Here is a 54,144-nt window from a genome sequence, read left to right on the forward strand (position 1 = left end):
GTCACATGCGAACTTGACACTAAAAGACATTATTAACAATCGGGTATTGGGTATCATATCTGTTGGTGTTTTGATTGGCTACATTTTGCAAAAGCCAACCAGCCAGATGCTGAACTGAGATGCTGTAGCATCATAGTACAGCATACTGAAGCTCTGTTTTTCGTGCAGAATTTTTATTTCAAATCTGAGTCAAGATTTGCTTCAATTATATATTCAGGCACGTGCGTCTGGGCAAGACGAGCCTTGCTCAACAAGTTTTATTGAAGTCGGCTGAAGGAACGTTATTTAAAACAAAAATATAATTATATTATATTTTTGGCGTTTTTTTTGTTTGGTACAACATGAAACAAACAAATTATATTTTTGAAATTAATTTAGGGTTGGGCCGAAATTCTTACAGCTGTACATGTCTGAAGACCTAACTTGGACATCAAGACAATTGAAGACTATAAATATGTGAAGCCTCAAGCCTTTACAACGTGTGTATTCTAAACCGTGTTTTTTACAAAGTGTGAGTTTTTAAGGTTTAGAGTTTGTGTCTTTTGTCAGCCTTTCTTGTGTCAATTTGATGCAAGTTTAGGACTGTGTTTTGGTTGTTAATTGTAAGCTACTCCTAAGCTTTGAAGCACGGAGTTAGCGTGTGTGATTCACTCAAAAGCTTTTAAGCAAGAGTTGAAGGTGTGAAAACACAAGAAGGGGGGGGTTGAATTGTGTTTTAGCTAAGTTAAAACTTTTTCAAGTTCTTAACTCAACTACGTTAGCAGCGGATAAATAACACAAATAATAACAAAAGAGAGGGAGAGAGAAAAACACACAAGCAGTTTATACTGGTTCCTCTCACAAAACGAGAGTAGTCCAGTCCCCTTGCACTTCCAAGGGAGTTCACTATAATCACACAAGATTACACCTGCTCAAGCACACAAGCAAGAGACTTCTCAACAATGCTCAAGCACACAAGCTTAAGACTTTACACTTAAGCACACAAGCTTAAGTTTCACACTTAAGCACACAAGCTTAAGTTTCCTCAAGTAAATAGTAAAGTATATAAAAATATACAAATGCTCTTAGATGAACCTAAAGAGAGCAAATACAAATAGTACAGAGTATTTGGCTAAAGTGCAAAAACACTTGACAGAGGTTCAGAGCTTGTATATCACAGAGTTCAGAGTTTGTTCAGCGCACGTTCAATTCTTGATAATTGTATATGTGTTGTAGCTGAATCTTCTAGTATATATACCACTAGAAAAGAGTCGTTGCAAAAAGAACCGTTGGAGTTGATAATCTTTTGTCTTCAAGCAGTCTGTCTTGATGCAGTTGGTTGTATCCAAAACTAAGAAAGAGTTTCAGTTACTTTGACTACTGCAGAGTGGACTTTCCTTATTCAGCTAACAAAACTGAAGACCCACGTTCTCAAGTTAGGACAGACAGAACAGAGGTAGCTGAACTGATCAGACTTGAAAGGTCCTTTTCTTCATTGGTAGAAGAGTTGACTAGAAAAGGGAATCTTCACAGCTATCAACGAGATCTTCAGAGTTTGATGAAGCTTGTAGACAGACATGAAGTTCTGAGGTCTTCATCCTCTGAACGTTGTAACCTCTGAAGTCCAACATCTTCTGAGCGCTTGTGAACTTCTGAATTCACATCCTCTGAACTTCATTCAGGACTTATATGATGCTTATATCTGCGCACTTAAAATAAATTTTTAGTCCTTCCAATTGTTAATTAATACTTTGTTATCATCAAAACCTTTATAGATTTAGGGGCAAACATTTTTAAATCAATTTTGTTCCAACAAGAGTGTGGTCTAGTTTCTAGGAGAGTGTCTCCATCTTGATTATTATTATTGACAGCAACATGCACTAGTAGAAAAAAGCTATTTTACATCTGGCGAAAACCACTTTTTACATCTGAAAAATGTCAGATGTAGGCGCACGAGACTTAGTAAGTATACACATTTTACATCTGGCGTAGTCAGATGTAAAAAAACACTTTTTACCTCTGACCAAGCGAAATTCAAATATTATTTTTTTAAAATTAAATTGGACTTTTTACATCTGACCAAGTCTACCTGATGTGAAATCTTAACTTTATTTTTTTTTTTTTTTTGAAAAACCTGCGTTTTTTTTTTATATATATATTTTAAATCTTTTTTTTTATTAAAAAAATCTAACCCACAATGCCAACAATATAACATAACTTGCATCAAGAACATAATACTAAAATTCAACATCCATAGCCAAATTCAAATTCAACATTCAACATATATATAGTAATAATGTCATTAAAGTACAACCACATTGTAATCCAAAATACAAAACATCATAATAATTAATACTAATCCATCCAAAATACAAATTAAAACATCATCATAACTAGTCCATTGTAACTTCACACAAACCTAGCTAGCTCCTAATCTTTCTCGTCGGCATCATCATAATCTACCTCGGGATTATATAGTTGAAGAAAACAAGTTGCCCAGCGGTCTCGCAAATCATACAACTCCTCATCTGTTAATGCCGTGGGATCATTGAACACCTACAATATGTAAATAACATAATTCATATGTAAACTACAACATGTTATAAACCAGCAAGCACGCACGCAGGATTAATCAAGAATTTAGGTGCTTAAAGCGCACTGATTTGATCAAAGCCATAGCCAATTGTTTGCCAATGCAAACTATAAGAACTAAAACTGTCAAGTAGTTTCTATAGAAATAGATTCAGCTACACACTATCCACAGCTTCTGCTTAGCAATGGAAGTATCTTCAAGCAAAGGTATATGTCCTAAGAGTCCTCATATTTAGCTACACACTCTTTCTAGAGATGGTAATCACTGATTTTATAGTTAAGTCTAATTCAAAATTTTAAGTCATAACTCTCAGACACATCTGAGTCGTCCGACCAACTTTACCAAACAGCAGCAAAAAAAACAAGCACAACAGCAAGCATGTTTACTGGTTTGTAACAAGGCTCATGCACAGCAGCAAAAACAACAACCACAGCAGCAAAAAAAACAAGCACATGTGCCTATATACAAATGTCTATATAATTGACATCAGGTAGACTATATATCATCATTCATTCACTACTAAGTATACAACAATATGCACGTACAGCAGCCTATATATCATCATTCATTCACTACTACATATGCACGATAAAGAAAAATACGATACCTCCATCCAATTCTTTGTAATACTAGCAGAGACAATGTCAATCATATTCTTCATTACATAATATCCACAGTCATTGCCGTTAGGCTGTACCCTTGTCTACATATAAATGACATTTAGTTAATACATATATATATGCCAAAAAAAAAATACGAATCAATCATCATGTGTTATTAACGTAAATAAATATTAAAATTTACGCCACACTTACTTTGGGAAAAATCCATGAAGTCTTCTTTCTATTACCAAATGTTGCTAATTGATGAACTTTAAAAGCACTACAAAAATTTAACAATCAACAATGCTTTAATAGGCAGTAAGTGGATAAACAAAGGCAAACTAAAGGCAAACTAAATAACGTAATAACTTACTTTGTAAAAAGACTCTTCGCTGCTTCAGGTATCTTATGGTGTAATGAACAAAGGCAAACTATTACATTGTCCTTAGGACACATAATTATTAATTGCCAATGCCCGCTGTACACATGAAAGAACAATTATTAGTGATTATGCTATCAAAATAAATAAGAAAATACATGTAGCTTATCAATGACATAAGCTATACATATATATATATACTTACTCCCAAAGATGTGGTGCTAAGTAGCACACTTTGTTTAGATCACGCAACTGATTTTGTATGTATTGTTTACCCGCCTTTTGAAATGAGACTGGCTTTGATGCAAAACTCAATTGACATGGGTCCAAAAATGCAAATAAATCTGAGTTTTTTGTGTCTAAGGAAAGACGATGCATATACCTGAATAGTAAAGAGAGGAAAAACATAAGACTTTTACATAAGACAATGCATATACCTGAATAGCAGTAACAAAAATGTACTTACGTGCACCAAAGCTGTAGAATTGAATAGTCAAGCCATCTATCACCCACCAATAAGTCTTTCATATACTTTGGCGACATCTTAAAATTGGTGACAAACTTATCATGTTCTAATTGTATGGGCAAATATGTTTTCCTTTTCACAATCATGCATAACAATTTTTGAACCGAGTCTGTGTCATTATCTAAGTCCTCCTTCATGTTTGCTGGTGCAACAGAGCAACTAGCTTTCATACTGTCAAAGTTCCCTGCAATATCTATTGGAGAACAATTGTCAACCTGTTGCTTTGTTGGGGAGGCGTTTTGAGAGAAACCGGCAGACTTAAGTGTATCCAGCATTGTCTTTTGCATCATTTGACGCTCTACAGCCATCTTCTCTTCAAATTCAGCTCTAATTTTTGTTTCTAGTTGTGAGAGCTGCTCGGTGACATCCGTATATGGTGATGAACGTAAAGCCCTTCCAAAATAATTGGTAATTGTAGCACCTCGTCCAACACCACGAACTTGGCCACCATGCTCAGCTGTTCCAAGGGCAGCTGTAAGAATATCATCACGTCCCATTGGAACAAAGCTGCCCTTTTCCGTCTCTTCAACTAGAGAATCCTACAAAATGCAAAAAATGCACTTTGAAAGTAATTACAAATAAACATTCAGATGGCTTGACTATGCGTGTAATTATCAAAAGTTTACTTACAATTTTGTCGGCAACAACTTTTGTAGCCGTTGATGTGTACGAACCATCTGGTTTTTGTCGTGCCCTCTTCCAGCCCTCATAACGTGGGGGTGGAGATGGAGTACGATCACCGCTGTCTCTCGACCTCTTTTCAGCCATCATAGTCTCCATAAGCAAATCATACCCTCCACGCGATAATCTATGTGGGTGGACATTGTTGGCCACTTTTTCTTTACCCTTTTGACTTTTTTCCTATTATAATGTCAATTCATTACTATTAGCAATCTGATTGTAATAACCACCAAACAATATGTAATATTTTCCCCAAATTGAAAACTACGACAGCTGATAGCAGATCATATATTTTTACTAAATTATAGCAGGCAGATTGCAGATGATAGCAGATTATAGCAGACAGGTTATAGCAGGCAGATTGCAGATTATTATAGCAGGCAGATTGCAGATTATAGCAGGCAGATTACAGATGATAGCAGATTATAGCAGACAGGTTATAGCAGGCAGATTGCAGATTATTATAGCAGGCAGATTGCAGATTATAGCAGGCAGATTACAGATGATAGCAGATTATAGCAGACAGGTTATAGCAGGCAGATTGCAGATTATTATAGCAGGCAGATTGCAGATTATAGCAGGCAGATTACAGCAAGCACGCAGATTATAGCAAGCACGCAGATTATATTTTTACTAAATATATTACTAAGAACATTACTACTAACCTTAAATTCAGGGGTATGTCGGGACGCCAAAAACTGTTTCCATATACCTTCTTTAATAAAAGAATACCTCACATATGGAGGTTCACGATCTTCTTTGGGGTTTGAAACATATTCTCTCGTGAGTTGCGTCTTAAAACCTCTCCATCTGTCTCCCGCATAAGATAACAATGCATTCCTCAAAGGATCTTTATCCGGATCTTTATGAATTACTGGTACAACAAAATAACTCTACATATATACATTAAAATTTTGTTAGTTTTTTTTTCCACATAATAACAAAACTGCCAGATCAGCAGGGAACCCGAAATGAAGGCAAATACATATCACTTGATACAAAAATTAAAGGATAAATGATAAATTTAAAATACCTCAAGATCACTCAACATTTTCTCTTTTTCATTTATGTCTACGTCCTTCCACTCATCTTTCAAAATACTACAACTACTTCGAGCAAGATATGACAAATAACTCTTGAACGTTTTTGCATGAGCACCGGTAGGATTCCATGTTTTTGGATGAAATGTGACAGATAGGAGTTGACCCGATTGATGAACTTTGGTAAGTTTTCTCATCATAGTAGCACCTCTTCCTCTCTTTTTTTGGCTTGAAGAAGCCGTGACGGTTGAATCAGCCATGTATCTGCTTACACAAAAAGAAAACGTTGATCAGGATCAAATGAAGCTCAAAAAAATGCAAATGGCAAAAGCAAATGTGTAATTAAATCAAAATTCACAAACATACTAATTATTAATTATTACAAAAAAAAAACACAACTTATGAAAAAACACAAATGTATAAACTTGTTAAATCAAATACACAAACGTACTAGTCCTGCCATATCCCTTCTTGATGATCCGAACGAATAGCTTGCACGTCATCCTCTTCATTTTCTTCAACGAAGGTAGGCACATTTGTTGAGAATGGAAGAGTTTCGGAAATATCAAGAATCACATCTTGATTTTCATCACTACCTTGCACATTTTTTCCTTGTAAAACCACCGACCACCTACTGTTAGGCGAAGGATCTTTAACATAAAACACTTGTTTTGCTTGGGATGCCATGATGAAAGGTTCGTCGGTATAAGCTAACTTGCAAAGATCGACCAATGTAAATCCTAATTCATCGATTCGCACACCACTGTTAATATTAATCCACTTGCATTTAAATAGAGGCACTTTAAACATAACGTAATCAACCTCCCAAATCTCTTCAATCACCCCATAGTAGGGCGAAGATGCCATAACCGGGTTTTTATCCTTGGAACTAGAGAAATGCATGGACTCAGCCACAACCATAACCCCACTATTTTGCATGGTACTACAATCATCCTTTAGTTTTGTATAAAAGGAAGTTCTATTTATATCAAATGCACTCCAAGTTATTATGTTACGTTTAGGCTCATAGGACAACCACTTTATTGTATCAGAATCACTACCATCATAAGCAACCTTTTCTTTGAACCACTCAGAAAAACTCTTATTATGTTCTATTAACAATCCTTTTTCATTCATTCTTGGGTACTTTATCTTTAAGATGTTTTTGTGATCAGATAAGTAAGGTTCAACCTCATCCGTGTTATTCAATATATACAAATGTGCCTGAAGAATTACCTGAGCACTCATGCTCTTGACATTTAAACCTTGTATACCCCTACCTCCACATCTTCCATCGTGACGAGACTTAGGAACCCCTATAGCATCCACTTCTGACAAATAGTTTGAACAAAACTCAATAGCTTCTTCTGCAATGTACCTCTCAACGATCGATGCTTCCGGACGGTGCGGGTTTTTTGTATACCCTTTTAGGATCTTCATATATCGCTCTATTGGATACATCCACCTTAAATAAATGGGTCCGCACAATCTAATCTCTCGTACTAGATGAACAATTAAGTGAACCATAATGTCAAAAAATGAAGGAGGGAAATACATCTCCAATTGACACAAGATAACTGCAGCCTCATTTTCCAACTCGTTTAACTTCAATGGATCAATGGCTTTACAACATATTGCATTGAAGAATAAGCACAACCTACTTATAGTTTTCCTAACATTGTCAGGCAATATCCCACGAATAGCCACGGGTAGGAGTTGTTGCATCAACACATGACAATCATGAGACTTTAAGCCAATTAATTTGAGATCTTTCATTGATACAAGCTTCTTGACATTTGATGAGTAACCATGCGGCACTTTGATACTTTGTAAACACTCACAAAAACTTGTTTTCTCTTTTTTAGACAAAGTGTAACATGCTGGTGGCAAATATGTCCTGTTATTTATTTGTTGTGGTAATAGCTCTTTTCGTATACCCATCAAATCCATATCAAGACGAGCATTTATACCATCCTTTGTCTTGCCTGCAATGTTGAGAAGTGTTCCGATTACACTATCACATACATTTTTCTCCACGTGCATCACATCAATACAATGTCTTACATCAAGACTGGACCAATATGGAAGATCAAAGAACACCGACCTCTTTTTCCATGCAATTTTCACATCAGACTTTTTTTGAACATCAGACTTTTTTTTGGCCTTTTTTTTGCCCTTTCCAACGTCCTTTGCAACGTCCTTTCCAAAGACAACATTAATATCACGTTGTAGTTCATAAACTTGCTCTCCAGTTAAGGGCTCCGGAGCAACACCATCCTCCGGGTGATCATTGAAAGCTTTCCGCAATCTACGATATGGATGATAACGGTTTAGAAATCTCCGATGCCCAAGATACACAGTCTTCTTTCCCTTTTTCAATTGCTTGAAATTTGTGTCTTTTGCACATATAGGACACGCTAGGTGCCCTTTAACGCTATACCCAGACAAATTGCCATATGCCGGAAAGTCGTTGATGGTGCAAAACAACATTGCACGCATATTGAATTGTTCTCCAGAATACGCATCAAAAACATCAACTCCTTCCTCCCACAACACTCTTAAATCATCAATTAGGGGACTTAGATAAACATCTATGTCATTTCCGGGTTGTCTTGGGCCTGAAATCATCATCGATAACATAATATATTTACGCTTCATGCACAACCATGGAGATAGGTTGTAAATCATGAGCAGAACAGGCCATGAACTATGGTTAGTACTTTGATTGCCAAACGGATTCATTCCATCAGTAGCAAGTCCAAGTCTAAGGTTTCTCGACTCCTTGCCAAAATTTGGAAACAAAGAATCGATTTTCTTCCATTGCAAAGAATCAGCTACATGGCGAATTTGTCCATCACATTTTCTCTCTTCTACATGCCATCTAAGATTCTTTGCGTCATTTGCATTAGCGAACAATCTCTTGAACCTTGGAATTATTGGTAGGTACCATACAACTTTCGCGGGAGAACCCTTTTTCGTCACCACATCATCACTAGAATCACCATCTTTCTTTTTGTAGCGTGACGCCATGCACTTCGGACAATGATCAGAGTTTACAAACTCTTTTCTGTATAATATGCAATCATTAGGGCATGCATGTATCCTTTCATACTCCAAACCCATCGGACACAATACTTTCTTCGCCTCGTAACACCGGTTTGGTATTACGTTACCTTCAGGAAGCATTTGTGTCAACAATTCAAGCAATTCGCTAAAACTTTTGTCGGTCCACCCATTCTTTGCCTTCAGATTAAACAACTTTAACACCGCTGACAAACGTGTAAAATTTGTGCATCCCGGGTACAAAGGTGTATCCTTGTCGCTGCACAAAGTATCATGCACATGAGCCCTCTTAAACGAGTCTTCTCCGATATCACGCATCATGTCTTCAAGACGATCATCCATATCTACACTAACGTTTTTGCTTTGGGACACATTTCGCTTTGTTACTTCTTCACCGTGCCATATCCATTTTGTATAATTTTGACAAATCCCATTGCAAATGAGATGACTAAAGATTTGGTCCTTATGAATTTCTTTTTTATTTCCACAAAGAACACATGGACATCGAAAATGTACATTACTTTTAGGGGGAAGATTTTTTTCGTCATTACTTTCGGGAGTCGAAAGGTTTTTTATAGCATTACTTTCGGGAGATGGAAGATTGATTTCAGCAAATCGAAGAAATTCAATCACTCCCTGTTCAAATTCAGCACTTAATCTATTAGCTTTCATCCAACTCCGATCCATACCTATGTTGTGAAATTAAGTTAAAACATGGTAACACCAATTAAAGTATTGGTTTCGTACCCGATGGGAAACCAATCACTTAAATGAATCACTTAAACTTTACCACTAAACTTTAACACAAACACAAAGAATAAGAGCTAAAACCAAATCAGGTAACAGTTCAGTAGAAACAAAATAAACCACAAACACAAAGAAACAGTTCAGTAGAAACAAAATCAAGTAACAAACCACAGAGCTAAGAGCTAAAACCAAGTAACAAACCACAAACACAAAGAAATCTGGTAACACAAAGAAAATCAATTGAACAGCCAAAGAGCTAAGAGCTAAAAGTTCAGTAGAAACAGTTCAGTAGAAACAGTTCAGTAGAAACAAAATCAAGTAACAAACCACAAAGAAACAGTTCAGTAGAAACAAAATCAAGTAACAAACCACAAAGAGCTAAGAGCTAAAACCTTCGATTCGTGAGAAACAAGAGTACGTACCTGAATCGATGTGAAAGAGAAAGACAAGCTTCAATTCGTGAGAGTAGAGGCCGGAGAAAGGAGGACAACCTTCGATTCGTGAGAGTAGAGGCTGGAGAATGAAAGACAACCTTCGATTTGGAGTTAGGGTTCGTGAGGGTAGAGGACGACTGCGCGAGTGAGAGAGAGAGGATGACTGCGCGAGTGAGAGAGAGAGGACGACTGCGCGAGTGAGGCGGTGGTGGTGAGTTGATTAAAGGACGGCGCTGAGGTTCAATCTCGTCGCCGGTGGAGGACGGCGCTGATGAGGGTTTGCATCGCGAGAGAGAGCGTATCGATTTCTTTTTTTTTTTGTGAGTTCGTTTTTTTTGTCTTGCGAGAGAGAGAGAGATACGTATACCTCTCTATTCCAAAAATATTATTTTATTTTTTTTATTCAACCTGACTTTTTACATCTGAGGCTAAATATGGCCAGATATATATGTATTTTAGATAATTTTCACCATAATTACAAGATTGCCACCGCGTTTAGTTATTCATCTGGTATATTGAAGTCAGATGTAAAAAGTCTTGTCTATATATTTTTTACATCTGTGGATATTGAGACCAGATGAAAAGACTACTCCATATAGCGTTTTACATCTGACATATGTTCGTCAGATGTAAAATGCTTAAGTAATATGTCATATTTCTACTAGTGATGGTACGTGTTGTTAGAGGGAATTTGGGACGGGGTCTCATTATCTAAGAGGTTCTTAGATAGGATTGCACGGGTAGTGTCTAGGTGATAAGTCAAGTACCGGGTGTTGGTCGAGGGCTTTGAACTAGAGCTATTATAGTGGATTCATTCCTGGATTGGTATCCCCCAGAGTAGGTGACGTTGCACTGAACTGGGTTAACAACTATCTGTCTTATTTATTATTCTGCAGTTTATTTATTTATTTTCTGTGTTCTGCGACTGTCTTGCTGCAACGTATGCTATAGCATCTTGTGCAGCATTGTGTTCACTGCGTGCCAAATTTCAATATCGGATAGGATTCTCTCCATTGACATTATGGTCAAATTTTTTTGTAACCATTGATTTGGGAGGAGAGAGAAAAAAAAAGTGAATTTAAGGGTGAAGATGTATAACTTGGACTCATTAACTCCTTGTTGATTTGTTTTAGTCCTTACTAAATTGATTCATATTGAAATTGGTCCTTGTAAGTTGTAATATCATATGTAAAATATTTGATTTTAGTCTTTTAAAATAAATTTTACAAGGACTAGTTTTAACATGAATATATTTTGCAAGGAATAAAACAAAAATCAAGGCCAATAGTAAAACGTTATATATTTGTAAGGATAAAAACTAAAAAAATATTTTGGACAAAATCAAAACTCTTCATATTTGCAAGAACCATTCGTATATTTAAGCTATGTGTCAAAGTTGCAAATACATCCACAATTTTTTTATTAGTCATTTTGGCCCTCAAAACTTTTTTTAGGTAGTCAGCTTAGGAGGCATCAAATGTTTTTTTTTTTTGGTAAAGATCAAATTTGTTTTATATTGATCAATTTAGTCATAAAATTACTAACAAAAGGGATACTAAAAATGTATTTGCAATTTCAATATATTTAAAGATTAATGCGACATTGAATTTTACTTTCATGGATCAAAATGATCCTTTGCAATTTTAAAAACATGTTATTATTCCAACAATGAATTGATGTAAGTGGAAAGAGATTTGGGCCCCTTAAACAACTTATCAGAAGTTTGATCTCTGACTCATAAGTATGAAAGGAACCTTCATTGTGCGTGCACTACAAGTTTCCTGATGAAATTTCATATCTATAACATGAAACAAAACATTATTTTTTTTTGTACAACATGTTATTATAGTTTATTTTTATGGATGTCCTCACCACAAGAGCTAGCTATAATGATCGGATCTATTATGAAAGTTCCACTATTGGAGAATGTTAGGGACAACAAGATTGTGTGGCAAGAGGAACAACATGGTAAGTATAACACAATGCAGTCGGGCTATAGAAGGTACTTGAGAAATAGGAATTTCACTTCAACAGGGAGAGTGGTCTTGCTTATGAGGTATCCGTGCTCCGCCAAAGGCCAAATATTTTTTATGGAGGGTGTGTAGGGGTTGTTTACCACCATCTCGTGTTTGCCTTTTGTGAGTGTTATGTACAATGTCCGGCCTCGTGTCTGATGTGTTTAGGAGTGGAAGAAGACAATTGGCAAGCATAAGAGTTTGAACTGAAGCTGACCTTGATTATGTTATTCAACTGCAGGTGCAGATTGCTACAAGTGTGCAATATGTTTTCTTTGATATTCGCATTCCGAAATTGATGTTGTAGCCGGAACAATGTTAAGCGGTGGCGGAGCTAGAAAATTGGACAAAATCTTAGTTTTATATTGAAAAATATCAATTTTAAACAAAATAATTCAGTTTTATGTCAATCACCACTGTCAAGTTCAGCGTCAATGAAAAAAAATCTCAATTAACATAAAAAAGAAACAATGAAAAAAAAAATTCAGTTTTACGTCAATCACCACTGTCAAGTTCAGCGTCAAACTGATTTTTTTTGTTTAAAATTGAGATTTTTTTTTCATTGACGCTGAACTTGACAGTGGTGATTGACGTAAAACAAAATTATGTTAATGAAAATTACTGTCAAGTTCAACGTCAATGAAAAAAAAAATCTCAATTATCAAGTTCGGCGTCAAAAAAATTCATTCTTGTAATTAACATAAAAAAGATTCATAGTCTAACAACAGGGGCGTCTCCAAAAAGTTGAAGACCATGTGGGATTATTAAAAATATGCCATAATAAAAGAAACAATGCAAAAAAAAAATTAAAAAATTGTCGTCGATTTAAATTACAAATAACATCAATAACACTAAAAAATAATTATTTTTTCAGTAATATAAACAAAGTTTGATAAACAAGACAATCTCTATTACACATCTCTTCATTTGATAAAACTATATTATTACAATTAGCTATAAAACGTCTAAAAAATTTATTCGCAATAGAAAAATTCTCTTTTAGGACATTTCGTAACTAATAAATCAATCATTTTAGAATGAAAAAAATCTCAAGTATTTGAACTCCACAATCTCTCATGTGGAAGTCCGCACTCCCTAGTTTTATATCTCTCATTTACTAATACTACTACCCTATAATTTTTTCAGATACCCATATTTTTATGAGGCCTTATGCCGTCGCACATGTCGCACACCCTCAAAAGACGCCTCTGCAGTTATGCCATATACTCCAAAACAGCGTAGCCACTCTACCTATAGTAGCGTAATCCTCATTCTCAGACAAGGAAAACACTCTATCTGCCGCACTACCTTGCTGACAAGCTGCGGAACCCAAGACAGATGACAGTCCAGTTGCTTGCCAACTAGATTGAGCAGAAGTGCATGTGAAAAAAGTGTGTACATCATCTTCTACATTCTCTTCACATAATGGACAATGAACATCACAATTCACATTACGTTCTAACAGTGGCGGATCCAAGAATTTTGTTTGGTGGAGGGCTAAAAGATAATGTATTTTTTCTTTTGATAAGTTAAAAATTCATTAATTCAATCCAATCGTAATATCATTATGGAAGCGACCGATCCATCTTCTATTGAAGATCGCAGAAACCCTACACAATTATATGTTCGAAAAATGGACAAAAAAATACACCAATAAAAACAATACAACATAGAAGCCAAACACTCTAAGATACAAACACAATCCCAACACAAAATAGTCACTAAAACCAAATTAATTAACCACACAAAACTAACAACTACAAAATCTCATATACCAAAGGCACAACAAGACCATTTATACCTACTACATGCTAAACAAACAAAGGAACCAGCTAAACCAAGCTAACAGCAGGCAAGACAAAGAACTACTAAACCAGGAAAATAAGCATAATAAACCCGCTACAAGTATTAAAGGATTTTTTTTGGTGGGGGCTTCCAAAAAAATGTAATAATTAATACTAAAGGAAATTATTTGTTTTTGGTGGGAGCTCAAGCCCCCAATAAGCAACACATGCATCCGCCCCTGCATTCTAATAATTGACACCTCGTTGGAATGCATCACCTACATAATCGCTAAAAAAGATGACGCGCTTTATGCGGAGCATGCACTTTCGAAATTTCTTTCGAATTACCCTCCACATGGTATTTATCATTGCGGATAATACACTTCATAGCAAGCTTGTACTCGGATTTGACAAAGTAACAACCATTTCGTTCATCCTCCCAAACCATTTTATCACATAGACCGACCCAATAAGAGGTGTCGCAATAATCTTCTCTGACACTTGGACCGAGAATAACATATGAATTGACTGTGTTTTGGTCACACAAAAAATGTACAAAAACATGTTATTATAGTTATTAAAATAATAGCTTTTTGTCAAATAAATAAATAAATAATAATAATAGCTGTCAAAAAATAATTATAAATTCCTTCAATAACTACAACACAAACCGCGATTCCTATAAAGCTACACAAAAAAAATGTTCTAATATATTCAAGTTAAATAAACATGCACCCAAACACATAAAGGTTTAAGTTTAACGACGTGTGAAAGAGAGTGTAGAATAGAACGAATCTACACATCTTGAACCGTCCGTCCGAACAAACGAAACACGACGAGTAATAGTAGTTGCTATCACTATTTTTCAACTTTCCAAAATTATCACAATCACAAATATTCACAATCCAATACCAAAACCATTTTCATCGATCCATTACATAAATAATCACAAAAATTCAAGTGCACACAATTTCTCGCCATTGAAAATTCAGATTCCGATTCCAGAACAACAACAACAACAAGATGGGAAGTTTAAAAGCGATTCTGAAGAATCCAGATGATTTGTTTCCATTGTTGAAGCTCAAAATCGCCGTGAGAAACGCCGAGAAACAGATCCCGCCGGAACCACATTGGGGATTCTGTTACTCAATGCTTCATAAAGTTTCTAGAAGTTTCGGTCTCGTTATTCAACAGCTTGGTACCGAACTTCGTGATGCCGTTAGTTTTTCTAATCTTAAATCTCAACCGTTCATTTCTCTCAATTGTTTCGTTTTCTGAACTTTGTTGTTATGGCTTTTTGCAGGTTTGCATATTCTATTTGGTTCTTCGTGCTCTTGATACCGTTGGTTCGTTCTCGAATATTCTAAATAACTGCATTTCGTTGTTCTTTGTTAGTTACTTTTCTGCTTATTACTGTATGTTACTATGAGTTGAAGAGCTTGTTAATTTGTTTTTAATTTTTCATTATTTAACTATGTATTTTACCAGTGATTGTTAAGAGCTTGTTAGTTTGTTTTCACCACCAGTATCCAGCCCACCGGACCGCCTAATCTGGTTCGGGGGTCAGTTCTTGTATCAAGTGGTTCCAAGAGCGTTGAATTTTATGCGCATCTTGCATTGTGGATCATTTTGGTGGATCATTTTGGTTATGAAATAGTGAAAATAAGTTTGGAAACTATAAGTATATAAGGCAATTATGTGCGGATTGTTATATTATGTTGTAATGAAACTGTTATAGCTTTTAATTCTCTATCTATGTTGCGGCTATTGTGTTTGAATGTGAGTTTTATATATTTGAAGTTCAAATCATTTTGATTGAAAATTTTTGCAATTTTTCGGATATTGAGAGGATCTAATGTTTTTGTAACTTTTCTTGTTTTGGCAGAGGATGATACTAGCATAGATTCAGATGTCAAGGTTCCAATACTAATAGCTTTTCATCGCCACATCTATGATAATGATTGGCACTTTGCGTGTGAGTATGCTTTTTCTTTCTGCTCCTTTCTGTTTAAATATTGATTCCTTACTGAGTAAGATAAGATCTGATATAATTTTAACATCTTCCAACTTGTTGTATGTGTCCTTCAATTGTTGAAGTAAAAGTTTGATTTAGCCGCATCTAAATTGTTTTTCAGAAATTGGATTGGATTTTAAACTGTTTCATTACTTCCCATAGTGATTGCTTTTAGTGATTTTAGAGACAACCCTTGTCAGTTTTAAGGAAAATGGTTTTAAGGTACACATGCCTCACTTTATTGATGCTGATCTACATGTTTATTGTTTCTTATGTAACAAGGTGGCACGAAGGAGTACAAAGTTCTAATGGATCAATTTCATCATGTTTCAAAGGCTTTTCTGGAACTCGGAAAGAAGTTAGTTCTTATCTTTGCACATCTGTCTGGAACACACTTCAATATTCCGTGATACGTGTGGTTTATGAGTTGTTTATACTTTATATACAAAAATTTACCAATTATTTCTTATTTATTACCCTGGAGGAAGTGGGTGTTTACCGTCTGGAATGTGAAAATTTGAATATAGAAAGCATTGTGGTATGCTGTGCTGTGGGTGTGATAATCAAATTCATGTGTTTTTTAAAACATTTACACATTATATTGATTATTGACTACAGATTGATGGATAACCATATGAGGCTGTGTTCATGATTGTTTAGAATTATTAATTGCTTCCATGTTATACAATATCAGTTTCTGTATTATATATTTTTTTCATCTGATGCCAGTGAGCTTCCAATTCCTAGTTACATTCCTCTTGGTCTTTGGTAGGATTTAATGTAAAATAAACCTAAGACTCAAAGGTCTCATTCTCTAATTTGTGTGGGTGTTTATGTTGTTCAAATTAAAGGTATTAAACAACTAATCTGGGTCTTTGATTGAGACGTGCTATGTGGACTATAGATTTATTCCCTTTAGTAGCTTTTCATAGGTGTATATGATTAGAAGTTATGGCTGTGCACTCTATGATGAAAAATTAAATGTTTGCCAATCATCTTTGCAGCTATCAGGATGCAATCGAGGATATTACAAAAAGAATGGGTGCTGGAATGGCCAAATTCATTTGCAAGGAGGTAAATTATCATACATGTATTATGTTCTGCATACATTCCTTTAATAACTGTTAGTTACATGTGGTTAACCTCTGTGATGATGGGATGCTATAAGGTTTGTTACTTTTTTTGTGATGTGGCTATCTAGTAGTTTGATTTTTTTAATGATTTGGGAGGGCAATATAATCAAAGGTTGTGAGGACAAACAGTAATGTAGTGTTACCGTATAATGCAACATTTTTGCAATGCTTTGATACTATACTATTCCAGAGAACTATCCTTCATAGGGATTTCTGCATTTTTTTGAACCACGAAGATCATCTTGATTTATGCCAAGACTTTTCCCTAATTTGCAGGTAGAAACAATTGATGACTACGATGATTATTGTCACTATGTGGCAGGACTTGTTGGGCTGGGTTTATCAAAGCTTTTCCATGCCTCTGGTAAAGAAGATCTGGCTACTGACGAACTTTCAAATTCAATGGGTTTGTTTCTTCAGGTATTATGACAGTCACAATGTAATATATAGCAAAATATGCTCACAATATTTACTTACATTCCAATTCATCTTTTGAGATTGCAGAAAACCAACATTATTCGAGATTATCTGGAAGACATCAACGAGATACCAAAGTCACGTATGTTTTGGCCACGGCAGATTTGGAGCAAATATGTTAACAAACTTGAGGTTTGGCCCTATATGAATTTCTATTTATTCCAATCTAAATCATAACTTAACCTTTTTCATTGCATACTGATATGTTATGCTCACACAAGTGTCTTTTTTAAACTATTTTTGTGTCTGATTGTCAAATCAAATGTATAATTTGCATCTTTGGTACTCCAATTTAAATTTTTTCATCCAGGACTTGAAATATGAGGAAAACTCCGTTAAGGCTGTGCAATGCTTAAACGACATGGTCACTAATGCCTTGCTGCATGCTGAAGATTGCTTACAATACATGTCTGCATTACGAGACCCCCCTATATTTCGGTTTTGTGCTATTCCTCAGGTGTTGTTCTTTTGCTTAATTATTACTTATTGCTTAAGTGTTACATAGATCATGTTACTCTTCTCTTGCAATGTCATAACATCATTTGTCAACATGTTTCAAGTTTGAAGTATTTTTAATTTGCAACTCATTCTATGTTTTAGAATAGCTCAATCAATAGCCGTTGTGTACTCATTCAGACCAAATATGAAAAATACTCCCTCCGGTCCTATATATAAGAGAAATGTTACTTTTTAGATTCATTAAGAATCTAATGTATTTAATCCATAATATGGTCTAAATACATTAAGTAACATTTCTCTAATATATAGGACCTGAGGGAGTATTATATTACTATATCAGTTCATTAAGTTCAATGCTATCTAAAAGATGCGTGATAGTAATACTGTCATACAAATCATTGTATACCTCAAGTGTTTTACAAAAATATAGTGATGAACATCAAATAAAAATACTTGATTTTAATTTTCATATTTAATGTATGTGAATATGGCATGGACTTCTTTCTATTGATGATTATTATTTAGATTATGAGTGTCATTGTGTGTAGCTATAATGCTATATAACATTTGGTCACTCTAATATAATATATTTACTTGAACAGCTAGGAAGTAGGCACCCAAGGTCGTTTTCAAAGTATCCTGAGTGGGTTGATTTCACAAGTGCTTAGTTGGATCTTAACCAGCAAAAATATTTCGTGCATAGAACTACTAACATTCGGCCAATTATAGTGGATTGGAAAAATAAAAATCATGCGATTCCTTTTTCTTTTTTGCTAAATAAAAATTAAACCTGCACACCAACGAGGCCCGAGGGTTGGGTCTAGTGGAATGGGCTAGAGCTAGACTCCCACAACATGGAGTGTCGAACCAAAGTTGGAATCCTGGCTGGGAGAGGTACCCATATTTAGTGCCCAACATGCCTCAAATAGGATTGTGCCTCCAGTGGAGGGTACCTATGGGAAACTAAAAAAAAAAAACTGCACTATGAAAGCAAACAAAAAATGGTGTTTTGAATCTAAACTCACGACTCTAACAATAAACCAGACATTATCCACAACAACTAATTGTACCCAAAAAAAATTATTCTAATAAAAAATTAAGATCCAAGATGTCCAAGTATTTTTTTTCCCTATTTATAATAATGTACAAGGACGCTAAACAAATAACGTAGGAACTAAAAGAAAAACTCCTGGTGGTTGCCTTCTTATTTGCTATTGCTATGTACTTATTTTATTTCTCATGATTATGTATACATAGCAGCTATTTTCATATTTTTTTCCTAGTAACTTTCATGCTTATTTGACTTATGTCCTAACAGGTTATGGCAATTGGAACACTTGCAATGTGCTACAACAACATCGAGGTCTTCAGAGGTGTAGTTAAAATGAGGCGAGGTAAGAGAAAATTTTTGATACAGTTTTTTTTGTAATTTAATTTAGTAGCATGGTAAACATGATGCTAAAATTGGTATAAGATTGGGAAAAATGATTATCAGTATGAATTACTGCAATTTGCATTCCATGTTACTTTATGCTAAATCATTCTTCTTAAAACTAGTATACTGGGACACCCCCTTTGTTGGATGTTTGTACAGTGGGCCAGCTCTATGTCATTGAACATATTTTGTTGGGTTCTCTAATTGGATCTAGGATGTTCAAAATATTGAAAGCTAAATTTTTTATTTTTTATTCTATTTTTTTATTGAAAGCTAAATACTTTGCAAGCACATACATGTCCTGTAGCATTCTCATCTTATGGATGTTGGTTAAGTGCTGGAAGGCAACAAGCTGAAATTCTATAGTGGACATTCCTAGTTTTGAAATGTACATATAATACTTGATCTATATTCATTAGTTTAGGCATTTGTATAGTTTCCTTTCCTCTCATTTCATTTGAAAATATTTTGTTTTTATCGGGGAATTCTAATGGACTAACATGTTGCTGTTGGTGTTCTTAGCCCATTGTTAATATGTGTTTTTTTTTATCATGCAATGTGTTTCTTTAAATAAAAGAAAGTTGAACTAGCTTTATGTCTTTGTTTTGGTTACGGTTTATAGGTCTAACTGCCAAAGTCATTGACCGAACAAAGACTATAGCTGATGTCTATGGTGCTTTCTTTGATTTTGCTTCCATGTTGGAGTCCAAGGTATGAAGCATCCCTGGTCCTAAACAAAGTATGTTTAGATTTGTAACAAAAGAATGTGGATGCTACTCGTGATTTACACCCGATAATTTTCCTATTTTATGTTTTATAAACACATTAATTGTTAGTTGTGAGTGGGTGAAGAAGAGAAGTTGATAAATAGACTCCCCTTGCATATGAATTTTCATGTATGTATAGGTGTATGGGCATTTTTCTTGAAGCACTGTAGTAGCAGTACTGCAATAGACACGTGTTAAGTCCTTGAGTGAACAATTAAACTAGCTACAATCTTAGGTGTTTTAGAAGTCTTGTTTGATTAGTCTACCAATTTTTTTGCAAACCTAGTTTATTCTACCCTGAATAACCTGTTGAAGAATCATAATTTTTTAAGGCCCTGTGATTAGGAAAACAATATCGTAGTCAGTCTTTTGATTTTTGCTCATCGATGACTTGGCTTACACAAGCACACAGAAAATTTTCCTGGCTGAGTGTGATACTGATTTGTTATCTTCCCAACAAAACATTAAATAACTCTTAATCATCATTCATCACCCACCTTTCATTCCATAGCCTCAAATATATTTGATGATTTTTTAGAATTGGAATATTAAAACGCAGGTTTTGTTACACAGCCCATTTAAGTACATTTCACCATGTAACTAAAGCTGTTTTTCAGTTCCAAGGATATATTCATAAAGCTGGCTTTTTCCTACTAAAAGGATTCGTCATTTTGCATTGTAGGTTGACAAAAATGATCCCAATGCAACAAAAACATTGAGCAGGCTGGAAGCTGTACAGAAAACTTGCAGAGAATCTGGTCTCCTAACCAAAAGGCATATACAAATATCCGAATACTTTAAAAAGTATCTTTTTACCATTTGCAGTCTAACAAATTTTTCATTGATTCAAGCAGGAAATCTTACGTTTTGGGGAGTGAGAGCAGATATAGCTCAACCATGGTACATTTAATATTTTTTCCCTTTTTATCGTTTTAACTTGGTCCCTCATTTTTAAAAATATATACTGATTTAAAGCATTGCTGCAGATTATCTTACTGGTCATCTTGTTTTCCATAATTTTTGCTTATCTCTCTGCACACCGTTATAATTATTAATGTAAGTTCCATCGTTGTTATTCCTTTTTTGGGTATAAATAGTTCTATTATTATTTTTAATGTATGGTAGAATGTGTTAAAAATTAACAAAAATAACGAGTTACCCTTTCTGACGGAATTGTTCAAACCTTTTTTGTAGCAACTGGTTTTCTTGCCTTTGCAATCATGGATAGCAACAAAACACCGGTAGCATGCCCCATTCGCGGAATGTGAATTTACATGCATGGGAGCGAATATTTCGGTGCATGCAGTTGAAAATTGTGTATTTTATTTGAAATGAGTAGTAGATATAGATATAGTTTCTATTTTCCTGTGTTGGATTTAACTCTTATGTTCATGCATGAAATTATAATTATTATGAGTGTTGTTATGAATCATGTTGGAATTCCAAATGGGTACTACGGGTGATCAAAACTCGGTCCTCCCCCTTCTTTGTCTAACATTGGGTTTCCCACCAAAATCGTTTACTGTTGCTTTGCTTGTATGTATTTAGTTTGTGTACTTTGTTAAAAAATTAAACTCCAAGAACTCGAACAAAACTTATTCTCACTCGGGTTATGGTTTTTGCGAAGATTGAGAAAATTTAGGACACAATACAATCTTTCACCACAACAGCTGCAATGAGCCATGAACATAGTCAAGACTAAACTTTGGAATAAGATGGAAGATGATTTTTTAACCAAGTGTCTGCTAGTATACATTGAAAAGATAATTGTTGAAAAGTTTTATAGATTCAATTTTAGATGATTTATGTGACATGTTAGAGAGGTGTTCTATAGTATTTTGATAATTTTTATTAAGGGAAAATCGCACTAATTTGAGGTCTTCTTAAAAGACAAAGATACCCCCTCTAGTTTTGTAGTAGTAGACATAAATTTCTCCTAAGGTCCCTTAATAATATAAATTTCTCCTAATGGCACATGTTAACATTTTCCTAAAATTAAAAATCACTCTTTTCTATTGATGAAGACACTGTTACTCCACTAAACCACTTACTATTGTTGTAAGCTTTTCAAATCTTTTTCTTTAATTTATTTCTTAATTTCAAATCTATACCATAGGATCAATATTCAAAATCAAAAGTGGTATGCTCTCTTCTTCGCTGAAATGTACCAGCAAATGCACATATTCTGTACGTATAAAATATTAGTAATTGTCCGGGTTATCTAACTTCACGTTTCTAAAAATATAGTTGTTCTTCGCCTTTCTAAATTGACCAAAATCCCCTGCACCCCATGTACTGGAAGATATATTTTGATAGTGCAAATATTATTGGGAGGTAAATTTTAGTAGTTCAAATCTTCTCAAAAACTGCATTTCGGGAATTCTTTTTTTTTTTTTTTGGCTTTTACCACTAGTTTAATCTGGTTCGGGGGTCAATTATGGCATCAAGTAGTTCCAGCCCCCTCCCCATCGCAGTTGCGGGAAATTCTTTTTTGGATGGAGAAAGAACCATGAAATATTAATTGCTTTGGATCTATAATTTTAAGCAAATTGAACAACTGATTTAAGATACGCATTAAAGATAATGACTCCACATAGCCATGGTAGAAACTAGATGGCTGGATCCCACTTTATCTTCACCTTTGCAATCCCTTCAATTTTCATCCACTTCCCCCAATCATGCCCTCACCCTCAACTGAACCTTATTCAATTATTACAAACATAAGCATCTTCAACTAATGTCAATTCACCAGACTCTGAAACCCTCTTATTCCTATTGTGCCCAAAACTGTTGAAGTCAATTTATGTACTCAAACAAGCTAGCCGTAAGTTGCAAGAGATGCTTTTCACTTTTTGGTTTCTGCAGGAAACAGTCTTAGAGCTGGAAATTCCCCTTCATGAACTTTCAGTCATCAAATGTACACTGCATTAAGGTTTTGTAATAAAAAATTTAGGCGTGCTTCCGTGAACTTGAGGCTGGAATCAGAGATCTTCTATTGCCGCCCTACCTGCTTCTCGCGCACCCTACGCATTTTCATTTTTACCCTTCCGCTACTTAAGTAGCGGACCTTATTAAAATGAGAATTTTTTGAAAAATGTCGTCCGCTACTTCAGTAGCGGACGTTATAAAAAAACAAAAGAGTACTTTTGTAAATTTGCAGAGCATGCGAGAAAATAAATAGTATGACAAAAGAAAATCTCAAGGAATCACTGTCTCAACCAATACAATCCAGCTTTATCACAAATCAAGACAGAGGGAAGAAAGAGGGAAGAAAGAAAAATACGTAAACTAATGAATAAATTTGGACAAACTTTAGTCCAAGTTCATTAATTGATTTCCGTGTTTTTCTTTCTTCTCTTTTTCTTTCTCTCAAACCAAAGACGCAATGGAAAAACTTTGGAGTGCTATGTCTATATCTTGATATATTTGAATTTTTTAAAAAAATGGCAAGAATAACATGATATATAATCATGCAATATTTCAACCACACTTTTAATCAATTTTAAAAATATTTTATAAATTCTTTAATTTTTTTTTGCTAAATATAAATTCTTTAATTTAGAATTGAAAAATAAGCAATTCCCTCCCTTCCACTCCAAAACCTAACTCTCAAACTTAGTCCTAGCTTCCTCAGATCAAACATTTGACTTGTTTACTAAAGTTTTGCATCCTAAGCACTTCTATTACATTCCCTCAAAGGTGAGTATGGTTGAATTTTATTACACGTTTCAAAGCCTAAGTCAGTTGTTAGTTAAGATATATGCCACATAATTATAGTTGGTTATGACAGCTGTAGTTAGTTACTTGCAGGGTTCACGTGCTTGTATAAAAGGATAAGCCATTTCCCTCTATTCACTAGGTGATTCAACAATATTTTCATCTCTTCAATGTTCACGTTTTTCTCTATAATACAACGCTTAAGTTCATTTTCTGATAGAGAGACCTTAGTGTTCACGTTTTCATTCATGCTTTGATCGCATGAAGTTGCAAATTTGCAATCAAAGTAGGCACAAATCACATAACAAACTATGAAGAAAACAAGCTGAGTGCAGTAAAATAACTAGATAGAAAAACATTCATTCATATAATAAAATAATAATCACAATGGAAAAGTTGGTATCTATATTAGTATTACTACTATATCACAATCCAAATTTTGCTTTACAAAGCCAAAACACGCACACATACAAAATCCCTTGGTTAAGAAACCAACTCAAGAAAAAAATTAAAACACTTCAGCTACCTTGCTTGCAAGAACACGATCCCTTCTTTCAATGTAGCTAAACGGAAACCAGCCCGCTCTCCCTTTGCATTCACCCTCGGCCCATCCGTTGTTTGTTACCTGTTAAAAATGAAACAACCATATTGGGCCACAAGAAAATCTGAACAATCTTTTATATTTTTTAAAAAAGCTACGAGCATGTGAACCACAACTACTTGAATTGGAACACTCTAGCCACATCATAAATAGATGATAATGTAATTATGTTCTGACTTCATATTAGGTTATCATGATATCTTAAGCTTAAGTGCATCTTCACTATATAAGATATAATGGAATAAATGCTTTTCACTTGGGTTATTCCTGCACCAGTTTTGAAACTTACATTAATTTGTTGGCTGCATCTACGGTGCAAAAATGAACTAAGTCTTGCACTGCGCACCATGTTCCTTTATGGTTGGATTTAGTGGTTTCAGCCTGTCTTGATAGACCTTTCACACATTATTTCTCATCCTTTCTCTCTCAGACTCACACGCATGCCCTAACTTACCATTCCACAAGATTTTCTATTCATCCGATTCAGGAAATCGAATCTCGCATCCATCGCTGTGTTCTCACATTCCCCCTCTATCATATTGTGACTACCCGAAGAGACTACGTGCAAAGAGGGAGGAAGAACAAGATGGAAAAAATTCTGGACGGAGGTTGTATCATTTTATTTGTGGATAGATCAATCTAAGGGTTATTTTTAACTTGTGCACCACGAAACATATGCTTTGGTTGTGCATGTTAGCAAAGCCTAATTTGTTACCATAAGTGAAATGAAGGTTGAAAATACAAATCATTAACCCAAAAGAGAGGAAATAAGCCATTTTTGGTTCAAAGAAGGAAGCTATAGTAATACTCAGATTCAGTAAGCTACAAACCTTTCGAATGACAATATAATCACCAACTGATAGATTCAGCTCCACGTCAGACACAGCAGAGTATGGGAATAAAACCTGCAAAAAGAGTAAATAAAAGTTACAAAGGAGAAAGCAGCCACTTGTTTAACAATTTTTAATATATGTGTGACCCTGTGTATAAGAAAAGGTCTCTTAATAACCTCGCCTAAGAAGTAACCCATGCTATCTGTTGATCCATTATGTGTCTGAGAAGCATAAACACCATTCACTTCTTCATATGATGGGGGTGGTGGCATGTTGTTATCCACACTAGGAGTAGGAGGGGCTTCAATTCGTTGTCTTTCTGATATCATCTATAATTAAATATAGACATAGCACCAATCATCATACATTAATAACATAAGAAAATTACGGGTATATCAATCAAAATGATAAAACGGTGAGTGCTTACCTCCCCTTCAAGTTGATCAAGAATTTGTAGGACTACTTGGTGATAGGAGCGTTCCGCTTCAACCTTCATAAGTAGAAATAAAATGCGCGATTAATTAAAAGTTACAATTGAAATAACTAAGAACCAAATTTCATTAAACTGAAAAACTACGGAAATGCAAAGAAAAACTGCAATACCATAGCTATAAGACGTTGAAGGGTTAACCTCTGCTGCTGTGCTTCAACAGCAGCCAATGCAGCAGCTGCTTCCTTCCCCAATATGTTCATGTTTGTCGTCAGGTCTTGAAGCTTTGCTTCTGCTGCTTCTAATTTCATAGCATTCTCAGAATTGCCTGGCATTTCTCTTACTTTTGCCTGGCGTTTAGAAACTTCAATAGCCTGTCTAGGTTCAAATGACAGAGTAAACAAGTCAAGATAGATAAATACAATCATTAAATCTTTTTTTAAAAAAATCATTACATAAACATGTACTTCAGCATCTTTTGAAAAGTCAAATGAAAGATAAATCCCATAATAATCTTTTGAAAAGTCAAATGAAAGATAAATCTCATAATACCTGGGCTTCAGCATCTTGTCGCATTCTATCATAACGTTGAGCAAGATGCCGAGCATCCTCTAATGGAGCTCCCACCACCATTGCCCTTAAGGGTTCTGCAACCTGTTCAGCATGGAGCACAATTTCAATCACAGAATTATTGGGCTGATGTAGCAATCACACTCTAGTAAATAAACAATCCAAGCCACCATTATAAATAGAGACATGCTTTTGGTCAAACAATCAAACTCATGTTTCCTGTTTTCATTTTCATTTCAACTAATAAACATAAGAGAATATAGATCTAATATTTTCTCCACCATATTTTACAACTTTTGAAAACAGATCTAGCATTTCCAAAAAATTGAAAATGTCAAAACATTATTTTCATTGTTTTTGAAAATGGACTCTTCCTAGTTTGCTTTTCATCTTCTCTTATCATAATGGCTAACAACATGAGTCTTCCATCTCCTTGTTAACAATTTAAAATGAAAATAAATTTTAGAAAATTAAAACTGAATATGTTTTCACAAAGTAAACGAGGCCCAAAGTCTCCAAACATGTCGTAAATCCCATTCATATTCAGTAAAACAGTTATGAGAAGAAAAAAAACATCATTACTTCTGCAAGTCAGGTATGAACATCATAATCTTGCAATTACAAGTAGCTGCTTTCTTAAAAAAAAACAAAAAACAAGTAGCTGCATAAAGAAGTCATACATAACAAGCCTCAAAGACACACACACACAATTAACCTGTGTACCAAGAGCTTTTAGTAAGTTTCCACGCTCCTTCTCCATCTGAGCACGGGCTCGTGCATAACTTAGTGCAGCCCTGCACAGTGTACCACCACTGGTACACGTATTTTCCGAACCATATTTCCTGCTATCTTCCGACAACTTCGTTCCTATTGAATATGAAACGCATAAACTCAATAACAATATTTTATGCAACCTAATTGCAATAGTCCTATATATAAGCTTCATTAACCAACATTACTTACCTATTTCAACTTGCTTGGATCCGGTAACAATATAACCTTCTACTCCACGAACAACGTCCCTTTGATAATGCTGAAAGTACAACAATTGCCACTATCAGCTTTGGTACATTTTTCGTTCCACTTTTGGAGGTGCCAAAATTGATTCTAAAAGTGTAGAATTTATTGATGTTTCTCAGTAGAATTGATTCTAACTTCAAAGCTATAACTTGTAGCTTTTGACTTCAAACATGATTTTCACACTCAAATTTATTGTTCAACTTAATATTCCGAGTATGCATTCAAACATAAACCATTTTACATTCAACTCAATTTTATAAAATTCATTCATTCAAAATCAATTTTTGTCATAGCATAACCAAACATATACTTGAGATGAAATACAAATGTAAATAAAGGATCATCATCAATGAACAAACTAACCTTCCCGGCACGTGTTGATATATAAAGTTTCTCAAGTCTCTGGTGTAAGTGAAGCTCTCTCTCATCGGTAACCATATTATCTGAACCTCCATAACCGCCAGCCCCAAACTTATTCAGCACAGCCTATAATAGCAATAATTCAGGATTTTCATCAACACCTTAATAAATAAACAAAGCAATCAAACGAACAACTAAGAAAAAAGAACAAAAACATTTGATAACCACAATCTAAATGAATTAAAGCTAGTTAAATCAAAATTAACGGATAAGAAACCGTGAAATCCATATATACACAATTAAACATCGCTCAGTGATTTCAAAATCAGCTACAAGTTTAAAATTCAACTCTAATCTATATCATTTATTTACTTATTGATCGATTTCCGCAATGTAAGTGTAAAATTCGATTAGATCCAATAGCACTACGCAGTTTCGTATTCATCAGAACAACAATTACAATGTTATATAACCAAAACTAAATTATTATAATCATGAAAAATTGAAAACTAGTGCAATAACAGATTAGACGAAAACATCGATGAAACGTAGCAAATGAAACGAAAACGGTAAGAACACGAAATGAATTTGAACGGAAACGAAGAAGAAATGGAAAGATCTGGTGAAGAATTTTGAGATAGGTTTTGTGAATGAACGAACCTGTTGTTGACGAGCGACTTGTTCTCGAAGCTTCGAAGCTTGTTTTCTGATAGCATCCATGAGAATGAATTGAATCTGAATCTGTTTCAGAGTGAAGAGTTTTTCAATGTTACAGAACCGATTCAGCAAAAATCAAAATTGGATCCTTCAGCGAGAATATTTTATTATTTTATTACAATTATAATACTACTAGTAGTAATTAGTAAAATTTAAATTAATTAAATTAAAAGAAGAATGTAAGAGATTTTTTGAGTTACCAGCTCGAAGTTAAGCAGTTGTAGTAGCAGAAATAGATGGGTGGTTTTCTTGCAGTCTTGTTAACATGTTAGCACGTTTGATTCAAATGGAAGAAGGAAAATGAAAATATTTTTTATTTGGAAGAGGTAAGAAGAAAGGGGAAAAATGAATTTTATCGAAAAATAAATTTACTCATTTACTTTTTTTGATGAATAGGATTAGGGCTAAGCTCTAAGAAGAACAAAAGTCATTTAGTTTTTTTTTTTTTTTACTGAATATAAAATAACTCATTACTTGCAGGTAGGTTCCTTACAATTTAGTTGTCTTCTAATATAAGAAAAAGGATTTTTTTTTTTTTAAGCAAGAAAAGGAACTATTGAATATGAATAAAAATGTATATTTTTGTCGAGTCAAATAATTCTAATTCTTAGAATAAAAATATAAAAGTTGAGATTACTAAAAAGAAAAAAATGCAAATGAAATTCATATTAGAAACATTTCACTTTTTAGATTCATTGTAAAATTTATATACTTAGACTATATTATAAATTTGAGCATAAAAATCACATTTGAAGTTAAAGTATCGGAACCAAACATACACTCGATTAGCTTGGAAATTAGAGACTTGACTCAAAATCTCAGTTCTAAAGCAAGCACTTAGTTGGCCAACCCTCTTTTATAATATCGTAAGCTTTAATTTTAACTCAAAAGTATTCTAACCAAAATCCTTGAACTTCACGCAATATTTTTAATGTAGTTTGGTCCCAAGTTGTAAACTTCAATGTTTTTCCAAGCTGCATTTTGCTGCCAAAACGCTAATGTAATTTTCCAAATGAAGTTGATTTTAATTGATCCCAACATAGCGATTCTTACCCCCGACAAACTCCACGACATGTTGATTTTAATAGGTTCTAACATCCAAGAAATATCATTCACAACATATTTAATTCAACAAAAATCTTAGTTTAAACATAATATTCAACTATGGCTTCACATATTCTCTGATAAACTCTTCTAGCTGAGATATCTCCCCAGTTAAACCAGAAGCATCTGCAGTTGTAACTTTGTTAGAGCATTGAGTAAAGGAAAATGGCTCGCCAGATACTCCCAAAGAGAACTCATTTGTAACATCAGCTTCTGAAACCGCACTTCTCGATGACCGCAATTTGTCGCTGAAAAAGGATAATATGAGTCAGTAGTAGATCTGGCAGATGAAAATAATCAAACTATCATACAATGAATAATATCAACTTTCTTGAGTAAAAACAAATGAATCATTTTATTGGGTGTGACGACAAATAACTGTAAGATTTTAGTAGTAAGAAAATTAATGCATTTCTTCAATATAGACCAATCAACAATAACAGCACTGATATATGAATGTGCATCTGTCCCACAAACTATTAGGAACCTTTCTTTTTGTATAAGAAAGAATTCCTAAAATTGGGCAGGATTGAATATACAGATGAACAATTTTATTGAAAGATTGGAAAAGGATAAAAGAAAATAGGAGAGAAATATCTCCTGCACGGGTTTCCCCTTCTACAATAGAGTCTTACTCTATTCACAAACTTTACAATGTTCAAAAGATGCTCTCTACCCTTTGTGTTATCTTATTTATACACATACTCTATATAACAACCTCAACTAACTAACTACATAACTAACTTCTAATAACAACTACCTTAACTATTTTAATTCCTCTAATGTCTCTTTATTCTATAATCCTATCGATCAACTGTGGTAATACAATTATATGATAAAGTAGTTGCTGAATGATCAAATGAGTAAAGGTAGACAAAGTTTTTGAACAAAAAAGGTAGACAAAGTTAAGGACTTGAAGTCATACATTTCCTTCTCGAGCTGTCTCCGGATAAATTCTTTCGTGTGAGCAGTAACTTTGTCTGTTTTGTTGCAGAGAATAAGCAGAGGAATCTTCTTCCTCACAACACTTCCCTTGGTCAATAGATCATATAGATACCTTAAATCGTAAAACAAAATGTCAGTATCTTCAATAATTACTAATTAATGTCCTTTCTTATTTAGGAACAGTAAGAAATGGTTGCTTTTAACTTATTGAATATTATAACACTTTAGCTTCGCGAGAGCATTTTAACACACGCCACCATGGCGTACAACTAATATTAACAAAAACTATTACTTTAATCTAGCAACTGAGCAGAGAAGGGAATTACTCTGAGGCAGCACGGCAATTTGGTAAGAAGTCCAAAGCATCAACCACAAAGACTACACCAGTTGCTTGAGGCAAATACTCATCCAGTTTGGGTCGAAGACGAGAATGCCCGGGAACATCAACAATACGAACAGGTTTTATCTTGCCCTTCTGTCAAAACCAAATAAACGTAAGATAATATTTGGTCTATTATTGTATGTCTGACTGCACAATTTTTAAAAACAAACGTTTGACACGTAATTTCGACAAATGTTAACAACCCAAAAGCATTCTTCAACTAACAATAAAAGACAAATATATATCCATTTTGCAGAGATAAGAAGCACAAATATCCACATACCCAAAAAATGTTCAAACCCATACATTCAAGGCGGTATTGAAGTGCAGGAGGCTAACATTACCTTTGTTTTTTCACCATTAAGAATAAAAGTGTCTTCATTAGGTTCCATTGATGTAACAGTACCCTGATGAGTAGAGCCATCCCTAAGCTGACAAAGTCATAAAAAGTGTGTCAAGAACATTACAGTAGCACGTAAATTTGAGCAGAAGGAAAATTAATAATAATATTACTGAAGGGAAAGATTATATCCCACCATGTAATATCACCTAAAAATGTAATAAGATACCTTCAGTTTATGATCATCCACCTAACCCTAACTCTTCTATTCCCTCACATACAACTATACAAGCAATATTTGGTCTTAAATAATCTAAATTGCATGTCACTGTATAATGTATTACTACAAACTAGGCTACGCAGTTCAAAACCTTGTAAGTTGTAACAATAACTGAATTCAGTGGCGGATCCACTGCCCGGCCAGCCCGGGCACTTGCCCAGACTCTGGTAAAAAAAATTGGTATTTTAGGGGTTAGTTTAGGGCAAAACTTAGATTTTTAGGGGTTAGTTTAGGGCAAAACTGAGATTTTTTGTTCAAAACTGAGAATTTTCATTGCAAGACTGAGATTTTGTCCAGACTTTATAAATTTTCTGGCTCCGCCACTGACTGAATTGCTCACATTCGATTAGACCTAAAGAAATTAATTCATTTCTTGTTTTCAGATTATAGAAAACAAAGGATTCTCACAAAACCACCCTACAACCCCACCATCATAACATGCAGCATCATAACATTCAGATCCTTTTGAACAACCCCTTCAAACAAAACAGCAATACAATTACATAATAGTCTCCAAGAAAGAAGAGTTAATTATTTCTTTTAATCACTCATGCCAAATCCCAATATCTGATCCTAAAACATAAATCAGCATCATTTCAGCTCATACAGTAAATCTTTATTTCACAAATAAACACAAAATTAAGCATATAAAAAGCACTTTAATCACATTCAATCACTTTCATTTAACTAAATTAAAAGAATTTAGGTTTAACATAAAAAAAAAGCAAAATTACCTGATAGAAGAGAACAGTTTTACCACTACCACTAAGTCCCGTCAAAACAATGGTGTTAGATTTGGTGCGCTTCCAAGCCCTAACTGCAAAAACAAAAAGCATGAATGAAAAAGTGAGAATCGAGCAATTGAGTAGAAATTGAAGAAGAAGAAGAAGAAGGTTTGTAGAAACTAACGTATGTAAAGAAGGAGGGTTGTGATAAGCACGATAGTAAAAGCATGGAGTTGGTTTAGGGGAACTTGGCGAAGATAATCAATTGCTACATTCCATAGATGAAAAACTTGTTCCTTCCATTGCTCTAACTCTTGTTGCATTGTGAATTCCAGGGGTTTTCTTTTTCTCTTCAAAATGATTTTATTTATTTATTCGATCCTTTTTTTATTTTTATTACGGCAAAGCTCAGGGTCTAAGGAAAGAATATGCTCTCATTCATGTTGCTTTAATTTAATTTTTAGAATAAAAGAAAATAATTAAATTGACTTTTTTTTTTTTTTTTTACAAATTTTTGATTTGTTTGGTAAGCAAGGTCTAGGCACCAGTTGGTTTCGGTTAGATTCGGGTCGAAAATCACAAAATGATAAAATCACAACTATTTAATTTGGATCCAATTTCGATTGTCTACATATTTGATTTTTTTGGGTGGCGGGTCGTATAGGTGGCGAGTAGAACGAGTCGGTTATTACGGGTTAGATTAAAACTTTGTTTATTTTTTATTTTTTTTGAAACAAAACTTTGTTTATATTTAAAACTACATTATCCAAAAATTCTTAATTTTCAAATAGTTCAATATTTTGTACACAATGTAATAAATGATATTTGTCAAAAAAAAAAAAGCTTAACTATACATTTGGTCCTTTACGTTTATTTTAGGTTTCAATTTGGTCCCTTACGTTTAAAAAGTATCAATTTGGTCACTTACGTTTATTTTAGGTTTCAAGTTAGTCACTTCCGTTAGTTTTGTCACTAACACCGTTTGAACAGTACACGTGTCAGCGTGTACAAGTGTCACTGTTTGTCCATATATGCAAATTGACTGCCACATGTGACAAAATTGACGGACTAACTTGAAACTTAAATAAACGTAAGGGACCAAATTGATACTTTTTAAACGTAAGGGACCAAATATATAATTAAGGAAAAAAAATGTAACAAATGATAAAACAACGAAAAAAACAAAAAGGGTGGGATGTTTTTACTTTACTTCAAATTTATAGATCTAAACACTATAATAGATCAAGTAGAAGAGAAATATAAATATACATATTCCGCACATTCTTCATCAAAATATTATAAGCTTGTAAAATATAATAATTCTCCTCTATATCAAAGATGGATAAAATCAACAAAGACTATACAAGATTGAGAGAGAGAAGGAAACAAATTAATTTGCAATTTAATGGTTATTCGGTCAATATTTTGTCGGCTATATTGGTTTCGAGTCGAGTCGCGGGTCCGTGCTCAACCCTACAATAAATAATAAATAAACTGTTTTTCTTTTTTTGACAATAAATAAATTGTTTTTCTAAGTTTTTTTTTACCAAAAATTATTTTCCTAATTGTGAAAGTAAAGATAATTTATTTTCCTAAGTTAGAAATTTTTTTTCCGAGACACTCTATTTATCCTAGGTTAGAATTCAGAGTTTGGTCTAACTCATCCTTATAAAACCAATTTGTAAGGTAATAATTGTTTCTTAATTATAAACTCATATTCAGATCAATTCACATATGATGTGGACTTCTTAACGATAAATAAGTCTAAGTTCAAACAGAAATAAAAACCCATATATTGGCAGCATATCAACATAAGTGTTTAATTTTAATCTCTCAAAATAAGGATTAAATGACACACTTTAAGACTGACTAAATGACATCCCACTTTGTCTTCAAGTCTTCAAGTAGCTTGAGACTGACTTGAAGTTCTCTGATGTCTTTAGAAAGTTCTCTGATGTCTTCACTTCTTTTAAATGCAGATTTCCCTGGTGTTGTCCGCGTGATTCCTAATAAAATTCTTAGTCTTCACACAACAAGAAGTTGGGATTTTTTGCGCCTAAAGCAAGATATAGTAACTGGTGTTCTTTCTAGGTCTCAATCTGGAAGAAGCACCATCATTGGCATCATAGACAGTGGTTAGTTTGAAATATCTCTATATAATAACTATAAGAAAGTGTTTGATAAAAATTATAATCATAAAGTCTAATTATGGTTATATAATTCTTTGCTATGTAGGTATTTGGCCCGAGTCTGATAGCTTTAGAGATGATCACATGGATAATCCTCCTCCTCGTTTGCGTGGTATATGTCAAGTAGGAGAAAGTTTTGATGCCTCTCACTGTAATAGGTTGATTCAAAATTTATTTCTAGTTTAGTATCCTTCTGTCATATCAGTAAGAAGTAAAAAATAAGCCAGGCCAAATGGAGTCTTAATCCGGTTATAGTAGATGCAAACTCTTAAGCATTACCCTTCCATACAATTGCAGGAAAATCATCGGTGCACGTTGGTATAATAAAGGATACGAAGCTGAATTTGGTAAACTAAATAGTATTTATTTATTTTTATCAGGAGCTGTGAATCAAGAAGTCTGAATGCAAACTCGAGGAAATTAGTCGAGCTGAGTCCAATTTGATTTAGCTCAACTCGACTCGTTAAAATTTAGTTCGATTTGAAATTCTACTCGAGTTCGTCACAAACTCTTTTTCTAACTCGAACTCGACTCGATTCAAACTCACGAACAACTCGATTCGGCTCGATAATTCAAATCATATGCATCAAAAGGCAAAAGGCAAAAAAAAAAAAAAAAAACTATGAGAGCTACATGTGTTTGTTAAATTTTAAATTCAAATATAACTATGGCCTAAATGAGCACAAAAATGGCTCATAAACCTCTTAATTGGTCTAAAAGCCAGTTAAATGAGTAACAAGTAACAACAGTATTGCCATAAAAAAAGTAACAACGGTATTAATTACTCCCTCCGATCCGAAACAAAAGTGAAATATTTTTTGGTGATATTTATAAGAAACTTTGATCAATAACTCCCTCCAAATTTCGTGCGTATTGAAAAAAGTGAATGTAACAATAAATTTATAAACATTGTTTGCGAGGAGTATTAATTTAGTATAATTGCCCCTATAGTAAATTATATAATAGTATAGAGAAAATAAATTTGTTAAGCATTTTTCGTATTCTCGTGAGCATAACTTAGTTAGTAGGAACATTACAATATACAGAGGTTAGAGATCGAATATGAGTTTTCACACTTATCAATTTTAAGGGATGAAATTCTAACAACTAGGCTACTAGACAATTTATTTTAGTGTTTTTGTAAAAAGTCATTAATGTATGTGAAATATTTTAAGGAAAATCTTATATTAAACGACAATAAATATAAAAAATGATTATTATAATTAGTGTTTTTAATTGCCCTACGGCCAATTCCTTCTTCATCGTTTATACTCTGTCCAAAAGGCCTTATCCAGTGAAGCCATCACATCGCTTCAAGTCTCATTCGACTCATAAACAGTGCCAAATTGTAATACATCATTGATCTCGATGTTGATGAGTGTTGTTCATAAAAGCAATGACTCTTTGTTAGTACCTGATCTTACCTGATCAGAATGTGCGACCGCGGCGATGTTTGTTCTCGAAGACCCCTATTGAAATGGAGGGGGATTGTGTACCTACAGGCACTCTGACGCTCAAGTTAGTTAAGTGTGGAGTGACGGTTTTATGTGCTAAAATGATACATACCTTGCAAATGGCAATGAGGTGTGTATATATAGCCCTCAGCGTTAGGCCAAGGCCCTTGATGACATTAATGACCATCAAGTAGCTGCTGTAAAACGGCTAGAAAAGCCATGATGAGCAGTTAATGTTCATCATTCCGGTGGACGACCGTTACGATGCGTCGAACGTCTTGACCGTTGGTGTTTGAGAGATGGAGTTTGTAGGTCGCTAGTTACTTGGGCTTATGCTCGTGGATTTTCCTCTGATATTGGGCTCGAGGCCCAGTCCAGAACAGGAGCCCCCAAGTCGTTATGCTCGAATACGAGCATAATGACTTGAGGATTTGGATCCAGCGTATAGAACGTTTAAATTTTTACTAAGTTAAAAACCTCAAGCTTTGTCGAGAAAAGACAAAAAGCATCGAGCATACAGGTTGTCACCACACAAAGGTTATCGAAGCACAAACCTAAAAGTGCCGAGCATGCAAAACGTTTGATTCGACATTCAGAGGAAATTAAAACAATGCACACATAAAATCTAAGTCTGAATAAACATCAACGGAAAGATAAAATGTAAGCGAACACTAAAACGATTACGATTATAAGTCGACTCCTCATGTCACCATAAGCAATCGACTGGGGGGCTCCTGTTCTGGACAAGACTTTTGGGTTGAACCAAGCCCAATGTCAAATCCATCGGCCCAATGTCACATCCATTGGCCTATATATACGACTTTCACAAACCTCACAAGGTATGCATTGCTCTAACCTATACTGACTTGGGCGTCGGAGCGTTTTATGCATATACCCACCCTTTGGTGTTGCCGGTCGTCTCCATTGCTCGGATTTAAACCTCCAGCACATAGCATCCTTCCACTGATCTACCACAAGTGAGTTCTCTACCTCTCTTTTATCTCTACCGATAAAACTTGAGTTCTATTACGAACAGTACCTATATAAAACAATTTTTCACCACATAATAAATCGCGCTATTTATCTTCGAGTCATACTTCAAAATGTTTACAAATACATTATCTCGTCTTGACACAGTTGTTTGGCCTAACTTTTCAATTAGTATGAGAGCAATTAGAAATTGATGGAGTGGTTTTTTTTTTAATTTTTAATTTAGCTAATTTGTTTATTGCATAGACAAATTAAATTGAAAATATGGGTTTCGTCCAAACATACATTGGAAAATCAGAAAACAAAACAAAACGAAGTAGCGGGAAGAACTGTCCAAAAGTTAGCCACATCACGAGGCGCAATTAACGCGGCCAAGCAATGCTGTACTAATCACTGTTTTTTATTGTTCTTTATTTATTGAAGTTAAATTAATTAGTAACTTTATTAGGACACTGAAAAAGTTGTATTTTTTTAACACAACCCGGCTAGTTTCCTCTTTCCTTGTTTTTCCATTTTGAATTTTTGGAAACAAATAAAAACTGATAGCGCCAAAGTGTGATACTAATGGAGTGGAGTATCATTTTAAACTTCAAACACACACAAAATCATCCCAGCCGTTCATCTCTTATCATTAATATCACTAATATTAGAAGAAGCAATTCTCATGTAAGACTTGATTATAATTTATAAGAGTGATACACGCCTCATCTTACAAACAGATTTTGTATGAACGAATTACATCTAATATAAAATTTAAAAATTAATAACATTAAAAAATAGTAATACAACTTGATTTGAAAGTTTTGTTCGTAATTGGTGTAGATTTTGTAAAAATAAGTTAGAATGCAATATAAAAGTCTAAGAATTAATAAAAGAAAAAATGACATTTGAATCCTAGAGATTCCGGGTTCGAGTCCCGCTAGTACTTTTAAAGAGAAGTAAATATAAATACATTTGCAAACGCTATTTAAATCTTAAGATTTTCTTTACCTTCCACTAGAGCAATATCCTTTCACTCTAAATTTCTCTTATAAAAAAAAGGCATTTGATTTCAAAGTTTTGTTTGTAACTTGTTTTTTTGACTAATTGTTTTTGAATTTAGACCGGGTCATTTTTTTTTCTGCCCTATAAAAAAAAAATCAAAACATTGTTTTTGAATTTTACAAAGCCATCATCAATAAATATCTATAAGTAAATAAAATTTAAATTTTAAAAAGATACCAATAATAGTGAAGACCTTAGCCCCACCACCTGACCAAATGTCACACCCATGGTGCACTAGTGCATGACTCTCTATGAAAAGGAAAATTTAGTATAGTGTCTTTATTTAAATTGAAAAAAATATTGGTACTTACTTACATAGTGAAATAGATAGATACAATAATTATTACAAGCCAATACCTCAACGCTTGTTTCGCCCTCATTTCAGTGCTTCCAAACCAAACGAAACTCTCTTGCGGTTTCCCTTCTTTGTCTTCACCACTTTTATTATTTTCTTATCAGGTAAAACTACTTAATTAATTAATTTCTATAGCAACGTTTTGTGAGCTAAAATAAATATTAATTCTTCACTCTTTGTGAAACTCTATTTTCACAATAATAATACTTTCAGTTTTTTTTTTTTTTTTGTAGGAAAAGAAAAATATGGAAGTTGTTGTAGCAAAAGCGTTGAAACCAAGCTTGAGAACAGAATCTATTTTTCAACAAACAATTTGTGAAGAGATTTTGTGTTTGAACGCTAACAACGTTGTTGTCGGTGAAGATTTTTCCGTTGATGACTACTTACTTGACTTTTCCAACGGTGAGTTTCAACATGGTTCTGTCGGAAAAGAAATTGATGATTACGAGGAAGAAGAAGAAGAAGAACATGAAAAAAACAGCACCACCTCGGTTTGTTCACAGGACCGAATAGAAGATGACGGTAATTCCAATTCGACGACTTTTTCCGGTGCCGGCGACGGCGAGTCTGACTCCATTTTTGCCGGCGGATTATCAGTTCCGGTGAGGGTTTTTTTTTTTAAAAAAAAGTATGCAATAAATAATTTTTCTTGTGTTTTTTTTATGTAATAAAAATAAAAATTAAATTCATGACTCGTTTGGGTTTTTTTTCTTTCTCAGGCTGATGATGTTGCGGATTTGGAATGGGTATCTCAGTTTGTTGACGATTCTGTCCCGGAACTTTCTCTATTGTATCCGGTTCAGGCCCGGGTCGAACCAGAACCTAGACCGGGCCCAACAAAAGCTACTTCCCAACTCTCATTAATTCGCAAAAAACCCAGAACCAACAAACCTAGAAGGCCCAACTGTAACATGTGGGCCTTCAACCCAGTACTCTGCTCCGTAAAGAAGCACAGGAAAAAGCCCGAGGCTCAAACGGGTGGAGCCCAATTTCAAAGAAGGTGCAGCCACTGCCAGGTGCAGAAAACCCCACAGTGGAGAGCCGGTCCGCTTGGGCCAAAAACACTCTGCAACGCTTGTGGTGTTCGGTTTAAATCCGGTCGGCTGTTTCCGGAGTATAGACCGGCTTCAAGCCCGACGTTTTCCGGTGATATTCACTCGAACAGCCACCGTAAGGTTTTGGAGATGAGGCGGAGGAAGGAGACCGATGAACCGGAGACCGGTCTAGACCGGAATTAAATGGTGTCGAGTTAGTGATAATGGTAAGGTTTAGAATAGATTTTTAGTGAACCAACCGGTCTGAACCGGTTTCTTAATTTTTGGTATAATAGTCAAATGATTTTAGTGGTAGTGAGTGACTAGTCAGCTAAGGCAGGTAATGAAAATTAGGAAGAAGGCATTAATTGTCTGTGACTGTGCCCCATTTTCTCAGTGCAATTAATTTGTTTAATTTAATGAAATTCTAATATAGTTAAAGTCTAGGATAAGAATTTTAAAATGAGGACATCTTGGCCATTTAGATTTCAAGTTGGGGTTTGATATTTTTTAGGAGAATGTTAACTTGTGCCCTTAAGGGCACATGTTAAGAAGATAAATGTGGAAAAAATTTATTGAACTTGTGGTGTATTCAATTATCTAAACATTAAATTCTTTGTATCATTAAATGCTATATTTCTATTTTTAGGTAGCTTAACATGTGCCCTTAGGGCACAAGTTAACATGACCCATTGCATCTTTAAATTGATTTTGGAATTGAATTATTCAACTTTGTTCAGCGCTGTGCGTGATAGATTTTATGAGTGCATGCATGATGCATGTGTGAGAGAGAGAGAGAGGGGATTGAAATTTGAAACATTGATTTTTGAATTGAGACCACTGAAAATGTTTTTAGTGTCAAAAAAAAATAATAGAGTGATCAAGTGGGATGAGTGGATTGCTATTATATTTTGGGAGGCTCACAAGCCACGGGTCAATGATTGGTCATCTCCATGTTTGGGACTTGTCTCCAAAATTTTTTCATTTTTTTTTCTTTGGTCTAGTCTTATTTTTTTATTTACAATTGTTTATAATTCCTTTGTTCCTAATTATAAGATATTTTTATAAAAAAAGGTTTATCTCTAAATATAAAACTCTCTAATCTCTAAAATTTTTAATGTACATTTGTTAAATTATTTTAAACGTACCAATTATAAAATGATCTTTCCTAAACTAAACGGTGATAATTTGGAGATATTTTGCAATAACCAATAAGAATATACCATGTGAAATAAAAAAAAGTTATAAGTTAGTGGTGGATACTACATATAAATATATTTATGTGGCTTATTCTAATTGATTGTTTTAATCAATTGAAAGGAAATACATGAAAAAACACGAGTCACACAATTTGCGGAATTTTAATTTAGTTATATATATATATATATATATATATATATATATATATATATATATATATATTGTCAATTGCAAATTCTTTTTGATGTCCGAGGCATGCAAGCACCAAATATGTCATAAAAAGTAGCCTATGAAGATCTCTATTAGGGTCTAGACACCTCCAAAACAAGCAAATATATAAAACAATGTTTAAAGATAAACTAAATTAGCTAGCCAATTAGCCGATGAGAACACATACAAGATCTCGAGACTCCAAAGAAAGACTCTCGGATAACAGAGATAATAGAGCTCTAGATCGTCCGAAGAGTTGTTGGCAAGAGCAAAATAACATGCCATACCAATAACCACCTAATCGTAACGAACGATCATACCAACCAGGAAGCATATACCCCTTTAAACACCAGGCAAGTTCATGTTCTTCAGGACATCTTGCAATCCAGATTAGTTGATTTGCCACCACAAAGAGATCAAAAGGTGCTGTTAGGTCCTAACCAAGATGCATGGTGCGCTTACCACAAATGTAAAGGAGATGACACGGAAAATTGTTACAAACTGAAGGACTTTATTGAGGATTTATACAACATATGGTGTATTTTAGATCACACAAATTGTCTGTTGCGTTGCGGACCACACATTTTATGTATTGTCATGGTTCGCTACATAGAATGCGAACTGGGTGAAAGGAGTTCACTACCTACATGGCGAATGATAATTTTTTCAAACTAGTGTGTTATTTCATATGGGGCGTTTTTTGATCATTTTGCATGGTGCACGAGAAATAGTGGGGGCGCGAAAAAGAAAAAAATCATTAGTAAATGGGTGTATAAAACATAACAAATCTAAACAAGAAGCCCAAGCTTAGCTCAGTCTCTCCACAATAAAAAAAGGGAAATGTATTGATTATTATTTTTTTATGTTTCAATTTAAATCGAGAATATTTTTTTATATTATTTTCTTATGTTTTTTATTACATTTATTATGTTAAAAAAAATTCAAAGTATATTTTTTTTTTATTTTGATTGATATAATTTATCTTTGGGTTAATCCTAGTATTATTGCATGAATCTTGTAGTTCTTATTAAAAAAAAAGTTTAGATTATACCCTCGATATTTTAAATTCTTCAATTTTAGTCCCTCGTTTGGCCAATGTTAGCAAAATCTCCTACATATATAACATGTTGATTGGTTATTTTCATATTTCGTGTATTTAATTATATTCGATGTGAGCTTTTTGCAAATAACATTAAAAAGATACCTACGATGAATTAGTTTTTTTTTTTGTGAAGTAAGAGTATAGTGACATCAAATGACCTAAAAAGCATCCCAACTATGTTGATACTCCTGGTAGACCCTAATTTCATGCCAAGTACTCATAATAATATTAATAGAGAAAGGAAAAAAAAAAAGGAAAAAGAAGATACAAGATGGGAGACCAAACCAAAATCCATCAAAGCAAAAAGAAAAAAAAATAAAGCAAAAACAAAAAACAGCTAAGAAATACGAAAATATATAAGTGTAGCCCATCCTATCCAAAAGGAAACCATCATAAATAAAAGTGGGCAAAGAGTTCCACCGGTGCAGACCATTATTGCTATGTTCATGGTTTGCTAATTTATTGGCGTACATATTACCTTCTCTAAAGATGTGAGAAAAAAAAGTGTTAAGTTTAACGAGAATCAATTCTTCCATCTATTCTGAAGGTCCCGAGGAACAATGCCACGATCTTTAATAGCCTGAATAGCAATTTTTGAGTCACTCTCAACCCAATAGTTCAGGTGGTAAGTGCCTTTGACCCTTTAAGCAAATAATCAGGGGGTTCGATTCCTGGTAGCTCCTGCATATTGTAAAAGAAATTTAAAATAAACAAAAAAAAACTAATTAAATAAATTAATTTTTATTTGTTTTAAATAAATTAGTAGTTATTAGTTTAAAAACCCACATCTTTAACTAAATACATTAATATAAAAGTATTTTTTAATTATGTTTTTTTAGTTTTAAATTATACTTCATAAGGATAATTCAGCATTTTTTTTCTTCTTCTATTCCACTGGATACTAACTAGAAAGGCAAAATAAAATAAATTCTGAAGTAAATGTGATGTTATCATATACTGTTTCTTATCTTAAACACACCCACCCACCCCCCCTCCCTTTTGTTGATAAGATTTTTTTAGGTGAACACTTTGATACCACATAGTTTGGTCGAAATGGTTAGGTGCGTAGACACTTCGTGTTGATGTTAGTAGTCGTTCGTCGTACAAATGGGTTCGATGGCTTTTTTGGTATATTTTGCTCGTGGTACTCAAGCCGATTGGATTGACTGATCATCTCTCGATCTGACTTTAAATTGGCTCTAGGTTGACTTGGTTTCTCAACAATATTAGATTCGTCAGAGGTTGGTAGAGATGTCTTGTTTTGCTTCTATTATCACAGTATCCATTTCATTTTGCAGACTGTCTAGCTTGAAAAAGTGGACCGTTTCCGTGTTGACGATCAATACATTTGCCTCAAATTACTCAAATTACTAGGGACTTCTATTGGTATTTTAGGATTAAATAGAAGTTAGTGTGCTTCATTGTTTTATCTTGTTTCTTTGGGTAAGCCTCACTTAATTATCTTATTTTTCTACTTTTTTTTTTTATTAATAAGCTTAACTACACATTTGATCCCTTAAGTTTCTTTTAGATTTCAATTTGGCCCCTTACGTTTAAAAAGTATCAATTTGGTCACTTACGTTTATTTTAGGTTTCAAGTTAGTTATTTCCGTCAATTTTGTCACATATGACAGCCAATTTGCATATGTGGACAAACACGTGACACTTGGATACACTGACATATGTACTGTTCAAACGGTATTACCGACAAATATTGGTACCAACTTAGTTGAAATATCTATCCATACCTTGATATTTAGATGTTTTAAATTTATCAAAATAATAGCACTTTTTTTTATATAAATAAAATAATAGCACTCTAGTACCACGTAATCTACTATATAAGAAAAGAAGATACTAATGAAATTCCCAATTTGCCCCTTTTTCATTTTTTGACACATAATCAATTCAGGGTTATTTTTTGTCTTTATCAAAAAAAGTTAGTAGAAAAAAGCTAAAAAAATTTCTCAGTACGATTCGAACCCTTAACCTTTTAGTTACACTTCTTATTAAATTTACCACTAAGCCATATGAATTATTTTGTTATATTTTTGGAACCATCTACTATATAAGAAAAGAAGATACTAATGAAATTCCCAATTTGTCCCTTTTTTATTTTTTGACACATAATCAATTCAGGGTTATTTTTTGTCTTTATCAAAAAAAGTTAGTAGAAAAATGCTAAAAAAATTTCTCAGTACGATTCGAACCCTTAACCTTTTAGTTACACTTCTTATTAAATTTACCACTAAGCCATATGAATTAATTTGTTATATTTTTGGAACCAACATATAATCAATATGAGTTAAATGACCAATTGTAACCACAAAACTCGACTTTATTTGTTACTTCTTCCACGATTTTTTTCTTTTTATCTAAAAATCAAATTTTTTGTATGTAACCCAAATTCAAATACCTCACTTTATACAAATTCAATTTTTTAGTAAATAAAAATCAATTATTAACTGGGCATCGATATATCCTATACATATTTATTAACTGGGCATCGACCATCTGCCACGTTTTTGTTAATATAGGTAGATTACACTTTTTTTTTCTTTTCACCTACAAATCCAATTTTTTGTATGTAACCCAAATTAAATCTAAATTACCTCTTCTCCCACATTTTTTTCTTTTTATCTACAAATCCATTTTTTAAATTACCTAAAAAAATAAAATATTAATGCTATATTTGTCTACACATATTTTTTTTAAAAATTTTACTTAAAACAAAAATAGTTGTCCTTTTATTTTATGTTTCTGTTTTTTTTTTCTTCTGAAAAGTTTTGTATGAAAAGTTTTTATCAATAAGTCAGCAATACTAATTACCTAAAAAAGAATAAAATATTAATGTTATATTTGTCCGTTTATTTTATATTTGTCTACAGATATTTTTTAGAATTTTTTTTATATATTTTTTTAATATCAACTTCATTTATGGACTTCAAGCCAATATTCAATTAAGTTAATTTTTAATTCAACTAAATATATTTAAGAACAAAACTTATAAACAGTTTAATAGAAACTGTTTTTTTTTTGTACAACCATAGAAATGGTTTTTACTGTGACCAATTGAAACATGACACATGGATTAATTTATTCCATATCACTAATTTCAATTTTAATAAAATTCACATTGTCAATTCGAATTTCGTCGAGCAAGTGGAAGAGAAGAGTAAAGCGATGGAGATCACCACTACTCTTTTCTTCAATTCATCCGTTTATTTTTCACACACACACGCACGCACGCACGCACGCACGCACACACACACAGATATATATATATATATATATATATATATATATATATATATATATATATATATATATATATATATATATATATATATATATATATATATATATATATTCATCAATGGGAGGACTCAAACGATTTCAGTTTGTTGGTCTTTCTACAGTGTGGATCCTTCTAATGTGCGGCATCAGAAAGGCAGTTGTGGTAAAGCACTTGCCGAGCACGAAAAGAAGTTCCAAAATAACGAGAAAAACATGGAGCGGTTGTGTCGATGGAAGATAGCTCTTAACCAAGCTGCTAACATTGCTGGCTACCATTTCAATATTGGGTACCCCTCTTCATTCATTCCTATAAAGTATCAAATCATTTTAGACTTTTATGAAATTTTATATTTAGATCCATTTATTTGAAACTTTTTAACCAAAGGTTGATTCCAAGTTATAATTTTAGATTTTTAAATGCATATTCTACACATTTATTAAAGGCATAACTTAATTTGCCAAGTTTAACAATTGGTGCTATAAAGATATGTATCTTGAAACAATTTTGGAATTGCAATATTTTTTATTATTACCAATATATGGAATTGATTGTGATGCATATACTCATACCTTTCAGATCAGACATGAATGAATATGAACACACGCTTATTGGAGATATAGTTCAAGTTGTTTCCAATAAGATGAAGCGAACTCCTTTACATGTTGTTGATTACCCTGTTGGACTCAAGTCTCGAGTAAGTAACGTGAACTCACTTCTGAATGAGGCTTGTAATGATGAAGTTTGCATGATTGGGATTCATGGAACAGGAGGAATTGGTAAATCAACACTTGCTCGAGCAGTTTATAATTTTATTGCTGATCAATTTGAGTGTTTATGTTTCCTGCACAATGTGAGAGAAAATTCAGCGAAACATGGTTTGAAACATCTCCAAGAGCAACTCCTTTACAAAACAATCAGATTGAAAGTGAAGATAGGAGGTGTCAGTGAAGGAATTGGAATCATTAAAGAACGGCTACGTCGAAAGAAGGTCTTATTGATTCTCGATGACGTTGACGAGTTGAAGCAGCTAAAATTTTTGGCCGGAGGATTTGATTGGTTTGGTCGTAACAGCAGAGTCATCATTATCACTCGAGACAAAAGTTTGTTAACATGTCATGGGATTGAAAGAATATATGAAGTAGAAGGCTTAAATCATGGTGAATCTCTTGAATTGTTTAAGCAGGTGGCTTTTAAAACTAAGAAAGTTGATTCAATTAATGATGATATTGTCAACCGTGCAATTAGTTATGCTTCTGGCCTTCCATTAGCTATAGATGTCATAGGTTCCAATTTGGCAGGAACGCCTATAGCAGAATGGGAATCTACATTAGATAAATACAAAAGGATTCCTCCTGATGATATCCAAAATATACTAAAAGTTAGCTTTGATGGTTTGGATGAAGAACAGAAAAATCTCTTTCTAGATATTGCATGTTTCTTTAAAGGGTTTCATTTGGGACAAATTCGTGCTAATTACGATCATTGCATGAAACATGATGTTGGAGTGTTGGTTGATAAATCTCTCATAAAGATTCATCAATTTGGTGATGTGATATTACATCTACTATATAAGAAAAGAAGATACTAATGAAATTCCCAATTTGCCCCTTTTTCATTTTTTGACACATAATCAATTCAGAGTTATTTTTTGTCTTTATCAAAAAAAGTTAGTAGAAAAATCTACTATATAAGAAAAGAAGATACTAATGAAATTCCCAATTTGCCCCTTTTTCATTTTTTGACACAATCAATTCAGGGTTATTTTTTGTCTTTATCATAAAAAAAAGTTAGTAGAAAAATGCTAAAAAAATTTCTCAGTACGATTCGAACCCTTAACCTTTTAGTTACACTTCTTATTAAATTTACCACTAAGCCATATGAATTAATTTGTTATATTTTTGGAACCAACATATAATCAATATGAGTTAAATGACCAATTGTAACCACAAAACTCGACTTTATTTGTTACTTCTTCCACGATTTTTTTCTTTTTATCTAAAAATCAAATTTTTTGTATGTAACCCAAATTCAAATACCTCACTTTATACAAATTCAATTTTTTAGTAAATAAAAATCAATTATTAACTGGGCATCGATATATCCTATACATATTTATTAACTGGGCATCGACCATCTGCCACGTTTTTGTTAATATAGGTAGATTACACTTTTTTTTTTCTTTTCACCTACAAATCCAATTTTTTGTATGTAACCCAAATTAAATCTAAATTACCTCTTCTCCCACATTTTTTTCTTTTTATCTACAAATCCATTTTTTAAATTACCTAAAAAAATAAAATATTAATGCTATATTTGTCTACACATATTTTTTTTAAAAATTTTACTTAAAACAAAAATAGTTGTCCTTTTATTTTATGTTTCTGTTTTTTTTTTCTTCTGAAAAGTTTTGTATGAAAAGTTTTTATCAATAAGTCAGCAATACTAATTACCTAAAAAAGATTAAAATATTAATGTTATATTTGTCCGTTTATTTTATATTTGTCTACAGATATTTTTTAGAATTTTTTTTATATATTTTTTTAATATCAACTTCATTTATGGACTTCAAGCCAATATTCAATTAAGTTAATTTTTAATTCAACTAAATATATTTAAGAACAAAACTTATAAACAGTTTAATAGAAACTGTTTTTTTTTTGTACAACCATAGAAATGGTTTTTACTGTGACCAATTGAAACATGACACATGGATTAATTTATTCCATATCACTAATTTCAATTTTAATAAAATTCACATTGTCAATTCGAATTTCGTCGAGCAAGTGGAAGAGAAGAGTAAAGCGATGGAGATCACCACTACTCTTTTCTTCAATTCATCCGTTTATTTTTCACACACACACGCACGCACGCACGCACGCACGCACGCACGCACACACACACACACACAGATATATATATATATATATATATATATATATATATATATATATATATATATATATATTCATCAATGGGAGGACTCAAACGATTTCAGTTTGTTGGTCTTTCATCAAAGCCTCTCCATGGTTGGGGGTTATTGCCATGTTTATACTGTTGTTGTTGTTGTTGATTTCACTTTCAATGATACAATCAATGTTGATAACAACGGTGGAAATTAAAAACCCGGTTTCACTTTTAGATTTTTAGATAATGGTGAACTGACGGAGTTTAATAAATTATTAATGACGAATAAATTAATTCAGGTGTCGCATTTTAATTGGTGGACAATGTCAATAGTACATATGGAACTATTTCTAAGTTTTGTCCTATATTTAATATGAGAATAAAAATGGAACTGTTTCTAAGTTTTGTCCTACATTTAATTAATTTAATATCAGAATATGGTGGGAGAAAAATTGAAAAACTCCCGAAAAAATGTTGAGACTAAAACAATAAGAATTCTCAGTCATCTCGAGGGGATTGGTCTCTGCAGGGTTGTGCGGATGATACTTTTAGTTTAAAAGAAAAAGAATTAAATACAAAGTTAAAAAATAAATGACATTTATTTAGAAGTTTTTTTTTTGGAAGATATTTTGTTGTTGATATAAAAACTAATTAATTTTTTGAGAAATAAATTACCCTTTTATTTTACCGGAACAAAAAATCCACTTGTCATCAATACATTGGTCATTCTTTTGAAATAGATTGACCAATACATTATTCATAATTTATATTTAGTCTCACGGAACTTGTGTTTTACTAATATATCATGTCGTCTATTTTTTTTTAATAATTTACAGGTTATATTCATATTAATACGGGAACATAATTTTTTTGATTATATCTACGGGCCTTATATTTTTACTCATATATTAATAAAGTTGTATATATTTTTATTAGTTTTACGAGTTATACTCATATATTAATACGAGGACATCATCTTTTGTGTGAATTCTGAGGGATCTATGTTTTTCTTCTTATTAATAAGGTTTCCTGTTCTTTAATAATTTATGGAGCACATATATTTATACTCATATATTAATACCAGAACCTTTTTTGTTTTTAATTCTACAAGATTTATATTTTTAATCATATTTTAATAAAATTGTTTAACTTTTTTTTTAATTTTACGGGTTATAGTAGATCATATATTAATACAGGAACCTAATTATTTTGTTAATTTTTACGGGACCTATGTTTTTTATTAATATATTAATAAGGTTGTCAATTCTTTCATAATTTCTACATGACATATATTTATACTCATATATTAACACAAGAATCTAATCTTTTGAGTGATTTCTGCAAGGCTATATGTTTTTACTCTTATTAATAAAGTTTCCAGTTTTTTACTATTTTTTGTGAGATCTATATTTATACTCATATGTTAATACAATGACCTAATGTTTTGTGTAATTTTTGTGGGAACTATGTTTTTTACTCATTTTAATAAGCTTGCACGTTCTTTTATAATATATGCGGAACCTATATTTATACTCATATATTAACATGAAAACTTATTTTTTATGTTGTCTATTTTTTTTTTTTTTTACAATTTTACGGGTTATACTCATATTTAATACGGTGACCTAATTATTTTGATGATTTTTGTGAAACCTATATTTTCACTAACATATTAATAAGGTTGCCTATTTTCTAATAATTTTTACGGGACTATATTTATACTCATATATTGAATACACAGACATAAGTTTTTGGTTATTTTTACAAGACAATGTTTTTACTAATATATTAATAAGGTAGCCTATTTTTTTTCATGATTTCTCCATTATCTATATTTATATACTTTTTTTGAACAAAATTTATATTATACTAATACGTATATCTGAGATTTTTTTGTGATGGTTTTACTATTGTTCTTTTTCTATTTTTTTTACTAAATATTATATCCTTTCTGATTTTTTATTTATTTTTTATCTTTTGAATTAGTTTCCAATAAATTATTATTTCATGTTACCAAGTGAGGAGCGGCAACGCCGCGACTCCCGTGCGGACGCACGGGTGTTGATACGATCATGAGTTCCCTAAACATGTGGAAGGAAACTTATAAAAAAATGCATAAAAAAATATTTGGATGAAGATGCTTGAGCCCAACTTGAAGCCCAATTCATATGATAAGAAGCATCTTTGGGCTGAATTGTGGTCTAATAATATTGGACTAAATAAAAAAACAATTAAGTCCAATTTTCTTTATTTTTATTGTAATTTTAGTTTTTGGTATTAGGAGAGTTTTTAGATGACCTTTAGTTGCTCCCTAGGCTCTCTAGATGCTTCCTAGTGGTGCACTAAGTCATTATAGTGGCTTGTGGGAATTTATAAGCAAGTTAGTGGGAATTTTCTAAGGTCTATAATGAATGAATGATAGTGGACAATAAATCCTACTATGTAAGGATATGCTATAAATAGGACTATCATGTACTTCTCAAAGGGACAACTTGGAATATAATCTAATTTGAGAGTTTCTCTTGTGAGAACTTTTTCTTTGTTCTTGTGATAAGAACATTGTTCTTGAGATAAGAACTTTATAGTGTTGGTTCTACCGGCAGGTCGCGGTTAGGGTCACACTTTCTTTGATAACTTTGGTTCTACCGGCAGGTCGCGGTTAGGGTCAAGTTCCTCTATATCTTGATAACTTTGGTTCTACCGGCAGGTCGCGGTTAGGGTCAAGTTCCTCTATATCTTGATAATTTTGGTTCTACCGGCAGGTCGCGGTTAGGGTCAAGTTCCTCTTTTACCTGTTTTCAAGACGATCCTAAGCAGTCGCTTATCAGTTGGTATCAGAGCTTCGGCTCTTGAAATCAGGTTTGATCTATCATTTTTTTTTATCTTGTTAAAAAAAAAAGAGTTGAAAAAAAAAATATGGAGGAAGAAAAGCATGTGTCCATGAAACATTTGGAGAAGTTATTATTTCAAGAATTTCAAAAGCTTCATGAAAAGTTTGATCGCATAGAGAGGAATTATAGAAACAATTATAAAAAAAGAGGAGGAGAAAATGAGATAGAATATAGAAGAATGAAAAGTGAGGGACAAACAAAAAAACATATTGCAAATTTTGATGTATTTTGGGGTAACTTCCAAAATAAAGAGATTGGTAGAGAGAAAAGAAAACAAGAGAGCAAGGAGAAACTTGAAAGTGAAGTGAAGGAAGAAGAGATTATTGAAAAAGAAATTGAGAACATTTTTGTGACTATCGAAAATGTCACCTTTCCTAAGAGTGAGCAAGAAAAAGAAGAGGTTATTGAAAAAGAAATTGATAGCGTTTTTGTGGCTACCGAAAATGTCATCATTCCTTTTAATAATGTTTATTTTACTTCTTGTACTCTAGAGTCTTTATCTCAAGGAGAAATTATTGAAGAAAATAGAAATTCCAATTTTGAGAGAAGTAAAGAAAAGGAAGTAGAGAACATAGAAAATTGTGATAGAGAATATAATGATGTCATAGAAGTGGAGGAGAAAGAAAATATTGAGAGGAAAAAAGAAAAGAAAAATGAATGTAAAGTCAAGGAAATTTATGAGAGGAAAATAAACGAGAAGGTTGAAAAGGATGACAACTTTGAGAAGATTGAAGGAAAAAAATTCAACTTGCAAAAAGAAAGGGAATATCCAAAAGAGAGAATTTTTGTTACTAATCCTTTAGTTATTTATGCAGGTTTGGATTTGAGGACAAATCCTCTTGAAGAGGGAGAGAATGATACGATCATGAGTTCCCTAAACATGTGGAAGGAAACTTATAAAAAAATGCATAAAAAAATATTTGGATGAAGATGCTTGAGCCCAACTTGAAGCCCAATTCATATGATAAGAAGCATCTTTGGGCTGAATTGTGGTCTAATAATATTGGACTAAATAAAAAAACAATTAAGTCCAATTTTTTTTATTTTTATTGTAATTTTCGTTTTTGGTATTAAGAGAGTTTTTAGATGACCTTTAGTTGCTCCCTAGGCTCTCTAGATGCTTCCTAGTGGTGCACTAAGTCATTATAGTGGCTTGTGGGAATTTATAAGCAAGTTAGTGGGAATTTTCTAAGGTCTATAATGAATGAATGATAGTGGACAATAAATCCTACTATGTAAGGATATGCTATAAATAAGACTATCATGTACTTCTCAAAGGGACAACTTGGAATATAATCTAATTTGAGAGTTTCTCTTGTGAGAACTTTTTCTTTGTTCTTGTGATAAGAACATTGTTCTTGAGATAAGAACTTTATAGTGTTGGTTCTACCGGCAGGTCGCGGTTAGGGTCACACTTTCTTTGATAACTTTGGTTCTACCGGCAGGTCGCGGTTAGGGTCAAGTTCCTCTATATCTTGATAATTTTGGTTCTACCGGCAGGTCGTGGTTAGGGTCAAGTTCCTCTTTTACCTGTTTTCAAGACGATCCTAAGCAGTCGCTTATCAGGTGTCCAGCTAGTTTAGTTAGGAAACAAACAACAATACTCTCTAGAGAAAATTCAATGTCATATTATACTTTTATATTAATTTATTTTAAAATAAATTTAAATATTAAATAAATTTTGCCTACAAGGTACCTGTACCTAACCAAATTTCACGATACCAGAATTCAACTTTTTTTTTATTTTGAAAAAAAGTAATGAAAATATCTTTATTAAAATAGTAATAAGAAAATGTTACTAAAAAATAGTCATAAATATGTACCAGAACAAATGTAATAAATATATTTATAAAGATGTATTTTAAATATGTCATATATTAATTGAATATTTTCCATTTTTTGAAAATTAAATATTTACTAATTTTTTTCATTATATATTTTAATTTTTTTTTTTAACTTTTACCAATCCATAAAGTCTTTAATAGCAAACGCCAAAAAGAACTTTAAAAAACATAAATTTTAAATCATTACGTAGTAGCATGTATTTAGCTTTTTCTATAATTTTAAATTATTTTTGTTTTAAATATTCTTTTTACTCAATTTTTGTTTTTAACATAAAAAATGAAATAAAGGTTTGTTGCGTAAACCCGACATCATTTGCGCGCAACTGAAGAGACTAAATCCTCGAGCCTTGTGGCCCAAACGGGTGGCAATCCCTAAGAATTTTAACGCCGCTGCATGTCCAGAACAGAGATGAACCGAAAATTTAATTAAGCCAGAAGAGACTCACCATTTAATCTAAGTGCTCTTAGGTAATAAAGATTATTTTTTTTATGCATAAGTTTTGTTTGTATAAAATACAAATCAATATAATACCGAATAATAATAAATTATAAATAAATATTTGAATTCGCTCTTCCCCAATTTTTTTTTTTTGGTATAAAAGAGGGCCGAAGCCCACGTTTTTCCCCCAATTTATCTCTTAAGAAAATAAAAATAAAAATAAAAATAAAAATTTGGACACACACAAATGAAAAATAAAGTAGAAGAAAACATAATTAATAATTAAATAGTATATATATTTGTGAAGAAGCAGCGCTAAATCTTACAAACATAATTGAAAAAAAGGTAAAATATATATTTTTCATTCTCAGTGAATTTTAGTTTTCGTTCCTATAAAAAAATCACATATTTTTATCCCTACAATAAGTAATTACGCATAGGCAAAGTGGTCATATGAAAATAATTGATGGATAAATAAGTAATTACACATTTAAAAGAAAAGAGTGCATTCTTTTTCTGCCTTTCAAGGTAAAGGTGTTTTTTTTTTTCCCACCACTATTATCCATTCACACGTAATTTAGTTCGGAAGTCAGTTCTGACATCAAGTGATTCACACCTAAACAATATATATTTTTATGTTGCATTTTTTTTTACAAACTATTTTTATGTTGCATGTTAATAATTTGGTGTATTTTGGTCTTACGCGCTTTTGTGTGGACTCGCTGGGTTAGAATTATGGCCCCTAGTTTTATATTTATTCCTTTTTTTAAAAATATAATAAAGAGATATATACATAAGATGGGAGCGATTCTGCTTCGTCCCCTGATGTCTAGATGCTCTTCACCTTATTAAAAAAAATGTTGCATGTTAATTTAAATGATATTTTTCTAGTTTCTAGTTTTTATTATAAGGAAAAAAAAAATTTTAGATTCATTAAATAATTGATGTATTTAGTCTATATTATAAACTAAATACATAAATTATTAAAAAATATTTCTCATAATAGGGACTAGACGACGTACTTATTTTTTTTATATA

The 54,144-nt window shown here is 33.0% G+C and overlaps 8 protein-coding genes across 9 annotated transcripts; 4 read left to right on the forward strand and 4 right to left on the reverse strand.

Moving 5' to 3' along the window:
• Window positions 1–2,233: 2,233 nt before the first annotated feature.
• Window positions 2,234–10,197, reverse strand: LOC123912848. 2 transcript variants are annotated; one of them, XM_045963424.1, is made up of 10 exons: window positions 10,033–10,197; window positions 5,794–6,064; window positions 5,426–5,653; window positions 4,710–4,940; window positions 4,020–4,618; window positions 3,759–3,935; window positions 3,548–3,652; window positions 3,388–3,454; window positions 3,180–3,275; window positions 2,234–2,535 (listed from the first exon to the last, which is right to left on the reverse strand). In XM_045963424.1, exons 2-10 carry the CDS (start codon window positions 6,058–6,060, stop codon window positions 2,410–2,412), a joined length of 1,896 nt encoding a protein of 631 aa, XP_045819380.1. In that variant the 5' UTR covers window positions 6,061–6,064; window positions 10,033–10,197; the 3' UTR covers window positions 2,234–2,409. The 2 variants fall into 2 exon arrangements, with proteins under 2 accessions (XP_045819380.1, XP_045819379.1); XM_045963423.1 differs by lacking the exon at window positions 10,033–10,197 and adding an exon at window positions 6,252–6,688.
• On the reverse strand, window positions 6,251–9,550 carry LOC123914784. The gene has a single exon (XM_045965957.1). The coding sequence runs from the start codon at window positions 9,548–9,550 to the stop codon at window positions 6,251–6,253; it is 3,300 nt and encodes a 1,099-aa protein (XP_045821913.1).
• Window positions 10,198–14,515: 4,318 nt separating the features above from the next.
• Window positions 14,516–21,667, forward strand: LOC123912688 (squalene synthase 2-like). The gene is made up of 14 exons (XM_045963240.1): window positions 14,516–15,061; window positions 15,147–15,189; window positions 15,729–15,818; window positions 16,140–16,215; window positions 16,862–16,931; window positions 17,267–17,410; window positions 17,495–17,599; window positions 17,778–17,924; window positions 19,245–19,320; window positions 19,984–20,072; window positions 20,811–20,902; window positions 20,983–21,028; window positions 21,115–21,184; window positions 21,323–21,667. Exons 1-13 carry the CDS (start codon window positions 14,867–14,869, stop codon window positions 21,181–21,183), a joined length of 1,242 nt encoding a protein of 413 aa, XP_045819196.1. The 5' UTR covers window positions 14,516–14,866; the 3' UTR covers window position 21,184; window positions 21,323–21,667.
• Window positions 21,668–24,193: 2,526 nt separating this feature from the next.
• On the reverse strand, window positions 24,194–28,766 carry LOC123912689 (SH3 domain-containing protein 2-like). Its single transcript, XM_045963241.1, has 11 exons — window positions 28,577–28,766; window positions 28,320–28,400; window positions 27,663–27,785; window positions 27,243–27,312; window positions 26,995–27,146; window positions 26,262–26,363; window positions 25,883–26,083; window positions 25,707–25,769; window positions 25,456–25,608; window positions 25,277–25,351; window positions 24,194–24,470 (listed from the first exon to the last, which is right to left on the reverse strand). Exons 2-11 carry the CDS (start codon window positions 28,377–28,379, stop codon window positions 24,354–24,356), a joined length of 1,116 nt encoding a protein of 371 aa, XP_045819197.1. The 5' UTR covers window positions 28,380–28,400; window positions 28,577–28,766; the 3' UTR covers window positions 24,194–24,353.
• A 574-nt stretch (window positions 28,767–29,340) lies between these two features.
• Window positions 29,341–32,544, reverse strand: LOC123912690 (signal recognition particle receptor subunit beta-like). Its single transcript, XM_045963242.1, has 6 exons — window positions 32,337–32,544; window positions 32,162–32,244; window positions 31,152–31,238; window positions 30,752–30,900; window positions 30,406–30,537; window positions 29,341–29,728 (listed from the first exon to the last, which is right to left on the reverse strand). The coding sequence occupies exons 1-6, from the start codon at window positions 32,473–32,475 to the stop codon at window positions 29,539–29,541; spliced, it is 780 nt and encodes a 259-aa protein (XP_045819198.1). The 5' UTR covers window positions 32,476–32,544; the 3' UTR covers window positions 29,341–29,538.
• A 1,446-nt stretch (window positions 32,545–33,990) lies between these two features.
• On the forward strand, window positions 33,991–34,690 carry LOC123912691 (subtilisin-like protease SBT3.7). The gene is made up of 2 exons (XM_045963243.1): window positions 33,991–34,287; window positions 34,388–34,690. Exons 1-2 carry the CDS (start codon window positions 34,086–34,088, stop codon window positions 34,525–34,527), a joined length of 342 nt encoding a protein of 113 aa, XP_045819199.1. The 5' UTR covers window positions 33,991–34,085; the 3' UTR covers window positions 34,528–34,690.
• Window positions 34,691–38,046: 3,356 nt separating this feature from the next.
• On the forward strand, window positions 38,047–39,687 carry LOC123912692 (GATA transcription factor 7-like). Its single transcript, XM_045963244.1, has 3 exons — window positions 38,047–38,288; window positions 38,418–38,786; window positions 38,904–39,687. The coding sequence occupies exons 2-3, from the start codon at window positions 38,430–38,432 to the stop codon at window positions 39,420–39,422; spliced, it is 876 nt and encodes a 291-aa protein (XP_045819200.1). The 5' UTR covers window positions 38,047–38,288; window positions 38,418–38,429; the 3' UTR covers window positions 39,423–39,687.
• Window positions 39,688–42,837: 3,150 nt separating this feature from the next.
• On the forward strand, window positions 42,838–46,583 carry LOC123914785 (disease resistance protein RPV1-like; the record flags this gene model as incomplete). The annotated part of the gene is made up of 3 exons (XM_045965958.1): window positions 42,838–42,841; window positions 45,131–45,314; window positions 45,605–46,583. Coding segments are annotated over exons 1-3 (1,167 nt in total), but the record flags the coding sequence as incomplete, so codon positions are not given.
• Window positions 46,584–54,144: the final 7,561 nt, after the last annotated feature.

This window comes from Trifolium pratense, linkage group LG3, assembly GCF_020283565.1.
Source record: "Trifolium pratense cultivar HEN17-A07 linkage group LG3, ARS_RC_1.1, whole genome shotgun sequence".
Lineage (NCBI taxonomy): Eukaryota > Viridiplantae > Streptophyta > Magnoliopsida > Fabales > Fabaceae > Trifolium > Trifolium pratense.

What these genes read in the sequence shown, in the direction of transcription:
- LOC123912848 (XM_045963424.1), bottom strand. Translation starts at nt 6,060, where the DNA reads ATGGCTGATTCAACCGTCACGGCTTCTTCAAGCCAAAAAAAGAGAGGA. An exon ending in ATTCTACAGCTTTGGTGCAC is followed by an intron (nt 3,936 to 4,019) that starts GTAAGTACATTT and finishes TTTACTATTCAG; the next exon opens with GTATATGCATCGTCTTTCCT. An exon ending in TTACAAAGAATTGGATGGAG is followed by an intron (nt 2,536 to 3,179) that starts GTATCGTATTTT and finishes TACATATTGTAG; the next exon opens with GTGTTCAATGATCCCACGGC.
- LOC123914784 (XM_045965957.1), bottom strand. Translation starts at nt 9,550, where the DNA reads ATGGATCGGAGTTGGATGAAAGCTAATAGATTAAGTGCTGAATTTGAA.
- LOC123912688 (XM_045963240.1), top strand. Translation starts at nt 14,867, where the DNA reads ATGGGAAGTTTAAAAGCGATTCTGAAGAATCCAGATGATTTGTTTCCA. An exon ending in AATATGTTAACAAACTTGAG is followed by an intron (nt 17,600 to 17,777) that starts GTTTGGCCCTAT and finishes TTTTTCATCCAG; the next exon opens with GACTTGAAATATGAGGAAAA. An exon ending in GGTTTTGTGCTATTCCTCAG is followed by an intron (nt 17,925 to 19,244) that starts GTGTTGTTCTTT and finishes ATGTCCTAACAG; the next exon opens with GTTATGGCAATTGGAACACT.
- LOC123912689 (XM_045963241.1), bottom strand. Translation starts at nt 28,379, where the DNA reads ATGGATGCTATCAGAAAACAAGCTTCGAAGCTTCGAGAACAAGTCGCT. An exon ending in ATCCAAGCAAGTTGAAATAG is followed by an intron (nt 27,147 to 27,242) that starts GTAAGTAATGTT and finishes CATATTCAATAG; the next exon opens with GAACGAAGTTGTCGGAAGAT. An exon ending in TTGATCAACTTGAAGGGGAG is followed by an intron (nt 25,609 to 25,706) that starts GTAAGCACTCAC and finishes ATTTAATTATAG; the next exon opens with ATGATATCAGAAAGACAACG.
- LOC123912690 (XM_045963242.1), bottom strand. Translation starts at nt 32,475, where the DNA reads ATGCAACAAGAGTTAGAGCAATGGAAGGAACAAGTTTTTCATCTATGG. An exon ending in AACCCTCCTTCTTTACATAC is followed by an intron (nt 32,245 to 32,336) that starts GTTAGTTTCTAC and finishes TTGTTTTTGCAG; the next exon opens with TTAGGGCTTGGAAGCGCACC. An exon ending in TTAATGGTGAAAAAACAAAG is followed by an intron (nt 30,901 to 31,151) that starts GTAATGTTAGCC and finishes TGGTTTTGACAG; the next exon opens with AAGGGCAAGATAAAACCTGT.
- LOC123912691 (XM_045963243.1), top strand. Translation starts at nt 34,086, where the DNA reads ATGTCTTTAGAAAGTTCTCTGATGTCTTCACTTCTTTTAAATGCAGAT. An exon ending in CATTGGCATCATAGACAGTG is followed by an intron (nt 34,288 to 34,387) that starts GTTAGTTTGAAA and finishes TTTGCTATGTAG; the next exon opens with GTATTTGGCCCGAGTCTGAT.
- LOC123912692 (XM_045963244.1), top strand. Translation starts at nt 38,430, where the DNA reads ATGGAAGTTGTTGTAGCAAAAGCGTTGAAACCAAGCTTGAGAACAGAA. An exon ending in CCGGCGGATTATCAGTTCCG is followed by an intron (nt 38,787 to 38,903) that starts GTGAGGGTTTTT and finishes TTTCTTTCTCAG; the next exon opens with GCTGATGATGTTGCGGATTT.